The sequence below is a fragment of the Osmerus eperlanus genome, chromosome 10 (assembly GCF_963692335.1).
Source record: "Osmerus eperlanus chromosome 10, fOsmEpe2.1, whole genome shotgun sequence".
Taxonomy (NCBI): domain Eukaryota; kingdom Metazoa; phylum Chordata; class Actinopteri; order Osmeriformes; family Osmeridae; genus Osmerus; species Osmerus eperlanus.
This window is the reverse complement of record NC_085027.1, coordinates 3,118,479-3,186,043: the sequence shown is the minus strand read 5'-3', so window position 1 is coordinate 3,186,043 and position 67,565 is coordinate 3,118,479. Positions and strand designations below refer to the sequence as shown.

General features: G+C 43.8%; 9 protein-coding genes across 12 annotated transcripts in view; 3 read left to right on the top strand and 6 right to left on the bottom strand.

Moving 5' to 3' along the window:
• The window catches only part of tmod2 (tropomodulin 2), a 12,853-nt gene extending 6,359 nt beyond the window's left edge, over window positions 1-6,494 (bottom strand). For both annotated transcript variants that reach the window (XM_062470895.1, XM_062470894.1), the window contains exons 1-3: window positions 6,344-6,494; window positions 1,692-1,886; window positions 1,299-1,455 (exon numbers count right to left, since the gene is read on the bottom strand). In XM_062470895.1, coding sequence (XP_062326879.1) covers window positions 1,299-1,455; window positions 1,692-1,817 — 283 coding nt within the window. In that variant the 5' untranslated portion in view covers window positions 1,818-1,886; window positions 6,344-6,494. The remainder of the gene's footprint in view (window positions 1-1,298; window positions 1,456-1,691; window positions 1,887-6,343) is intronic.
• Window positions 6,495-7,803: 1,309 nt separating this feature from the next.
• pex16 (peroxisomal biogenesis factor 16) lies at window positions 7,804-14,310 on the bottom strand. The gene is made up of 11 exons (XM_062471940.1): window positions 14,067-14,310; window positions 13,207-13,242; window positions 12,486-12,562; window positions 12,238-12,359; window positions 11,933-12,033; window positions 11,595-11,675; window positions 11,093-11,245; window positions 10,152-10,224; window positions 9,670-9,789; window positions 8,169-8,233; window positions 7,804-8,011 (listed from the first exon to the last, which is right to left on the bottom strand). Exons 1-11 carry the CDS (start codon window positions 14,194-14,196, stop codon window positions 7,953-7,955), a joined length of 1,017 nt encoding a protein of 338 aa, XP_062327924.1. The 5' UTR covers window positions 14,197-14,310; the 3' UTR covers window positions 7,804-7,952.
• Window positions 14,311-14,865: 555 nt separating this feature from the next.
• Window positions 14,866-18,561, top strand: LOC134028283 (putative ubiquitin carboxyl-terminal hydrolase 50). Its single transcript, XM_062471755.1, has 7 exons — window positions 14,866-14,926; window positions 15,641-15,853; window positions 16,003-16,198; window positions 16,877-17,074; window positions 17,454-17,596; window positions 17,952-18,084; window positions 18,168-18,561. The coding sequence occupies exons 1-7, from the start codon at window positions 14,907-14,909 to the stop codon at window positions 18,354-18,356; spliced, it is 1,092 nt and encodes a 363-aa protein (XP_062327739.1). The 5' UTR covers window positions 14,866-14,906; the 3' UTR covers window positions 18,357-18,561.
• Window positions 18,562-18,761: 200 nt separating this feature from the next.
• Window positions 18,762-29,325, bottom strand: usp8 (ubiquitin specific peptidase 8). The gene is made up of 20 exons (XM_062470935.1): window positions 29,261-29,325; window positions 28,485-28,656; window positions 28,178-28,322; window positions 27,866-27,951; window positions 27,639-27,771; window positions 27,365-27,407; window positions 27,085-27,256; window positions 26,804-26,966; window positions 26,571-26,712; window positions 25,933-26,240; window positions 25,348-25,785; window positions 24,728-24,820; window positions 24,166-24,240; window positions 23,785-24,074; window positions 23,458-23,676; window positions 23,127-23,337; window positions 21,632-21,868; window positions 21,366-21,508; window positions 20,950-21,082; window positions 18,762-20,633 (listed from the first exon to the last, which is right to left on the bottom strand). The coding sequence occupies exons 2-20, from the start codon at window positions 28,586-28,588 to the stop codon at window positions 20,475-20,477; spliced, it is 3,294 nt and encodes a 1,097-aa protein (XP_062326919.1). The 5' UTR covers window positions 28,589-28,656; window positions 29,261-29,325; the 3' UTR covers window positions 18,762-20,474.
• Window positions 29,326-34,844: 5,519 nt separating this feature from the next.
• hdc (histidine decarboxylase) lies at window positions 34,845-39,754 on the top strand. The gene is made up of 12 exons (XM_062471158.1): window positions 34,845-34,947; window positions 35,040-35,212; window positions 35,349-35,462; window positions 35,578-35,700; window positions 36,226-36,366; window positions 36,571-36,714; window positions 36,809-36,875; window positions 37,307-37,469; window positions 37,630-37,720; window positions 37,821-37,919; window positions 38,133-38,234; window positions 38,645-39,754. The coding sequence occupies exons 1-12, from the start codon at window positions 34,920-34,922 to the stop codon at window positions 39,461-39,463; spliced, it is 2,064 nt and encodes a 687-aa protein (XP_062327142.1). The 5' UTR covers window positions 34,845-34,919; the 3' UTR covers window positions 39,464-39,754.
• Window positions 39,755-40,221: 467 nt separating this feature from the next.
• LOC134028170 (long-chain fatty acid transport protein 2-like) lies at window positions 40,222-44,304 on the bottom strand. The gene is made up of 10 exons (XM_062471561.1): window positions 43,643-44,304; window positions 43,276-43,485; window positions 42,933-43,091; window positions 42,632-42,756; window positions 42,241-42,435; window positions 42,042-42,132; window positions 41,559-41,757; window positions 41,222-41,319; window positions 40,863-40,993; window positions 40,222-40,697 (listed from the first exon to the last, which is right to left on the bottom strand). The coding sequence occupies exons 1-10, from the start codon at window positions 44,115-44,117 to the stop codon at window positions 40,524-40,526; spliced, it is 1,857 nt and encodes a 618-aa protein (XP_062327545.1). The 5' UTR covers window positions 44,118-44,304; the 3' UTR covers window positions 40,222-40,523.
• A 138-nt stretch (window positions 44,305-44,442) lies between these two features.
• LOC134027937 (long-chain fatty acid transport protein 2-like) lies at window positions 44,443-50,235 on the bottom strand. Its single transcript, XM_062471193.1, has 10 exons — window positions 49,722-50,235; window positions 49,332-49,541; window positions 48,883-49,041; window positions 48,345-48,469; window positions 48,064-48,258; window positions 47,692-47,782; window positions 46,737-46,935; window positions 45,936-46,033; window positions 45,682-45,812; window positions 44,443-44,737 (listed from the first exon to the last, which is right to left on the bottom strand). The coding sequence occupies exons 1-10, from the start codon at window positions 50,203-50,205 to the stop codon at window positions 44,561-44,563; spliced, it is 1,869 nt and encodes a 622-aa protein (XP_062327177.1). The 5' UTR covers window positions 50,206-50,235; the 3' UTR covers window positions 44,443-44,560.
• A 326-nt stretch (window positions 50,236-50,561) lies between these two features.
• On the bottom strand, window positions 50,562-61,187 carry zgc:158482 (uncharacterized protein LOC100009650 homolog). 3 transcript variants are annotated; one of them, XM_062470897.1, is made up of 11 exons: window positions 61,029-61,187; window positions 59,101-59,156; window positions 57,410-57,619; window positions 57,045-57,203; window positions 54,924-55,048; window positions 53,596-53,790; window positions 53,210-53,300; window positions 52,889-53,087; window positions 51,875-51,972; window positions 51,653-51,783; window positions 50,562-51,525 (listed from the first exon to the last, which is right to left on the bottom strand). In XM_062470897.1, the coding sequence occupies exons 3-11, from the start codon at window positions 57,552-57,554 to the stop codon at window positions 51,349-51,351; spliced, it is 1,320 nt and encodes a 439-aa protein (XP_062326881.1). In that variant the 5' UTR covers window positions 57,555-57,619; window positions 59,101-59,156; window positions 61,029-61,187; the 3' UTR covers window positions 50,562-51,348. The 3 variants fall into 3 exon arrangements, with proteins under 3 accessions (XP_062326881.1, XP_062326882.1, XP_062326880.1); XM_062470898.1 differs by having other exon boundaries at window positions 59,101-59,135; XM_062470896.1 differs by lacking the exon at window positions 61,029-61,187 and having other exon boundaries at window positions 59,101-59,681.
• A 197-nt stretch (window positions 61,188-61,384) lies between these two features.
• Window positions 61,385-66,701, top strand: gatm (glycine amidinotransferase (L-arginine:glycine amidinotransferase)). The gene is made up of 9 exons (XM_062470900.1): window positions 61,385-61,555; window positions 62,558-62,773; window positions 62,988-63,183; window positions 63,310-63,500; window positions 63,998-64,135; window positions 64,498-64,662; window positions 64,843-64,906; window positions 65,360-65,476; window positions 65,597-66,701. Exons 1-9 carry the CDS (start codon window positions 61,487-61,489, stop codon window positions 65,707-65,709), a joined length of 1,269 nt encoding a protein of 422 aa, XP_062326884.1. The 5' UTR covers window positions 61,385-61,486; the 3' UTR covers window positions 65,710-66,701.
• Window positions 66,702-67,565: the final 864 nt, after the last annotated feature.

Genomic DNA, 67,565 nt, shown 5'->3' with positions numbered 1-67,565 from the left:
CACTCTTCTTCAACTGTACCGCAAATTTACCTCAGAATACCATGGGAGCTACACTGATCTGACCTCGGTGTGAACTGAAAACGCCTATCTTAACTAAATTGACTTTGTATCACCGCAGAACTTACCGTGCTGAAGTCTAACCAAGGCAGGATTAGCGGTTGAGGAGTGTGGCTCAAACTATTTATCAGTAGTGGCCAGTAGTAATACAAATAAATAATCTGCTACATTCCACAAAACCACCACTGATTTGTGTTTCCCAAGTTCTAAAATATACACACACTACCGGATTCCTGCTGAAAAGAATGTCATGACCAGAGATCCTCTTCAACGTGTTTGGATGTCTCCAGTTCTAGAACCGGCTCTCTATTTCCACCCAGCTGTGTTTCAAAAAGAATCACAGGACATTTACATTTAGTCATTTAGCAGACGCTCTTATCCAGAGCGACTTACAGTAAGTACAGGGACATTCCCCCCGAAGCAAGTAGGGTGAAGTGCCTTGCCCAAGGACACAACATCATTTGGCACGACTGGGAATCGAACTGGCAACCTTCAGATTACTAGCCCGACTCCCAGCAGAATTTGTTTAAACCACTTTTGTCACATCATCAGTGTTTCTCACAGGATATTGTGAGACTGTGAGGAGGTGAACTAGGGGGGGACCCATAGAGGGTCCGGGGTCTTGCTCCCCCAGAAGAAGATTCTGCACATGTTTAAGTTAAATCCATCAATCAGGTAAACTTTGAGAGCAAAGTTGAGAGGCAGGACAAATCACACTATGGCTGGCCGTCACCATTTATGTAATTAATGGGAAACACTGCATCACGTCACAAAGGAAATGTCAACCGATTTATCAGCAGACCGATTAATCGGGCCGATAAATACTCTTTCGAAACCCTTGAATAATAGCTGGATGAATGTGAAGTCTCCAAATCATTTTCTTTATAACAGGGTTGGCCTGTGCTAGTGCTGTACAGGCTGTGCTAGTGCTGTAGTTTATGTGCTAGTGCTGTATGTAATGTGTGTAACTGAGAGCCAAGCTGAATGAATAAGTGAACAGCTTGACATCTGTAGCCTCCTCCCCTTCCCTCTATATCTCTCCCTCTCTCCCCCTTCCTTCTTTCAGTCTGAAATCCAATCCTCACTTAGAATACAACACACAACTGATATTTATCATCAATGATACGCAAACTGAGAGCACAAACAGCTCCACCCTGTTCCCACCCTACTGCCCAACTGTCGGCTCGCTGGGTGAGCACACACCTGCACACACACACCCACACACCCACACACACACACACCTTTTCTCTCGCCGGTGAAGGGGAGGATGTCCTCTCTGTCCTTGTACTCCAGTGCCTCCTTCTCCAGGTAGTTGAGGAGGCGATCTCTGTTGAACGTCCCAGTTGTTTGTTTGTTGGTCTGATCCTTCTGGCGCATACTCGCAGGCAGGAGGGCATTCTGGGGTGGAAGACGCACCATTCATTACTTAGTACAGCTTCTCGAAAAAACGAGAAGTTTGAGGTTGAATGCTGTCTCTTCATTCACTGGCATATGTCCAAGTATCTACCACCATCCCGCTCATCCTCCCTCCTGCTCCTTTCCCCATCCTGCTAGACCTCCCTCTTTCTCCCCCCATCCCTCCTCCTCTCTCCTCCACATCCTGCTCCATCTCCATCTCCTCCTCCAACCCCCACCTCAGGATCCATCTCCTCTAGGGCCGTCTCCAGCTGTTTGAGTTCCTCCTCGGAGAGCTTGTTGAGAATCTCATCCTCGTCGATCTCCTTGTACTTGTCCAGGTCTTTCTTGAAGGACAGCGCCATGATCCCGTCTGAAGACACAGCTGCAGGACTCGGTCTCTCAGGCTCAGCGTGCACGGACAGGGGGGCCACCTGCCGACACACACAGGACAGACAGAGACACGAGAGAGAAGAACGTTACAATTTGGTCTAAAACGTGATTGCCAAGTCATGTATTTACGACAAGATGATTTCCTTTTTACAGTCTGAGACATGGAGGCTTCAGGTAACACAGGGTTTCTCGCAGGACTTTTCAGTTAAGGCGGCCGCCTTAGCAACACACGCCTGCCGCCTTAACTACGTTGTATAGCGATACCCGCCGTGTTACTCTGTCCTGTTTTCTCCCTTCCATTACAAAACGCCAGTCTCCCTTGTCTGCAGAACGCATTAGTCTATCGCACAAACTATCCCCCCCTCCCATTAGTCTATCACACAAACTACCCCCCCTCCGGCAAACCCCACCCTGCCACCTTAACTAACACATTTTCTGCGGGAAACCCTGTAACAGCTATGGTTGTAAATAGGAAAGAACACACACACACACACACACACAGCTGGGACAAGAGAGAGCCTTTCTCAGGCAAGACAGAGGTCAGAGCCTGTTTCGTAAGGTGGCAGACATATTGAGTTTGACAAATATTTGCGCAATTCAATTGACAGCTCTAGACAGATGAATAGGATTACCAACAGGATCGAAGCAATGTTCTGTAAAGCAAGCCGTCAGACGCATGTGTGATTAAGTGTATCACCTGTCAGAAGGCAGGACAAAAGGACCTAACCCGGCCCTGCACTGTAATTAAAACAAGCGCTCTCATAGACTCCAGATTCTCCAGCTGAACACTACATATGATCTCCACTCTGTGGAGACACAGTTTTTTTCTTATTATGTTGTATTCTGTGGCACTGTTTCTTCAAGCATTTTGCTGTAAAATGAGACTCAGCCACAGAGAATATTTCCAATGTGAGTGAACTTCAAGCACAAAACCCCCCCAAATGAACAAAGTTGATTGGCTGGTGGAGAGCATCATGCGATGGGAATGCTTCACTGCCGCAGGGCAGGACTGCTCTGGATTAAGGGAATGATAAACGGGGAACCAAAGAAAACCTGGGAGAAAAACTGCACGAGTGCACACAACCTCAGACACGGCCGAAGGTTCCCCCCTTCAGGAAGACGGCAACTTTCAAGCACACAGCCAAGACCAGCGCTAACAGGACGAGTCTCGGAGTGTCCACCGAGCGGCCCAGCCACAGCCTGGATCAAACCCCCCAGGATCTGGGTCTTCCTTCCACAGCCCACCGTCTCCGGACTCTGATCCACTGGGTTGTTTACCATTTCCTATCTGCCCGTCCTCCATTACACCCTCTAAGTCATAAAACCCACAGTAATATGCTAACGCACTAATCCAATGGTCGTAACACAACCTTGATGGGAGTTAACGTTTAAGTAGATGTAAAGGTCAGTCTTGATGGTACTAATATTATACAAATGGTGATTACTCTAACTCGTTATTGCAAACTAAATCAGAGTAGGGAATTTGTCCTGAGTAGTGGAGGCACATTCCGTCTAGACTGATGATACTAAGGGGAAAAAACTCCATTCAAGCAGTAAATGTACAAGGATGATAATGGTGTCATTGAATGTTCCTCCGCTTTTAGACATATTTGATTAATGACTGACAAATAGAATCAGATAAATCCATAGTAATCAAGGTCAATAATTTCCAAATTCAAAGTTATATTTGCAAGTCTGAATTTCGCAAGTTACATCAAACTTCTTCTGACGGTTGTGATTGGCCCGTCACTTTTCATTTCGGGGGGAAATCTGTTTGAATGAGAGGGTGGCCAGATCATTCACCAGAGCAAATAAACATGAGCTGCGATTCGTCTGGTTCCCAGGCTAGTGCTGTGATGCTGTGGGGCTAACATGGGCCCCTAAACAAACGTGGAGGAAGGTTGAATGCCACTGGATATCAGAACATTATTGCCAATCGGGGGCATGGTTTCATGGCAGCGTTAATGCATTTGCTAATGGAGTTCTTCAGCAGAGTAATGCTCCATAACCTCAAGACTAGAACAGTCCAAGGATGGTTCCACAAACATGACAGTGGATTCAGCTTACTGCAGTGGCCTTATCCGGTCACAAGGTCTCAATTGAATTTCTATTTGGAGTATGGAACACTTCCAGCACCTTGTCCAGGCCTTGACAACATTAAAATCCACTGAATTTGGTAATGCTATTGCCTTGACAGGAGTAATAAGAGAATGCAAACACAGTAAGGACGGTGGGGGATGGAGGTTAAGACACAAGAGTATCTAAATGTATGGCCGGGTCAATGCCTTTCTCCTTTTCCAAACCGCTAATCCTCCAACACAACAGATGGCCACGGGCCAGTAATAACACTGGACTGATACTCTTATTCGCTTCGTCTGCTGTACTGGTCCAGACACACCCATAACAAACGCATACACTCGCTAATCGGCACACACCTTCGCAGGCTGAAGTCATCATATTAGCTGGCACCATACAAGGCGTTTTTGCTAAAGGTAAGCAAAAAACGAAGCTATTAAATCCCGTATAACGTGAGTAGAGGGTGTTGTGATGACTCTTACATTGCAAAAAAAAGACAGATTTAATTTGATTCTTTAAAAAAGACTGCAACTCGTCTCACACAACTACCCATCCTAGGACAGGCCCCACCAGACGCTGTTTACACCATAACAAAATGACATGTTTCCATTTCAAGCATGCGTCCAAAGATGTAAGCTGGTAGGCGTTGGCCTAAATCTTCTCCAGTCCTGTCTGAACAATTGAAAGGGGGAAATATTGAGAATAGTCATTACTTTACTACCAGAACAGGACCCATGAGTGCAGGCTATACTTAGAATGTCCTAACTCTGCAATCCCACGAGACACACGCCTCCTACACCATCTCCCCCCTTCTCTCCTATTATGTAATTATCTTCCTCTCTCTATGACATTTTTACATCTGATTCTATTTCACTCCATCCCCCCTTAGTTTTGTTCTCTCCTCTTCTGGCATGCGGGACTCCCAGTGTGGTTGGGGAAGGACAGAAAATGATGGAAAACAGATGGAGGTGGAGGGGGGGGGGGAGAGAATGAGAAAGAAAAACGTAATGTTGGTAACATACAATTCTTTCACCATAAATGCTATGGGATTGCTTAATAGTTTGACTAAGGAGTGTTTGAGTGCGCTGTTGCATAACACTTAAAACAATAAAACTAGTCTAGCTGTTGACAAGCTAGGTTACAACCGGGAGTCTTTTTCTCCCCCTCTATCCGACAGAGAGCCTATGTAATGAGGTTGGAATTTGAGGAGTGCCTCTTCCTTATTCTATTTCAACAAGGCTCACACCAGTAAACAACATAAGTGATCATCACACGCACTCGAAGGGATGATGACATGTCATGTACCTTGCGGATTTCACAGTTCACTGAGGCCTGAGCAGTCTCTGTCCTGATAAAACAGTTAATTATCATAACGCACAGTGGGGTTGATGCGACATACAGCCGCACTGCCTGAAACGTAAAGTCAGCAAATGTTCACTACCACACAGTGATTAGGCACTTCAGTGGAGGTGGACATAAGAGACGTTTGTTTAGCTAACAACAAGCTACCAACCTTTCAAGACTGTCCTGAAATCTGACACAAAGTTCATATTGAGGCATTTTCCCTCACGTCTGAAGGCTGGGCCACACCCTTCATTCAGAAGAACAACAGAACATCACTTGAAATGCCCTCATTTCAATAAACAACGAAAATCGCAGTGTATACCACTGATATACGCATTCTGAGACAGGGGTTGTCTAAGTCAATAATATACAATGTATTTGCCATCAGAAACAGTTCAGAAACAATTTAAATAACTCACAAACTATCGATACATAAAAAGATGCCTGGTGCAAGCGTTTTCAAAAAAATTGCCATTTCTATTATAGCCTATATCATGCATTTAATAGTGATAATCTCCATCTTGATAGACTAACTGTAGTAGAATTTACTGGACCCGTTGTAACATGACAACCATTGATACGCTAGTAGTATTAATGTAGCCTACAGTTAAATTTAACAGGTAACTGTTTGACTAATATGTCAAGTATAAAAGAAACATTAATTTGGTGTTAAAGTCACAAGGCCGGGGTAAGGCCGCGAACAATATAAGAACAGTGATGATATGATAAAGAAATTAGAATTACTAAATGTAATCAGGGGAAACAACGTCAGCTAAGGAACTAGCTGCTAGCTAGCTAATTCTCCCTTCGTCGCTACTTTACACACAAACCGTATTAAAACTATTATAACCAGATATGTAGAATAAAACCCAACAGTTAGTTTAATATGTTCTTAAACGTATGTGGCTAGACAAGACAAGTTAGACTAGTCAGGCTATCTATTCGACCCAAAATGACAAAACGAGGGTGTGCTAATGTGGCTAGCTAGCTAACTGGTTGAATATATGAACGCGCTGTAACCTCATCATCAGTAAGTAGACAAAACACATTCACTCAAACATATTTGGAGTCATCGTACCTGAAGCTACTGCGGCAAGGCAACTTCAGCTCACACTATACTCCGGAAGGCGTTGTCAAATTACTCTGTATTCAAGAAAGGATACGATGGCTCTACGGCTGCTTACTTTCTCATCTGAAGGGCGGTACACGGGAAAAGTGGGGACAAGCCAGTGTACGCCCATCAAACAGTTCAGTTCCACAAATGAGAGAATAGCTTTTCCAACGCAAACCAATGAGCCAACGTCATTACCATAAGTCCCACCTAACCTATGAAATAACCAACCAGAACAGTTACGATATGGGAGGCAATCAGGAGTTCATGGATGGAGGATGGCGGTTCATATTTGTTTTAGTTGGCACAATAGCCAGATGTACAATCTAGCCCTCTAAATATACGCTCATAACGTATCTATGATAAGGCTAATGATAAAAGTGTTGTAAATGCATGGCTGAACTTTCTTGATTTTACTATTCTAGTAATAACCAAGCTATAAAGTCACAATCAAAGCTAGAGATGCAAGATCATTAAATGTTTCTGTTACATTAAAACATAGTTGCGGATATGGAAAAAGTTAATTACTTTTAATTATGACATTTTAGTGGACCACCAAGTGAAGTCCTTTTGGACCATGGTTTTTTAAAAGGGATATCGAAAGGAGGGTCAGGTGTCCACGTGTAGTTTCTGCCAAAGGATATATTTCAATAGGCTTTTATCGTCCTGTAATGCCAACAATATGTAGGCCTAGTGTTGTTTATGATTATACATCTGCACCGAACAACAAAATTACACGCAAATGACGCACTCAAGAGTTAATTCGAGAAATTAGAATATTAGTATATTTATTTATTTATTGCGTCACAATTACATTGCGTGTTTTATTCCTAGCATTCCAAATACGTCTAGATAAATATTCGGTTCAATACCGTTTGAGGTTATTTGTTTGTGTTTAGTTGTAGGGGCAATGGGTATGTTTGGCAGTAAGCCTAAATTGATCCACACTTTTCACAATTAACATGAGAATGGGTGAATAAACATCTGGGCATTGATCATGAATACATCGAGTCTGCATTTTGACCAAACATGGCATTTCAGACAGTATCAGGGTCTTCATTCTTTTGTGTTTGGTATCAAAAGACCCCATGTAGGAACATACTTACATTTAACAGCCAAACAAATTGAAAAGGTAAAAATGGAAAGAGCATTTAAGTACCTGAATGTTATATCTATATATGTGTGATTTTTCTGGGAAAATGGTCATGTCAGCAATTACTCATAATGATGACAACAAAAGGTGTTATCTGTGATCAGATGACTGCTGTACTACAATATGCATATTCAAAGAAGTAATCCACCTCCATATTTATTGTTCACTTTTAATGTTACAATGATTTTGTATTGAGAAAATAGTAAAATAGCATATGAAAAACAGATTTAGGCCAATGTGCAATCAATACATGCCTACGGGTATAATACGTACATCAACATGCACAGACCTCTTTGTAGATTAACATGGCATAACCATACACCAATTTAACACAATGTCTGTAGACTTGTGCTTGTGAGTCTCTACAGTTGAAAAATCTTCCTCTCTCAACGAATAAACAACATTCTCTTTCGGCCAAAGCTCCTATCCCCAGTTGTAGAAATAGATCTTCTGCCAGACAGGAAGGTAATCCATTAGAGGGCCTGAGGAACCAGTTTGAGAGAATTAAAAGACAACAGGGACATAGACTGGCGTTTTTATTCGATATCCCAGACTTTAGGGTTTTGGCAGAAATTAATCATTACTTTGTGTGAGCTCACAAGGTGAGATGTGCACAGTCATTATATAATAAGCACTTACGTGCAATAAGTCCAACTCCAGGTACATATTCAGCCAGGAATCTAAGTAGGAAAATAATCTTTGTCCTGTGTGAAACAAGCAGGTTGGTTAAAGAAGGAATTCAGAAATGTTTCCACACTATAACTGATGTTCGTTAGTTTTTTTTCTCACCAACACCAATTCTAAGTCCTCTTGTGGTCTGAGTGTTAACTTTACTACTGACACTTTACAAAGGACCGCTGTGGCATGAATTTGAATACTTCAAAGGTGACAAAGGATCACAATCTCAACAACTGAATGGGGTTGGTTATCTGAAGCCTTTAGTAAAATATTTTTCTCAGTTATCTTTGCTTGAGAGCGAGATAAAGAGATAAAGAGTAAAATATTGCTTGTGAATTGAGGGGGCCACTGTATCATTCTTGTTCTTCACATGGACGTGAAGTCCAATTTGGTAAATGGTAACGGTCCTGTACCGTTGCAATATACGGACCTCATTCATATTACAAATGGACTGCTTTTGGCTAAGGATTCCCCCAATGTGAATTGGCTGCCGTTCATTCCAATTGGCCCTCGTTCAAATCAGGCCTGCCATATCTCCACAAGCGGCCCTCCTACGCTCGCAAGCTTTGGTTCCGGATAGGAAGACAGGTGGTAGTCATGTTTCGCTGCCACCTGTGTCCGCCAAGGAAGGGCACCGTGAAGTTGACCGCGTCTGGTCTGGCACTGGCATGTCGAACCTTGCCCCACTTTGGCATCGCTGACAAGCAGGAGCCGTTTTATTTTCAGGAGCGGTCAATTAATAAGTTGATCTACTCTCAAGAAGCATCTCACACACTGCCTAGACAGTCTCACTGACCCTAACCCTGCTGACACATCTCTCATGCTTCCAGAAGCCCCTTGAGAAAAACAGGATTAGGACCTGGGGTTGTCCATCTGGGTCGAGGGAATTCCCCCCCCACACACACACACCTCCCACACACACACACACACACACACACACACACACACACACACACACACACACACACACACACACACACACACACACACACACACACACACACACACACACACACACACACACACAACACACACACACACACACACACACACACAAACACACCCCCCACACACACACCTCCCACACACACACACACACACACACACACAAACACACCTCCCACACACACACAAACACACACACCTCCCACACACACACACACACACAAACACACCTCCCACACACACACACACACCTCCCCCACACACACACACACACACACAAACACACCTCCCACACACACACACACCTCCCACACACACACACACACACACCTCCCACACACACATACACACACACACAAACACACCTCCCACACACACACACACACAAACACACCTCCCCCACACAGAGAAAGCTGACGTGTGCCCTTAGGGCTCATCTAACCTACTGTATTGAAGCTTTACTGGGACGAGGGGGTGTAGACTGTGTTTGGATAGCAGCCAGGCTAATAGAACTTACTCTGAGTATCTGTCGTAGAAAGGTGAACGCAGCAGGTAGTAGAGAAGTAGGAAGGCTCTTCTTCTCAACTCTGCTCTTTCTGGTCGCGTCAGAGATTTTGTGTCATAAAGCAATGCGAAACTAGGAAAAGAAGACAAAAAGGCTCATGTTTTTATTTTTTATGTGTTCTTTTTCATCTTATTTCAAAGCTAGCTAGTGCTGGGTGTGAGACATACATTGTATTACCTTTATGAGTTATAATTACTAATATAACAAGTTATTTTGTTTAAACATCATTATGTGGTAACTAGTCCATACTGACCATAAATATATACCAACATTTTTACATCATTACAAGATAATTTGCTTGTGATTGAATTCTTCCAAAGAGTTTGAATACTCATGTAAATAACATATGTTGTTCTTAAATGTAATAATATTTGTATTCAAAAGCAAGTATGAAAACAAATCCAAACAAACAAATACTTTTCGAAAGCACCTACCTGGTTATTTCAAGGACTCCAGAGATAACCCATGGTTTCCAGGAGCGTTTTCCACATAATCCAAGTGAAAGCACTGCATTTTTGCATTACGGAACAAACACTTATAACGGAAGAAAAAATATCAAACAACTATAACATGACACATCTGTTTCTCCTATACTTAATCCATATCTAAGTATATACGTATGTAAAATAAATATAACTATCAGACGGACACTTTCTTTGCTCCCTATTCATTTCAACTACAGTATTCACGCTTTTATCATAATTTTCAAATAAAACCCCAGTCAATGCACATCATCAGAGACAAAGATAATTTAAAAAAAACTGGAAACCATTAAGATATAAAAGGTCAGACAATTCTCAGTTTGTCTAATCCAACCAACTCTGCACAACAGAGGTTTTCAAATGGAGCCAAACTGTTTCACAGCGTTTCCCTGTCTGATGTTTAGTGACAGTGTTTTATTAATGAAAAGTTGGTCAGACCCGTTCTACTCAAGCACTCCGAACGCCACCTAGTGGTTGTCAGGTGTATCTGTATTCTTGACCACCTCGGCCTGTTTTAAATCAAGTTCTCAATTAAAACCTTGAACTCACAAAGACAAGCTACCAATGCTTAAAACTTTTGATAGAATGCATACTCTACAATCTACAGAACGGGTCTGTAAGAGAAACTATTTTGCGTTTCTAAGGCTTGAGACGTGGATACATTTTACATTTACATTTTAGTCATTTAGCAGACGCTTTTATCCAGAGCGACTTACAGTAAGTACAGGGACATTCCCCCGAGGCAAGTAGGGTGAAGTGCCTTGCCCAAGGACACAACGGCATTTTTCACGGCCAGGAATCGAACCGGCAACCTTCTGATTACTAGCCCGATTCCCTAACCGCTCAGCCACCTGACTCCCCAAATACAGTGACAGACTGCGTAGGAAGGATACAGTGCACGAGTGGGCGTCCAATAAAGAGAGACTCTGCCAAGGTCTCCTGGAAACCCAGCAGTGTGGGAGCAGGGGGATCAGAAGGAGGGTGTTCACAGTCCTGCCTCCTCTCCCTGCCAGGTGCCTCCCACAGCCTGGTGTGCAGAGGGGGCGCTGAGAGAGATGTGAAAACAATCTGTCATGTTTTCCCACAAGGTGCTTGATATAGGTTCTATATACTGTAGTGTGCAGAAGTAAGTCTTAAATCCACATCGTTAATATTAAGTGAACATCCCAAAATCACCTACATGTAGTAAATGATGATTTTATGTTGTATTCTGTTTGATGTTGATTAATATGGACCACTTTTTGTTTTAGTTTCCTTCTCAAGAATCATCAACAAATGAGCATTTTGAAGGGCCCTTTTACTCATCATATCACCCCATCAAACTAGTTATACATTAAATGATAACAACAAAAACCTAAATATCAGCTGCCCTTTCAGTATGAGTGCCTGTCTTACTGCTGCCAAGTGGCCTGATCACACGCCCTGACCGCTGGCCTACAAAGGAAGGGTCTTCAGGGTGGTCATCATGTTCTGTGTCTGTAAAGGACATGCAGAAGGAAATATTTTTAATATTCTATTCATCCTCGTCTTTGAGTTTGACTCTTGGGTAACACTCTTTGAAGAGGTTATACATATGGACAAACAAAGCATATAAAAGAATATTCATAATATCTACTTTAATGTAGTTCCAACATTATTCACTGTACCATTTTTATGTATTACTGATCACAATAATGGTTTTTTTCAATCATTTTGGAATAGTATTTTAATTTGTTACTTTTAGTAACTCTGACCTTGGTTTCTGAGACCTGCTTCTCTGTCCAGGGGTATTATAGGAGGTGAAGTCTGAATGCCTGATTTGTACCAAAAGAGCAGCTGGATGCGCAAGATTGCTCTGGAAAATAAGGAAGTGGTGGTGTTAAAAGCTAATGTGAAAAATATAACAACTATGGATGACAAATGTTATGAAAACAAATAAAATAAAAGATTGGTAAATTGTTTTTGATGCAATTACCTATAACACAAAAAAGGATGCACATTATTCAACCATTCTAAATCACTGCAGTTACCATCATTATTATTATAACAGAAGTCATACTTCAGGATGTGGATGATCCCAATGACCAGCCAGCGGCCACCTTCACCCCACAGCTTAGTGGCCCCCATTTCCACAAAGACCTCCACATACTCCAGTGCAGATAGCCAGGTAAGGATCTTTTGCTGAAATTATTCATTAAAAAAACACAACATCCTATTGTAAGTATATGGCGTGGTGTGGACTGTTAGGGGTAAAGGAGAAGGATTGAAGAGGGGAAGCACCCAGGACTAAAGTGAGGATGCACTCACCCTAGGTATCGTGCGACAAAGTGCTTTGCGCAGTATGCCATCGTTCAGCAACACCAACAGATTGGAAGCCGTGTATACTAAAACAGATCCAAAATAATACCAATACTGTGAAAAGATACAAACATATTCCATTGTAACCCAGCTAAACTGCTGCTGAATACTTTGTTACATTTACATTTAGTCATTTAGCAGACGCTCTTATCCAGAGCGACTTACAGTAAGTACAGGGACATTCCCCCCGAGGCAAGTAGGGTGAAGTGCCTTGCCCAAGGACACAACGTCAATTGACACGGCCGGGAATCGAACTGGCAACCTTCAGATTACTAGCCCGATTCCCTAACTTCTTCACCTGACTCCCCTTGTTGATAGCCTAGTAGACCTGTTCTCATTTTATAACCTCTTAACCATTTTGTGTTGTATGTTATTGTATGGGAGTCAGGTGGCTGAGCGGTTAGAGAATCAGGCTAGTAACCAGAAGGTCGCTGGTTCGATTCCTGGCCATGCCACATGACGTTGTGTCCTTGGGCAAGGCACTTCACCCTACTTGCCTCGGGGGAATGTCCCTGTACTTACTGTAAGTCGCTCTGGATAAGAGCATCTGCTAAATGACTAAAATGTAAATGTAAAATGTTAACTGTTGTATTGACCGTCTGTTTGATGTCTGTTATCATATTTACGATCTGGTTTACTGGATTACGATATCAAATGACTGCTCACTTACCTAGTTCAGAGATTTCATGGCAGTCTGTAAACCTCCCTGAGAAGTCACAAAAGCACATATCATTAATTTAATTGTTGCTATAACTTTATAACACTTTTACAGAGAATGTTTGGCTCTGTATTCTTTTCTATTTGATTTTAAATAATACAATGACTGCACGTTCACAGGGTGTGCTAAACTGGATGATTAATAAGGCCGATAACTGTATTTGGTCAGTCATTTTTTTCTGTATTTGGTCAGTCAGTTTTTCTGTATTTGGTCAGTCAGTTTTTTCTGTAAAAGCGACAAGTCAGTGGAATACCCTGCCTGACAATATGAGGAGCTGCAGCTCTATCAGAACTAAAGGTTAGCCCTCTGTACTGACTGACGACATTGAATGTCGCTACAGTGACGCACATGTTGTTTATTAAGGAAGTCGTTGGAGCAATATTCACAGCCTTTACAAATGCATGAATCGTAAACATCATTACCACGTACATATATGTTGAGCAGTTATACGTATAAAATGAAAACAAATTGCAGAAGGCCGGGCAACTAAAACCGGTGTGTTTGTCTAATTATCACTTCATAGATAAAGACAGCATTTAGTTGGGGCGAAGGCTGACTACCCGTTTTGAGTTACAAAGAGAACATGGACATAGGCTATACCTAGCTATAACAGTATAAATACTACCTGTAGCTAGAAAACATACTGCCGCTACTGTCACAGGCTCTGTAATCGAACTAGCTCTAGCTAGCTACATAGACCAAGCAGAACGAAAAGAACGGCGTGATCATTCGAGTTATTTTACACCCTAATGCACTCTCATTATAACTTTTCAAGTCCTTATAGTTGGGTCTATCTAGACAGCGGAACTCACCTGCAATCAGATAGGACAAGGTTCGGACCGCACTCTCTAGCTGTGCAGTTGCTGCTGGATTTTTTGTGACATATTCCCGGTACCGCTCGTAACATTGAGTCAGTTTTTCAGTGCATGTTGTGAAAGGCATTTTCTCAAAGACATCTGTAAAATAATAAAAGACGCAAGCTGTTTGTTTTCTTTTTCTTCCGACAGACTACAAGCTAGGCTTCTTCCTCTTCTTTTTCCTTTTAGGAAAACTAGACGCTTAACAGCATTTGCTGCCCTCCGCAGGTAAGGTGGTCTCATAAAAATATAACTTCCATCAGACTTCACATGTAATAGCCTATAAATCATAACCGAAGTAAAGTTGATTTCATAGTAGAAGTTCGACATCAATGTGACAATCTGTCGCGTTAGGGACCTAGGTTAAATGCAATACAATTTTATTCAAAAAACATGTATCTTCTTACAATGTTGATTCCGAGTGTTTTTCCAAATTTTCCGCATTAAAATATATTCCCAATTAATAATTTTACAACTTTTTATATTTGGTCAGGCATCATGTTATGGTTGGGTCAGGGCTAGTAGGGTAGGGTTTGGTCATATTAGAATTAGAGTAAGAATATAAATTGTTGTTTTATAATTAGAGTTACAGTTAACTGAGATTTTTTTTAAAGACAAGATACTGTGAGATCATTTTTTAGATGCTGTGATGTCAGTGCATGATGTCATTGTGCCTGCAACAGAACCTCCTATTAGTTCTAACAGAAGGTTCTGACCTTCAAATACTACAGTATGATATCATAAAGACCACCTGGTGTCATCAAAGCGGAGACTCATACCAGCACATGCAGCAAGATGGATGATGATGATGGGAGGTACGTTGAGTTTCACTCGACTGAAGCAGCACATTGAATTCCTTTCAAAATGCTGACATCATGTATTCTCATTACCATTTAAGATTTTTTTTGCCAGCACTTTCTGCTGGCAGTTTGAATATACATTTGATTTACACGACCATGATTCACAAAGTATTAAATAAAAACACACACAAAAAAAACACAATGTAAAACCCTAGATAGTCTCTTTGTGATCACCAAAGGTGTCAGTGTTGACAGGTTGCGACGACACAGTTGTTTTAGCTGCATTCACACACTGAGAAGAAACACATGGATGATTTATCTTCACGGCAGGTGCTCAGGTGTGTCAGAGTGTATTTTAACTTGAGAACTGCTCTGAGGTTGAATAGAAACAAACAGTGGGTGTGTAGCACAGATCTCTTTCCTCTTCTCGGACACATATTGGTCCTTGGCCAGTTTCTGATGTCTTCCTCAGCCGTGCTCACCTGCCGTGGCGACCTGGTTTATGAGCTCCTCTCCTGGGCGTTGAGTTAATGGAGCCCCAGGCTTCTGTCGGGCCTCACTGGCATGGAAGGGAGACTGACAAAGTTGTTCCTCTGACCTGGGAGGTGTACCTCCATTTGCACCTTACAAAGAGAGACCAGACACAGGGAAGATGTCTTGCCCCTTTCTTCAGCTAAACCTCCTCTCTTACTCTCTCAAAACTGTCTTGTGTCTTGATTGGCTCTGCAGTTTGGGCCAGAGCAGTCGTGATCTGGAGATGTGCATGGAGGAGGAGGGGGCCAGCTCTCTGTGGGGGGTGCCAGGGAGCAGGAAACCTGGAGTGTGTGGACTGATCAATTCAGGAAATTCCTGCTACATGAATGCTGTTCTACAGTGTCTCTGCTCCACTGTGCCCCTGGTGGAATACCTTCTCAGCCGCCACACACAAACCGAGCTGGCCAAGTAAGACGGATCCGTGTGTGTCGGTTTGTGTCGTGTCTCTATCTTTCTGTGACATAGCAACCACAAAGTACCATTTTATCACCCCTAACTGAAGAATATTAGCTAAAACACGGTGGTCTCTGCACCTCTCTCTCTTTCCTTTCATCCAGGCACGAGAGCGTGGTTGTGAGGGTATTTGTGACCCTGCTGGAGGAGGTGTGGCTGGGCCAGAGCACCAGCTACGTCCCAGGGGATGTGAGGTCCATGGTGAGTTCTCTCCACCCTCAGTTCAACAATCACTCCCAGCAGGATGCTCAGGAGCTGCTGCTGTTCCTGCTAAACGCCCTCCACGACGACCTCAAAAAGGTAGACACTGCCTCTTTCAGGCCACCGGCGACTCATCACCAAGTATCAAGTAGCTTTATTGTCAATTTCTTCACGTCAAGACATTAAAAGGAATCGATATGACGTTTCCCACTCTCCCACAGTGAAACATATAAAAAGCACAGGCACAACAGACACAATAAGACAAGACAGGGAGTCAGGTGGCAGAGCGGTTAGGGAAGCGGGCTTGTAATCCGAAGGTTGCCAGTTTGATTCCCGGTCATGCCAACTGACGTTGTGTCCTTGGGCAAGGCACTTCACCCAACTTGCCTCAGGGGAATGTCCCTGTACTTACTGTAAGTCGCTCTGGATAAGAGCGTCTGCTACATGATTAAATGTAAATGTAAGACATTTCCTAAAACATACATATTCACATACAGCAGCATAAGTTTCCTGTAAAGTGTATAAGTGCTAAAGGTGCTAAAAGTGTTAAAAGTGCAAGAGATTTGTTGCAGAGTCCTGAGTGATTTTAGGGGGGAGGGGGATTTCAGCTTCCTGTCAGACTGGAGGATATAGCTGAGGGGAGTGAGGGGAGAGAATTTAGCTTCCTGGCAGCTTGGAGTATGAAGCTATCATGTGTAGGTAGACACTGTCTCACTCAGGCCGCCGGAGACTCATCACGTGTGTGGCGGTGTAAGTTTTTGTGTCTCTGCCCTGCAGAAGGGAGCGACACGTTTCTCCAGCCGTGGTGGCAGGAAGTCCCCAGGAGGGGAGTCCACCATCGTCACACGTCTGTTTGAGGGACAGCTGAGTTATGTGACACTGTGCATGCGCTGTGACCAGCAAGGGCAGAGCAACCAAGTCTTCACCATACTGTCCCTGCCCATCCCTGCAGACGTGTACAAGTGCTCTCTTCAGGTGTGGGTTAAGCTGTCTTCAGATAAAAAATTTACTCTTTTATCACTGTGTGCGATAGGGCGCAGAGCATAGTACTTGCATAGGAATTGTTCACAAACAGCTATGCTAACTGTACTGTACTATGTCACATACAGCTGTAATCTCATTATTGACTAACCCTAACCCGCCTCTGGCAGAGTACAGGCAGTGATAATACCAACTGCTCGTTTGTCAGAATTTCTTTTTTGGAGTTTATCAGAGAAAGCAAACTATCCTTTTGTAACCTTGACCATAACTATCATTTTGTACTTCCCCTGACCAGAACTATCCTTTAATAACCCTGACTATGTTTACATAACCCTGCCCCTAAATCTCCTTGTGTCTTGTGTCCATTCTGCAGGACTGCTTGTCTCTGTTCTTCCAGCAGAGCACTCTGACAGGTGGAGACCAGAAGCTGTGTACAGAGTGTGGGATCAAGAGAGATACAGCAGTACTCACCACTCTCTCCAAACCTCCAGAGATCCTCATGCTTCACCTCAAGCGGTGGGTGTATAGCTAAACAGGGAGTCAGGTGGCTGAGCGGTTAGGGAAATGGGCTAGTAACCTGAAGGTTGCCAGTTCGATTCCCGGCCGTGCAAAATTACGTTGTGTCCTTGGGCAAGGCACTTCACCCTACTTGCCTCGGGGGAATGTCCCTGTACTTAATGTAAGTTGCTCTGGATAAGAGCGTCTGCTAAATGACTAAATGTAAACAACAACATTTGCTAAACAAGCGTGATAAACAACAACATTGTACCCGGACACAACAGCCACAGAATAGTCTAGCGTCTTAAAACCTTGGTTGCATTAAGTTCCCTTGAATGTCTGTCTCTCATCATAATCATAATGTTACTTACAGTTTTGGTTGCCATGGGACAGAGAAGAAAAAGCTAAGGACTAACGTCCTCTTCTCAATGGACAATCTGGACCTGTCTCCATTCTTGATCTCCCCGTCAGCTCTCTACACCAGCTATTCTCTGTATGCTGTGGTGGTGAGTACTACTCACACACTAACAGTCACAGACAAGTTTACATTTTGGGTGAAGTGTGTCCGTATTGTATATTTGCTCCTCAGAACCACACAGGGGATCTGGACATGGGTCACTACACAGCTCTGTGCCACAGCACCTTATCCCATGCCTGGCACCGGTTTGATGACACAACTGTCACAGAGATACAGGACTTCCTGGTCCAGTCCCCCAACGCCTACATCCTGCTGTACAGCCGCAGGCCCTTCACCAGGCCTGACGTCCCCGGACTGTAACCTTACCCGAACATCGACATCTCTGGGCTCTGATTTACCTGCTGGGATCCACCGGCAATCCCTATTCCCTCCTAGTGGGGACATCCCAGTGTCTGACAGCAAGACTAAACCATGGGTGCTTAGGGTTGTAGGTAGTATATTCATTTGTTACTGTCATACTTGGAGTTATGGTTATAGTTGGACCTTTCTAACCAATCTGATTAAACCCCCCAATCGAGTGTTAATTATCCATGGCACTGGCTCTATGTCAAACCTTTCTGTCAGAGAACCATATGTGATGAATTAGTGTTCTGGTGGTTTTGTCATTTCAGAATAAATCTCAATGGAAAATATAACTACCCAAATATGTCATGGAGTTTATATTGATACACTATTTGTATGGAAATGATGACAACACTAGTATCCTTTTGTTTTGAGCCTTTTAATAAATAGTACATAATATTTATGTTTATGAGTTTGAGGTTAATACAGGTGCTATATATGAAAGAGAGCATTAAAATAGAAATTAAATCAACATAAAAGAAAATAAACGCCGTATATACTGTATGCCAAAATGCCAATGCCATGCTAGACCAGGAAATATTATTCAGAGACATAAGAGGCTCATAGTGTCATGAGTATAACTTCTGCTTCCTCCGGTTAAGGAAGGTTAAACCATTTGGCTCATAAGGTCAACCATGACAACGGCACACAATCATGTTAATGAACGAGCTCACTGCCTTGTACCCCTAACAGATTCACTCTAATAGTTCCCCCCCCCCCCCCCCCCCCCCCCAAGATTAAAAATGTGGCCATGTCACATCCCAGTTACAAAACCGTATTTCCAGAGTATAAGACTCTCAGTATCCGAATTGCCAAAATTACCTTTATCTTATGGTGTATACTCAATTAATGTGTTAATTAAGTATTGTGTTTGACACTGTGTCTGAAACTCATCTGCAACTTACAAATAGATTTGGAGTTTAAGATGGTTAACAAAGAACAGTTTCAATTATAGTTCTGTTCAGAATCGGAGTGACTGAGTATAAGTCTGGTAGGTGTTAAGTTCCAAGGTCAACATCAAGCTGTCAAAGAAATCTTCATAGAACATTAGTGAAGAAACCACTTTAAAATGTTGCATATCAAGGAAGCACATCACTTAGATTTCCAAAGAATGTTACGTTAGAACTATCTGACCAGCCCAATAAGGAGAGCCCATCTGTAAGTCCACATCACATTAACAGAATGCCATAAAGTAGCCTGTGCAAACACTAGAGGTCAGTGTCTGTCTTTTATTTTATCAGATGACATTTTTGCAAGGTTAACTACGAATAACACTTCTCAAATCCAACGGTTGGTCATGACATGACCAAAAAAAGAAAAGGAAAAAAGGAAATAATTTGGTCACTTTATAAATAAACAGGAATCCTCCCCATCTGCAGTTTGTACATGTTTAATGTGCAAGGTCAGCAGTCGCTAAGTACATCTGACATCAATCTCTGCCAACGATTCAATATGGTCTATTCACACACAAGAGCGAGGTCTGTTAAACAAGGATGCCGTCAAAATTGACGTAGTTTGAGACAGAACCGTGAGACAGTATTTAAACGTGGATTTCAGCTCTACGACAACTTTTATGGTGGTGAAGTTTGGGTTCTAGTCTTGATATGCATCCTATTCTGTAGTATTAGTCTGGCAGCAGTGTGTATGTGTGTGTTAAAGGTACTTTTCTCTACTGTCAGTAATTTAAATAGACACGTTTTAACAGTTATGGAATCATCTAGTTTCAGACTGTGTCTACATCTCTGTCTCTCCCCAACTGCCTGTTTGTCAGTCCCTCTCTCCGTCCCTCCCTGTCCCTCTCTCCTTCTCCCTCTCTCTCTTAGAGGCATGCTGGAATACACACCCCAGCACATGTCTAACTCCCACACACTCTTTTCGCGCAAGCTCACGCAACCACACTCTCTCACAAACACAACGCACACACACTCTTGCACACACACACACACACTTTCGTCCAGCTCTGCAAGTCTTCTCACGTGTCCTATGTCAGAGCTGTAAGCAGTAAGCAGCCTGTAGCTCAGAGCAGCGCTGGCTTAGTAAGTCGAGTCTTCTGGGGTCCCCATGTCCCCTGGTGCTTCACAGAGTAGAGAAGAACAAGATGTAGGCAGCGGAGGACTTCACAGAAGAGGTGGAGATGTCAGACACCTCATGGTCATCAAACTTGTACCAGCGTTGTTTCTGGGCGTTCTTACAGTAGGCGGTGTAGTGACCTCCGTCAAGACCCCCATAGTGGTTCTGTCAGCAAGAGAGGGAAACAGCAGGTTAACTCTCTTAGCTAGGGTCACCTCTCCAGGGAGTCCCAGGTTCAGCTGGACTCAATCTGGGAGTCAGGTGGCTGAGCGGTTAGGGAATCGGGCTAGTAATCTGAAGGTTGCCAGTTTGATTCCCGGCCGTGCAAAATGACGTTGTGTCCTTGAGCAAGGCACTTCACCCTACTTGCCTCGGGGGAATGTCCCTGTACTTACTGTAAGTCGCTCTGGATAAGAGCGTCTGCTAAATGACTAAATGTAAATCAACAATCAAGAGAAGAAGAAGGTTTAGGGGAACTCACAGACACTCCAAACAGGTTGTATCTCTTGAGGTTCTGCTTGGGTCCAATGACGTATTGGGCCAGGTCCAGACTCTCCTGAGGGAAGTCCACGCTGGTCTGCAGCTTCTGTTTCCACCGTCCCTCGTAGGAGAAGCTACCATACCACAACAGCCCAGGGTCAACATCAGTGACAAAACAGAAGGTGGAGCCGACAAGCATTGAGGGACGTGTCATCTTTCTAAGCATCTTTTACTTCCCTATTCAGCGGTGCATGTTTACCAAGATGCCGGACGGTTAATGCCTAGTTGTGCAAATCTCAGTACATTCTGGTAACGTATGAATCATATCTCAAAGATACTTGTCGTACTTCGTTATCAGTGTGATAACAGAGTTTTTTCCCCCATTGGGGTCTGGACTGGTCGGGTGTGTTTACAAACCGTTTTAAGTGCACCAGCAGAATGGGAGGAACCTTCCAGATCTCCAGCTTCTTGGTAGAGTCTCGGTGGGCTTTGCAATGTCTGCAGAACACCTTGTTGTTGTCGGTCAGCCTCTCCTCCTTGGAGAACAGCTTCAGGCAGTCCTGGGGCGCAACAAAAGGCTTACTCGCACACTAAACAAACTGTTCCGTGTTCAAAACAACCGTCAACAGTCATTACACGACAGCGCCTGTGTAAGTGTGTGTTTACATGCCCCTATGACTCACCTGTAGGGAGCATTTGTTGGTGGAGGCAAGGGGCAGCGACAGGTACATGAAGGTCTCGAAGGTGCGTGACTTGCGGTGGCAGGTGAGACACTGCACGGTGGACTTGAACTGTCCCTGGAACAGCGCCACGATGATGGACTCGTTGAGCAGCTTGTGCTTGCTCCATGCCAGGTCTGCCGCGCGCTGGTCATCCAGGTGGTCGTTATCCTCCTCCTTGTATCGCTTCCGGTTGTCCGCCTGACACGCGCAAGGAGAACATTTCGACGTTAGCTTAGCATGCTAACGTTGCTACAGTGGCTAAGTTAGAGCATTCAAGACTTGCTTTTCTTGAGTGCTTTCCTGATTCAGTTTGATGTTTTGAAACATTTATGAGGAAGGTAATGGCCAAGAGTAACACAAAATGCAGAGTTGTGCTTCCACAGCTGTAAGAAGGCACCGTAAAATGCTAAAACACTGAGTGTTTCTACAGATCTGTCATCACACCCCAAGTACACTATGGAATGTTTTCTTTAACTTTTACCGGGAGGGTAAATAAAGAACATGTTTACAGTGTATGTAGAGTAACAGCCTGTGTGTGGTGGGGCGGGGGTAGGGGTGGAGTCAAGTGACGTGTCAGCGCTTCACTAATTAATATCTCATTAATTAGTCTTGACCATGAGACAGGGTGGACGAGGCAAGGCTGGACACAGCGGGCAAGTCAGACCACACGGTATGTTATGAGATGAAAAGTACATGTGGAAAATGCACACAGACAAAGGTCCGCTTCTAACCCAGGTAGCTTCATAATAATGTTCAAGTTCATCTCAGAAAAAACTCAACTACATCTGAAATTGTGTCTTTTTTCGTCCCTAAACCATCACATGAACCCATGTAGAGCATGAGGCCGGTACAGGAAGGGTCAGTACAGGCGATGAGGTGTGTTCTGGGTCCACATGCAAAAGGGATCCGACAGGAGAATCAAAGTGGACATGTGCATATACACCACACGCTCTCACGAGATCACCCTCACTCGATCACACATGGTGCTTCAGGAAGACGAGCACAAAGATTTACTTACTCTCTAATTTTGCCATCAAAATGAAACCCAATAAAAAAAAAGAAGAAATCAAAAATAAATGTTGTAAATTGAAGCCAAAATATGTATATCTTAGGGGTGCTTTTCCCAGACATAGATCAGTTCCAGTTTAAGTCTATATTGAAGATGTGTCAGTCTAGCTCCAATCTACAGTACGGTCTGTCTGCCTTCTACAGCTCGGTCTGTCTGCCATCTACAGCTCGGTCTGTCTGCCATCTACAGTAGGGTCTGGCTCCTCTACATCTGGGATGAGCAACCCACAAGGTATTTTTTCATTCACAACTCCAGACTTCATTTTAGGCACGTCCTACAACAGCATAGTTTTCCTACGTTCGTTGACAAATACATGTACATGCGGCACAAGGTAACAAGATATAAACATGTTAACAAACCCCCGGAAGGGCCGCAAGGCGTCCCTACCTTGTTGAGGTCCTCGTGCAGGCCGTCCATGAGAAACAACAGCAGCTCCTGGGAGTCCTGCTGCTCGTAACCAGAGAACTGATCGTTGATCTTCCCAATGGTGATCTTAAAGTCCCGTGGGCTGATGCACTTGTACTGGCCTGACCACAGGGCCTTCATGATGACCCCAAACTCCTCCGCCACCTCCCCCTTATGGCCCAGAATGTTGGCCCTACACACACACACACACACACACACAGGGGGGACTGGGTTAAACAACAACCACAGACATAACAACGCTATTTATCAGCGTAACTCTAGTTAAGGAGTGGGTCCCAACAGGAGTCCTGACCTGTTGATGTCCTGCTGGTAGTAGTTGTTGTTGAAGTACTCAGCCATGGCAGGGGTGTTGCACAGACACTGCAGGATGGAGTTCATGTAGCACGTGTTACCTAGGTTACGCAGGCCCGTCAGCAAGGCGCCCATGCCGCCGAACACGGGGTTCAAGTTGCGTATCTTGGCGGCCGACGGCCGGGTGATCTCCACCTTGGCGTAGACGTTAGTGGCAGGCCTGGGAAGGTCACACGGAGGGCGTCACACGCAGGCGACAGCGGTTCTATCACATCTACATCTACGCTCCGTTTACAGACGCGGGCATCACATCCATCCTACCACTTACTTGGTGTCTCTGTTGATGGCGGGTGTGGCTACAGTGGCGACGGCCTTTTTCTGGATTTCCTCTCTCAGGTCCTGGCTGATGTCAGGAGAGGAGTAGGAGCGCTTCAGTTTGGACTGCTCGTGCTCACATTCCTGGCTGGGGTCCGGTTCGGCAGGGTGCGCCTGCTTCTGTTTGGCCATGGGCGGGGTGGAGGGCGGGGTCTGGGGGATGCTCACCTCAGGGGGGTACAGGTGGACCCTGTTGGTGGGAGAGTGGTAGTACCGGTACGTACCGGTCACGATGTCCAGGAACTGGCAGAGAGGAGAGCAGGATTAGGAGATGTGGAATTGGGAGATTCAGAGAGTCGTGAGTCTTTACTGTGACGGTGAGATGGTGCTGTACCTTCATCCAGCCGTCAGGCAGGCCTGGGACACTCCGACCCATCTCCTCACTCCTGGCTCTGGTCAGGGGCTCCCGCTGTGGGACACGCACACACAGTTTAGCACACGTCCTTCTGTTCCACAACACACACACACATTCTTCGGGAAACATCCTTCTCTTCCAACAGTACACACACACACACACTTCAGTGCATGTCCTTCCCTTCAACAATACACACACACAAAACAATACACACACACACAGACTTCAGGTCACGTCCTTCTCCTCAGCAATACACACAACTTCTAGACACTGCTCGTGGGCTGGGAGGGCAAACAATAACATTGCAATGCAGGCGTCTTCAGCTCCTTCATGAGATTTTGAGGACGAAACTTGCGGAGTATGGTTAAGCTCTATTGATGTCATCAGAGGGGAGGGAGACAAGCATCCCAAGAGTCTATTGTGGGACACATTTTTCAACATGCAATCTATATGCCTTAGCTTAGATGGGAATTGCCAAATAGACTGAAGCACTTTTAAAAAACATGCCGTGATCAACACCATTGGTAGAGTGTTGATATACCTTGGGTTTGTCATAGTCATCAGCAGTTCTATCTTTAAAAATCCTTGATTTTTGGGTCCCGCTCTTTAGTTCACTACTAGGCTTCTGGGGTCCCTGGGGTTGAGGACAGAAGAGAACTGACATCATTTGGCTTTTAAGTGTTTGCTAATGGAGATCAAATGAATTGATGGACTGGGCATTTATAGATGGTCTGGATATGGGATGGGATTCTCAGCATTTCAGATGGTCAATTGAGGAGCTGGGATTAAGTACACTGCTATCCTCACAGGCCTCATCAACCATGTTGGCATGAACGGACCTGACCATGTAGGGGTCATGTGACGACCTCCTCCAATCACAGGTAGATGTTTAGCTGTTGGGAGACACCTATTACTCTGTGTTTCAGTCACATGCGTAATAATGACAGGAATAATATGAGGAGAATCTGCATGGCTAAAACCAATCCCTCACCCCCTTCTGAAAGTTTGAGCAGATGTTAATAAATGTCATTAACATTTTTAGAAACTTCTACTAATCCTATCCAGTCCGTGTAGTTCCACCAGGAATAAACTAGTGTTTAGAACCAAGTGTCAAACTTGAGTAGAGAGTGGTGTTGAAAGGCCGGAAGCACAGACACTGACCTTAATCTCAGTGATGACACGGTTACGAGCGGGCGAGTCCAGAGATGCGCTCTTGGTGGGTGTGTCTGAGTTTGGCTCCTTCCCTCTCTTCTCCCCGTCCCTTCCCTCCTTCGACTCCTCCTCCTCCTCCTCCTCTGCTTTCTGCCTCTCCAGTTTCTTCCTCTCCTGGTACTTTCTCTCCTCGTCTTCCTTTCTCTGTCGCTCGCCCTCCGCTCTCTCCTGCCTTTCTTCCTCCTCGCTCAGTTTCTCCTGGTGATCCCCGTCCCTCCTCTCCTCCTCCGGACAGCGGTCCTGGTCGTCGGACGGAGCGACGCCGGAGTCGAAGTGTGGTTTGACCGAGCGGTCAGGGACTGAGGGGCCGTTTTGAGACGGCACACCGTCCTGGCCGGGTTTAGAGATGTCAGACACCCGCACGGAGGGCTTCTTAGTGCGATCAATCTGCGAACAAGGACACCAATGGGACATCAGTGGGAAAAGCGACTGAAGGACTCTCAAGTGTGTTCCTAGTTCTAACATCTCTCAGGATGAACTAGATGAACTGTGACAGCTGGATGAACAGACAGCCAGGTGAACAGAGCGCGTTACCTGTGGAATGGGTTTGACAGCGGCAGCAGGCAGGCCTGCGGTGCTGCCTGACCCTTGGTTTGGGCCCTTCTTGGTGAGGTCTACCCCAGAGTGTGAGGACACTGTGACGGGATAATCTGTGGTGTCCGGCAGGCTCTCTGTCCTCGTGGATGTGGGTTCAGGGTGGAACTGCTCTACTGAAGGGGCTCCATTTACCTGGAGGGGGACCTGGGGCTGAGGCTGGGGCTGAGGCTGAACCTGGGGCTCTGGCTCTGGGGGAGGGGGGGTCGGAGGCTTGGGCTCTTCCAGAGATGGATAGCTGAAGTTCACTGGTGTCAACACACACATAATACAACATGATGTACAGTGCTGCTCAATTGTTTTGTAACACTTTAGTTCCAGGTGCTTGCAATTAGAATTAGTTAATAGATAAGGTAAAAGTTAGGAAGTCTTATTATCATAGTATAGATACGCATCTTAGAAGGGCCTTATTAACCATGAACTAACGCTTATCTGACGATAACCCTGACCCTTACTAATATCATTAACATTATTACCTATTAACTAACGCTCATTACTAGCACCTACATCTTAAGTGACATCAATCGTTTCTCCTTTCCAAGAAAAGCAAGCAGTTTAGTTGTGATGATGCTACTCACGTTGGGGGAGGTTGTTGACCGTGACTTGTCTGGGGGCTTTGACCTTGGAATTGGTTGTGTACATAGGGTAGAAAAGCAGCCAGTTCTCATAGCCTCCCTCCAGGACCATGGGCTCACTACGCAGAATGGTGGTGCTGTCCCACTGTGGAGAACACACACACACACTGCACCTCAGAGAAAACACAACACTAGGGATAATCTCCCCTCCACAGTCTTTCTCACACACACGTTACCTTGTAGAGGGCATCTTTGAGGCTTTGCAGTGTGGTGCCAAGCTTGAGATCGCTGACAGAGTTGAACCAGTCCAGTAGGACAATGTAGTCCACAAAGCCTCTGTGTCTCCACAGCTCTCTGGAAGCTTCTGGAAGCTTTGATTCAATCTGGTTCACAGTGATTCTGGGGGACAGACACAGAAGTTGATTTCCTACAACATGGCAGAACCCAGGCGATCATCCATCCATGAAGCTGTACCAAGGGTGGGACATCATCCCTCCTCATCCCTTCCTTCCCCTACCCCGGGCAGATGGCTTCCTCCGGCACGTTGATACAGGTCTGGGTGGGGACCTGAATGCGAGACTCCTCAAAGTCCTTGCAGCTGCGGGCGTCCATGACAATAAGAGACATGGTCTGATCCTTCATCATGTGGAACAGCTTATCAGGCGTGATCCCTCCTGCAGGCACGGCAGCTGTGTGAGAGGGAGACACACGGTCAAAAGGGTTCGCACGGGAGAGAGAGAGAGAACCACTCCACTGGAACTAACAAGCATTTGATCAAGTTTCAATTTTCTCCGTACCTTTTGATGGAACATTTTTCAACTTGTTCTGTTCTCCTTTCACCTAAGATACAAAGTACACAAGACATCATTTTAACTACACTTTGAGAGCACTTCCAGGCCAGAAAGAATAAGTCAGCCCATGTCTTAATAATTAACACAGTCCACAGGAGAAAAACGCATCACTTGGTTTGTATTTTGAATTGACCTCATATATCTACATCATACATAATTAACAATTGCAGCAACAACATTAATGGGGGAGTTCAATAGGAATGTTATCTTTGATGTCTACCTTCTTGTTGTCCTTCTTCATGTCTTTTGGAGAGGCCTGCCCTCCATCTTTCTTTGTCCTCTCCTCTCTCCTTTTCTTTTCTTCTTGCCTTTCATCCTCCTCCAGCTTTTTGCGAACCTCTACTTCCTCGTACCTGTTCATAGGTACATTGATAAGAGACAGACCATAAACACTAATGGATTGTTAAGTCTCTACAGAGGATAATGGTTTGGATTTGAGCCACTCACCGGAGTTTAAGGCTTCCAGACAGCTTCTCAGCTTCTTCTATGGCTTTCTTAAAGCTGGTGGGTCCGAGCATAGACAGGAAAAACTCCTGTGGACATAATGAGAGGGGGAAAGGTCAAGGAACGGAACAGATTTCTTTTTTTTTTTTACTTTAACACTAACCTCCACAACTACATTAATCTAATCACAATACTATGGCCTGAATTTCTATTCAAACTGTATTTAGTCTGGTTGAATAAACTGGATAATTTAATTTAGTTTGGTTTCTGAAGTTAACATTACATAATGTTCACCAACTGTATGAACAGTCTTACCTGATGTTGCTTGAAATCTGGTCTTTTCTTGATGATATCATGAACTGTCAGATACTTCATGTAAAGCACGTATGCTTTCTCCTCATCTCCATCAAGGCGACACTCTTCTGCTGTCTGGTAGATCTTGCCAGCGCTCTGGACATAGCTGCAGAACAGCAAACACACAACACATATCATTGTCATATCCACGACACTGTCTAGATTTCTGTCACTATTTCCATTAAAATAAAGCCAGTATTTGTTAAGCTGTTGTATGGGTAACTTTCAGGTATGACAAACAATTATATGGCTTACAAGAAAAACAAACCTTCTGGTGCTGAATTTGTCGGGTTTGAGTTGAGCCTTCTTGTTGAGCTCTCCTAGAGATGTTGACAGGTACAACTCCTTAACCCCCGTGGACACCGCAGGCATCTTGTCGGGTATTTAAATTAACGCTCACGGGTAGCACTACGTAATGTACACATGCCCAGTGTGGGTATCTGGGAAAGCAGAACGATCCATTAAAACTTTGCTAGTTACATTAGCTGGAAACTGTACAGCAACCCATCCGGAGCTTGAACAACCTAAAAATAGTCCAATATCTTTTTTGTTAACTCGCCAGAGATTATTATAGTTAGCTATTTAAAACGTCATAATTTAACAATATCGATTGGCATACGATACAGATAACCTAGCTAGCTAGCAGCAGCACGTCCAACATCAAGCAAACTGTAGCTAAACTAGTTATACAACCAGGATCTATCAGCCACCAGAAGCGATCTAGTAAGTGTAGGACCGTAGCGTTGTTAACACATCACTAGCTATCTAGCTAACTCGGTGGCACTAGTGTAACGCAATTTAGCTTGCTAGCACTAGCACTGCTAGCTATGCTAACGCTTGCTAGCTAGCTAGGTAGCCTAGCTACGTAACGTAAAATAGCCGACCACAACTCCAGCACAACGGTCTGTTTGGCACCACCAACAATCATATACGAACTACTTTATCTAGATTGCTGACTCAAAGTATAACAATTTGTGCTGAACTGTGAATATACCAAAAACCAATGACAATAGTGCTTGCTTTAATGTTAGAAATTAGACCTACCACGCACAAAACAGTTGTTTTGTTTTTTTGACAGCTGATTCTCGATTCCCGGAAGAAGTCCAGGGGGCGTATTCGTTCGGAGCTTTACAACGCAGACACAGTGTGCAATGGATTTGGATCTAAAGGTGCGCCGCGTAGGCGGGGAGTCCTATTTTGAAATATTTCATTAGGTTTTGTCAAATAACGAAAATGTGTCCCCTAGATACCAGAGCAGGCTCTGATCGGGACAATTTCTGTTATCAAAAGATTGTTGAACCAGAAAATCAACGGCTTTATAATGATGGCCTATTTTAATGTGTTACACTATTTAGTTCACTACTTAACATGATACGAGACCACCACAACTTAATACTATAGACTGTATGCTTAATAGCCTACAAAGTAGATGATTCTTTCACCCTCAATATGTTGTCACCGTGAGAGGGTAAGAGTACGGAAAGTGTCAGCGTCCTCATGGTAAACATTATCTAGACGGCTGTTTTAAATTTTGTGACAATGTGCTGTGGTTTTGATATTAACCAGGAGCTTCTTCTGGCTCCGTTCCTCAGTGACTATGAGTTCAGCCAAATGTTCTGTTGTCATTTTGTTTAGGGTGTGAAACCCAGGTCTCTACTGAAGTGGGGAAGAGGCTGGCCGCATGTTTTGACCACCAGGACAATGATACGGTGTACGTGTGTATACACGGCTCCCTGGGAGGGCGACAATGAAGAGGTCCAGGCCTGTCATAGCTACAGCCAGGGCTGGACTGGAAAATGGCCCTGGCATTTTTTGCTTAGACCGGCCCACCACAATCGGTCGGACACCACTGAAGCCTGTTAAGAGATGTGATTGGGCCAGCCCAGTGTCAGTAGGAAAAATGAACCAGCAGCTGTCCCTGCTTTATGGGCCAGTCGTTGGCCAAATTTAAGTTTATAAAAAAAAATGATAATTATATAAAGACGTATATATATATTAAAAATCATATCATATTGTCCCCAAGTGCGTTGGCCCTATGCCAGATGACCAGTCCAGGCCTGGCTACAGCCTGTCAGTTAGTGCTGATACATTTAAAGTGAGTATTCATGAATGGAGGCACTGGGAGCCAAAATGAATGACTTGGACTTTGATGTCCTCGTCCCCCCATCACTCAGCCCTCCATTAGTAATCAATCATTCCATCATTCCTTCTCTCTGAAGCTCCCTCCCTCACTCCTATCCACTAAGCCTGGTTCTGCTTTCATCATCCACACACTCTTTCTATGAGCACAATGGTCACATTGATATAGTGTAATCTACAAGCCCCGTCATCAACCACAAGAACAACGCTATTCTGACGTTGATTTTATTAAACAATATTTTCGACTCATACACCTTGTTATATTTTAACATTGGCTTTCCCTTGTGGCACCTGCTTATCCTATTGTTTATGTTAGGCATCCACAGTCTCTCTTGTGTTCGGTTGTGGGGGCATGGGGCAAATGTCAATGATAAGGACATGTTTATCAAAACTGCAGCTAACGTTCCTTCTGCAAGAACACACTGGAAATTTCCTTGGGTACAAGCAAGAAGAGACTGACAGCTCCTCCATTTGTTTACTCTCAGAACCAGATTAACACCAACCAAGAGCACAGACACATTTTTACATTTAGTCATTTAGCAGACGCTCTTATCCAGAGCGACTTACAGTAAGTACAGGGACATTCCCCCCGAAGCAAGTAGGGTGAAGTGCCTTGCCCAAGGACACAATGTCATTTTTGCACGGCGGGGAATCGAACTGGCAACCTTCAGATCACTAGCCCGACTCCCTCACCGCTCAGCCACCTGACTCCCGTGACACAGTGACAATCCACTACCAAACAAATCCAATCCGCTTCACCCTAGTTTATCAGTGGGGCTGGATGCTTAGTGGGCCTGTCACACAGCACGCATGTCATCGGTCAACACTACCAAGTAAACAGTAATGACGCAACTCAACTGCTGATGCTGATATGATCATAAGGTACATATATGCTTCTCCTAAGTGCAATGGTACAATGTGGTTTCAGTTTGCTGAGGATCTTTATATCATAGCTAGGTTTCCACTTGTCATCGGTGTATACCAGCAGCTAGACAGACGTCGATCAGAGTGGGAAGTGTGCAGGTGGCGGCCTGATATTACAGCTTCAAACGGCAGCCAGACTGGCTATCACTCGCCAACTCCACCCACACAGACACTTTTGATGCTGTGTTTGGTCATCCTTCTCTAATGTATCGCCTCTCGATGCTGTTTGTATTATAACAATCATACAACTCAAACATCACAGATCTGAGAGTCAACACTGTCACTGAGGCTGGAAGGTGATAGGACTGAGCGGTCAGCCACTTCCACGTCACTGCTTTGTGCCTAAAATACACTCTTAGGAGAGAGCACATTGTTGATGCAAGAGGTTATGAGGACGCACACTGCAAGCTGGGCTAGGACTATAAGGGATTTGTGGTGGAAATCTGAGAATCAACAAAACATAAATTCTCTAAATGTATTTGTATAACTATTGTATAAGTATTATTAAATGGACACAGAGCACCTTACTGGTAGTCTGTGAAGCTCAGAATGAAGAACTCACTCTAGGAAAGGCCCTTTATATTAAGATAGGGAGTTCTGCAACAACGTGCACACAACAGGGAGTCAGGTGGCTGAGCGGTGAGGGAATCGGGCTAGTAATCCGAAGGTTGCCAGTTCGATTCCCGGCCGTGCCAACTGACGTGTCCTTGGGAAAGGCACTTCACCCTACTTGCCTCGGGGGAATGTCCCTGTACTTACTGTAAGTCGCTCTGGATAAGAGCGTCTGCTAAATGACTAAATGTAAATGTAAACAGGCCGTTGTTAATATTATCTCCACACAAAGTTACAGCATGACAAGTTACAGCCTAGTCAGCAGATTGGAGAGCGTATGGTGATTGGATGCAAGAGGCTGTGAAGAGGGACAGAAAGGACAGATAAACCTTCACCCCTGTTTGAGTGTCTCACAAAAAGGTGCTGGACCCAATCCTCAACAACTGTGCCCCGCCAAGAAGACACCCACCACTCGAGCAATGGAGAGAGGTAGTGGATGAAGAGGATGAACAGGCCCAGACCCAGGCCCAGACCTAGGCCCAAGCCCAGGCCCAGACCCAGGCCTAGGCCCAAGCCCAGGCCCAAGCACCTGCACAGCCTGCTGACAGACAAACGGCAGCGGCAGCCACACCAACCTGTTCATCTCATCTCCCCGCCACACACCACCAGATCGGGACTGAGATACAGTGTATCCAATGTCTCCCAATGTTGCTCGAGGATGACACAGACAGGTCAACTGCAACCGTCACTCACGCTTTCACCTTACCCATGGTGGAGGTGGCAGGAGCGGGGGGGAATGCAATGTTGGTGCAAAGACCATGGACAATTAATAGATAGTGAGTTCTTCCATAACGTGCACACAACAGGCCTTTGTTAATTTATTATTATACGCACACAAAGTTACAGCATAGTCAGCAGCTAACAAGACACTCACAGTACAAAAAGTTCCAGCTGTCTCAGAAAACTAACCGTAACAATATAAATGGGTAGGATTGGTTTGATTAATATAACAATTTCCGTTACAGATGGCAGGAGGAAAATCCCTTGATTGCAGTTATTATTCTGTGAAAGCGGAATTATGGTCCAGTCTGGCTGGAGGAGTAACAGTATATTCTGTATTGGTCGAATCAAAAGGGACGCACTGAACAGGCTCCAGATGAAAGCTGTAGTCTGCATCCACTCCCTTAAGGGCTTTCTGAATCATCAAAGCATGATGTCACTTACGGTACGCATCCGTTCTTCAGGATGTTTAGGTTGGGTTTTCAAAGAAAATTTCCATTATATGTTATTTTTTACATCTTGACCCAAAATAAAAATGTCACACTTTTTTATCTAGTAAAACTTCTGCTAACCCATGAGCCAGAATATTCCCCTGGGTAATTTTAGTGTGATGTGACAAACTGTGAACGTTTTCCTCTATGTGTTGTCCAAACAGTGGTTTATTAGTGAGAAGGGGACTACAGGCGGTTTACATTTACATTTAGTCATTTAGCAGACGCTCTTATCCAGAGCGACTTACAGTAAGTACAGGGACATTCTCCCTGAGGCAAGTAGGGTGAAGTGCCTTGCCCAAGGACACAACGTCATTTGGCACAGCCGGGAATGGAACCAGCGACCTTCGGATTACTAGCCCGATTCCCTAACCGCTCAGCCACCTGACTCCCTAAACCTGACAAATCCTTCCAGTCAGACTGGTATATTTGTATTGATAATAGCCTGGCGTGTCTGTTATTTTAGTTAGGCTACATACTACTTTTTACAGTCATTGGTTACATACATCGTTGCATCAAACTATATTGAAGTACAAAACGTATCAGATGAGTGGCTGCTCGTAATCACAAGAGATGACAAATGAGATACTCGTTAATTATCTGCTTTCCTGCTTTATATCTGCTTTTTGGCACTGTATCTGGTTTCCTCCTCAATATCTGTACGTTTCCTTGCCATTTATTTTGAGTATATTATCAAATTACCATCACTTGAACACACTCTACTGCACAATATTGTACAGCACTTCATAGTCGCATTACAAAAAAGCCTTGTCTAGCATCAAGTAGCTTATACCGATGTCGTGAGAACATGACTTAAAAGATCTAGATGGTGTCAGGGCAAGTGAAATGTTTGCTAAAGCAGGAGTCAACCCTTCCAAGCTGTTTTAAGAAAGTTGATGTATACATTTATTTGCTGGCTTAATGAAACAGAAAATGAATAATCTTGGCTTTCACAAACATAAGGTTCAGCATTGAAAAAGACAGCTTAAAACTTCATCTTTTTACTAAAGCATTTTACTAATTTGATCTCAGAAGGGTTTTATTACATGTATTAATTTGATCATGTTTTTGTCTGCACTATTCTCCATGAATTGCTCTTGCTTCTTGTTTTTACTGATTTTATGTAAAGCATCTTGAACTACACTTCTTGTATGAAATGTGCTATATAAATAAAGTCTTATTATTAGTATTGCTACCAATCTCAGCTGTGTGGACACTGGTTCTGTGGTCTCCTTGTAAGACTTTGATGGACAGTTCTCCTTTTTGAAACCGTGATCCTTTATTGTGTTTGTAATTTATTCTGTGTGCTGTTTTTGTCTGGACCCTTAGTCAGTAATAAACTATACATTTAAATGAATTGAAGACAGTTTTTTTCAGTACACATCTAAATGCTCGCTGTTGCAGTTTCGTGATTAATGTCAACGTTCAAAATATTAATCATCACTTGGATACGGAACAGTGCTGTCATTGTCAGGTGTTCCATACAGGGGTTTCATGTTTCATGTCACAAAATATTTTAGTCGTATTAGTGCCACGATATATGGCTGAGTTTCTGTTCTTATAACAATAGTACCCCCCTGGCAGGTGCAAATATTCTCAGGGACGTACTTCGAGGGTTCAGCCTGAGATTATTTGCTTTGTATTGGAATAAATACATAGCTCTGTTCCATTGATAGAACGTCATTCACTGTGAGGGCGTGATCTCCATGACTGCACTTATATAGCTGTGGGATCTCCTCAGAGACAACACAGCTGCCCAACAGTTACTCGATACAAGCTCAGTGTACTTCAGAGCTCAGAACCTTCGAATTTTAAGGATGCAAGCTGAGGACTATAATCGCAGAGGTAATACGCGTATGAGGTGAAGTTTCTTTTCATTTTCTCCTTGTTTCTTGTACTGAAGGTTTGACGTGTTTGTTTGTTCCGTTGGTCCACAGCTAAGGAGCTGGTAGACTACATCACAGAGTACCTCAGCTCCATCCGAGAGAGAATGGTGACTCCAGATGTCCGTCCTGGATACATGAGAGAGCTGATCCCAGAGAGCCCTCCCTCAGAACCAGAAGACTGGGACAGCATCTTCCACGACATAGAGAGAGTGATCATGCCTGGGGTGAGTGTCGCCTTCTTGATCAACCAGCAAACAGGAAAAATAGACAGAGTAACAGTATTGCTGAGTATTTCATATATTTATTGCCTTGATGGTTGGCAGTATGTGCTAATATGATAATGGGTCGTTTTTACATCAGGTGGTTCACTGGCAGAGCCCTCACATGCATGCCTACTATCCCAGTCTGACATCCTGGCCGTCCATGCTGGGAGACATGCTGGCAGACGCCATCAACTGTATTGGATTCACCTGGGTAACGATCAGATTGTGACTCAAACTTTTATCGTAATCCTTACTTTAACTGAAATACTAAAGAAATCTGTCATTTTACCGAGGGCTTCATGTTGTAATGTATGTTTGGCTGACAGGCTTCCAGCCCAGCTTGCACAGAGCTGGAGATGCATGTGATGGACTGGTTGTGTAAAGGCCTCGGACTTCCTTCCTTCTTCCTGCACCACAGCCCTCAGAGCACTGGCGGAGGGATCCTGCAGGTACAGAAGGCTGTGTCACCTGGCGGGTTGCATACAAATGTAACGCTGTCAATATTTTTAGATGACAGGATGTAATCCCTCTCTCTGTGTCTCTAACACGCCCTTTCTGTCTCTCTCTCTCACACTCTCTCTCCTTCTCCTTCTCCCTCTCTCTCTCTCTCTCTCTCTCTCTCTCTCTCTCTCTCTCTCTCTCTCTCTCTCTCTCTCTCTCTCTCTCTCTCTCTCTCTCTCTCTCTCTCTCTCTCTCTCTCTCTCTCTCTCTCTCTCTCTCTCTCTCTCTCTCTCTCTCTCTCACACACACACACTCACTCTCTCTCTCTCTCTCTCTCTCTCTCTCTCTCTCTCTCTCTCTCTCTCACACACTCTCTCTCCCTCCCTCTCCCTCTCCCTCTCTCTCTCTCTCTCTCTCTCTCTCTGTCTCTCTCTCTCACACACTCTCTCTCCCTCTCTCTCCCTCTCTCTCTCACACTCTCTCTCCCTCTCTCACACTCTCTCCCTCTCTCTCTCTCTCTCTCTCTCTCTCAGAGCACAGTGAGTGAGAGCACCCTGGTGGCTCTGCTGGCTGCCAGGAAGGACCGCATCCTTCAGCTGAAAAATACAGCTGAGGGCAAGGAGCTGGATGACTCAGTGCTCAACTCCAGACTGGTTGCCTATGCATCAGACCAGGTTAGACACACACACACACACAGCAATTCAGAGGCATGGCTATTCCATCATATTATCTTCTCTGACTTGCCTGAACTTGCCTGAATTGGCGTACAATCAATTTCATGTAGAATTGCAGGGTTCTTACGACAAAGGGATGAAGATTTCAATCACAGGTATCAAAACAAAGCACCCACGTACGCACAATATTAAATCTCCCCTCAGGCCCACTCGTCGGTAGAGAAGGCAGGACTGATCACGCTGGTAAAGATGCGGTTCCTGCCCACAGACGAGCACTTCTCCCTGAGAGGAGCCACTCTGAGACAGGCCATCCAGGAGGACAGGGAGAGAGGTCTGGTCCCTCTTATGGTAGGTGGTCCGTGTCCAGTAACAGACTGAGTGTGGCAAATCTAGAGAGTCATGTCAAGGTTCCTTGTTTTGATTCATCTATTTCTTCTCCCAGCTGTGTGCCACGTTGGGAACCACAGGGGTGTGTGCCTTTGACAACCTGTCAGAGCTAGGACCAGTGTGTAGGTCATCTCCCTGCATTGAGTAATCCATCAACACTTTCTAGTCTGGCTGAGTGCTGTAGGCTAGCTTCTGTTATGCCGTATACTAGCTTCTGAGTGCTCTTTACTAGCTCCTGAGTGCTGTGTACTCGCCCCTGAGTGCTGTGTACTTCTGTGTACTTCTGTGTGCTTCTGTGAGCTTCTGTGTGCCGTATACTAGGGTCTGTGTGCTGTATACTAGGGTCTGTGTGCTGTATACTAGGGTCTGTGTGTTGTATACTAGGGTCTGTGTGCCGTATACTAGGATCTGTGTGCCGTATACTAGGGTCTGTGTGCCGTATACTAGGGTCTGTGTGCCGTATACTAGGGTCTGTGTGCCGTATACTAGGGTCTGTGTGCTGTATACTAGCTCCTCTATGCTGCGTACTAGCTTCTGTGTGCTCTGTCCCTAGGTGCAGAGGAGGGGCTGTGGCTGCATGTAGATGCTGCGTACGCTGGCTCCGCCTACTTCTGTCCAGAGCTGCGCTGGTCTCTAGAAGGAATCGAGTACGCCCATTCCTTCGTCTTCAACCCCTCCAAATGGATGATGGTGCACTTTGACTGCACTGCCTTCTGGTGAGAGCCGAACCTCTGGGAGTATCACATAGACTGACACTGGGTTGATATTGTGCTCTATCCATGACTGTGGTGGTTAGGTCCATTTATTATATAGTGGGAGCAATACAATATGTCAATGTAATGCACATGTGAAAATCCTCATTTTGCTGTGCCACAGGGTGAAAGACAAATACAAGCTGCAGCAGACCTTCGCTGTCGACCCTGTCTACCTCAGACATGAGAACTCAAAGGATGCCACTGACTTTATGGTACGTCCAGATGCCTTAAGCAATCTATCCATACTTCTATACTTCTGTTTGTTCGTTGTTACATCCATACGATTCACTTATTTAGTGTTTTGTTTTTTAGCACTGGCAGATTCCCTTAAGCAGACGCTTCCGTTCCCTTAAGCTATGGTTTGTGATGCGCTCTTTTGGACTGAAAAACCTACAGGCTCACATCAGACACGTAAGAAACAGCCTCTTCTGTTTGTGACAGGTTAAAAGGTCATAACGTGCTGTAGGATGCAACTTAGTATGTGGGGGGGGGTCAGATGGCTGAGCGGTTACCCCGCTCACCCTACTTGCCTCGGGGAGAATGTCCCTGTACTTACTGTAAGTCGCTCTGGATAAGAGCGTCTGCTAAATGACTGCATGTAAATGTATGTTCTTGTGACTTCAGGGGATCGAGATGGCAAAACTTCTTGAATCTTTGGTGAGAAGTGACCCTAATTTTGAAGTTCCTGCTGAACGGCACCTTGGCCTGGTGGTCTTCTGTCTGAAGGTTAGAAAACATCTCTGCCATTCTGAGCACACATTAAAACAATGGTAAAACAGGAATAAGTCAGTTCCTTTACCTGTTAACAGCTATTTCTTCACATTAATGTATTGCACTAGTAACTAGTTACATGATAAGGCAAAGTACTATAATTGGTAAATAATTTTCTAGTCAAGTGGTTCACCTACGTTACTTCTGCCGCATCGTCCAAAGGTGATTTTCTGATACGTACGTTATCACACTACGACAAAGGACATCACACTAAAAAGGATCATTAGATAAAACATCTAGCACTTTTTAACTCAGATTATCCCCCTCTCTCTTTCTCTCTCTCTCTCTCTCTCTCTCTCTCTCTCTCTCTCTCTCTCTCTCTCTCTCTCTCATGCATTTCTCTCCTCTCTTCTCCCTCTCTCCAGGGTGGAAACTCTGTGACCCAGGAGCTGCTCAGGGGCCTGATACGGTCTGGGACCATGTATCTCATTCCAGCAGACCTCCACACCAAACGAATCATCCGCTTCACTGTGACATCACAGCACACCACGAAAGAAGACATTCTCAGGGACTGGGGCATCATCTCCAAAATGGCTGCCATCCTCCTGGCCGAAGACCAGCCTGTCAGGCTGAGTGAGGAGCTAACGACCAATCAGACAGAAGACCCACCAACCAGGGAGACAGAGAAGTCTTTGGATAGGGCGACAGGGGAGGAGTCAGAGAGACTCTGTACCATCGATAATGGAGGAGTCGATCCTGGGCCAGAGCCAGGGGTTAGCCAGGGTCACGTTGGGCCAGAGACAGGCCCTGGGGAGTCCAGGCCGTCCGGATCCAGGAACAGGAAGGTCCATGTGGAGCTGTGGATAGACAAAGACCAGGCCGTGACCGTGCCCAGAAGGACGGCTCGGTCCCTCAGCTGCAGCAGTGAGCCTCTGTCCTGCACCATCATCGGGGAGCCAGCCTTGCTCTCTCTGAAAGAGCCCAAACCGAAGCCCCTGTCTTCCAGCCCAGGAGGGGCCCACCTGTATAAGATCCCGGAGAAACCCCCGGGCATGCTAAGTAAGCAAGCCCTGCCGAAGCTCACCAAGTTCTACAGCATTCCTAGTTTCTACCAGCTGTGGGTGCACTGTGGCAGGTACCAGCTGTGTTGCCCTCTGAAAGGTCCACAGACCGGGCTGGAGTGCTGGTCCTCTTCCTGCCAAGGCCTCAGCTGCTCAGCTGGCCTCTCCCCAGATCCTCTCTAGTCAGGCTCGCCCTCCTGCTCTCCCCAGATCCTCTCTAGTCACGCTCCTCCTCCTGCTCTCCCTAGATCCTCTCGTCAGGCCTCCTCCCCCTCCTCCTGCTCTCCCTAGATCCTCTCTAGTCACGCTCCTCCTCCTGCTCTCCCTAGATCCTCTCTAGTCAGGCTCCTCCTCCTGCTCTCCCCAGATCCTCTCTAGTCAGGCCTCCTCCTCCTCCTCCTGCTCTCCCCAGATCCTCTCTAGTCAGGCCTCCTCCTCCTCCTGCTCTCCCCAGATCCTCTCTAGTCAGGCTCCTCCCCCTCCTCCTGCTCTCCCTAGATCCTCTCTAGTCAGGCTCCTCCCCCTCCTCCTGCTCTCCCCAGATCCTCTCTAGTCAGGCCTCCTCCTCCTCCTCCTGCTCTCCCCAGATCCTCTCTAGTCAGGCTCCTCCTCCTCCTGCTCTCCCCAGATCCTCTCTAGTCAGGCTCCTCCTCCTCCTGCTCTCCCTAGATCCTCTCTAGTCAGGCCTCCTCCTCCTGCTCTCCCCAGATCCTCTCTAGTCAGGCTCCTCCTCCTCCTCCTGCTCTCCCCAGAGCCTCTCTAGTCAGAATACTCCCTCTTGGAGAGCCCCTAAAACTCTACACCTATTCTGCTGTAACCCAATACCATGGATTTACCAATCTTTCCTCCAACATTGCTACCACAGATCCAAATCTATACCACATGTTGATGAAATTACAGTATAATTAACACATGCGTAAAGTAATGTTTAAAAAAAAAAAAATCAATGTTACAATATGTTAATTTTGAATTTACACAGAACACTGCTCAGTAAGAGTACTTACATTGGCATTTGTCAAAATATTAGTCAAGAGATATTTGGTTAAATGTATATTAAATCATCAATAAGATCAAACAACCAGTCCAGTTGAAAGGCATGGAGGAGGACATCATTCACAAGCACACAGCACCACTGATGCGTTTTGATCATTACACATCATCATAAAATTCTTCATATCAAAAGATTTCATTGTCAAACTGTTAAAAATATTATCCTAGAGGCGTGAGAATATGTCACTGAGTTTTACAAGCGTATTTTTCCATCGGTGATGGACCTGTAGATGTCCAGGGTCATGGGGACATATCCCTGGCTCTCCTCCAGGTAGAACAGACGGTCCTGGGTAGAGTCTGGGTTGAAGCCCTCCTCTGCTAACCTCACCTTCATCTGCTTGAATGTCCCGGTCACTTCAAAAGCGTTCTGGGTTTGAAAGAGGTTTGAAAATATGCAGGGAACCCTTTTTTACATTGAACACAGTACATTGTCATCGTTTTTCAATGTTTAAATGTCAAAGACATGTGCTACAGACACGAGGGTGAACAGCACTACACACAAATATTATTTCAACCCAAAATAAAGGGTTACCTGTAAACGGATAAAACGCGGCCTTGCGTAACTAGGGAGGTAGGCTTTTACATGCTTGTACGTGGCTCCGCTGTCAAACTCCATGTCCTCTTTCAGTTTCAACGCTGCCATTCCAATCCTTCCCTCATGTCCTGATCGTAGAGTGACCAGAGGAAGACATTCACGTTCACCTCACACTCAGATCACATGCATTTTCATGTAAATAAAGCTCAAATAAACCACAGTGTTTGTAGATATGTCTTTGATAACAAAATATAAAAATATTGTTATGTCTATTTGTATATGTCTCTTGAATTATTATTTCGACAGTGAGTAAAGAAAGGGATTGTGTATTTGGATCCCCAAGGGGAGATAAGTACCTGGCACCTTGACACCATAGACGTTGGCCTCCTCAATACAGTCCACCATAAGCAGATGATCAGCCACCTCAGTGGTGGCCACATTCTCTCCCTTCCACCTGAACACAAACAGTCACCAAATAACAGTAACATTTTAGATACAGATGCTGGTAATGAGAGTTAGGGTCATCGTAACACAAGAGAAGCGTTATTATTATTAGCTAACTTACTAAGAACTTATTACCTATTAGCTAACACTTATTACAAGCAGGTGGATCTAAAGTGTTACCGTGGTAACTTTTACAGAACTAGAAAATGACACAGGGAAATGCTTGCTCGTTCCAGCTGCCCCACTGACCTGAATGTGTCTCCGATGCGGTCTTGGAAGAAGACAAAGCCCTCGTGGTCTATCTTCAGGAGGTCTCCACTGTTGAAGTACATGTCTCCTTTCACAAACACGTCCTTTAGTTTCTTCTTCTCAGTCTGCTGGGTGTTCTTAGCATAGCCGCTAAATGGAGCGCGCTTTCCGATCTTTCCCAACAACAGACCCGTTTCTCCTGTGGGTCCAGAACAACAAACAAATTTGCAGGACTAGTGTCAGGCCATCACTGTAAATAAAAATGTGTTCTTAATGATCTTGCCTGGGTAAATAAAGGTAAAAAAAATATATATATATAGGACTCGACTGTGTTGGTTTGTACAGGACTAGGCTGTGTGTCAGGGCTGGACTGGTCCTGTTGGCCCACCGGGCATTTGCCCGGTATGCCAGATTACCAGTCCAGGCCTGCTGTGTGTGCTGGTCCAGACATGCTTTTCTGGTGTTGTTTGATTGATGATTTACCTTTTGGAACTCTCACACAGAATCCGCTGGAATCTCTGACTGGCTCCTCTCTCTCTGTGTCGTACTTGATAAGAGCATATTTGCAGGCAGCCTGCAAAACAATTCAGAAGTATAACATACACAAAATACTGATTACACTGATTTGAGCCACATTTGTAGGCTGCTCTGTGAAAGCTTAACACATTCATCAAACTCTTACTTTGTGAAGGAAATTCTCTTTGCCCAATGCGCCAACTTTCCCAATGTAGTTGATGAAGCCCACGTTTCCCTCTGTGGCCCCGTAGCACTCGATAACACGAATGTCTCCAAACCGCTCAAGAAAATCTGTCCAAGTGTCAGCTCGGATGCCGTTTCCTATCGCCAGCCTGACTCTGTGCTTCCTGTCGTTGTCTCTCTGGCGAGAGAGGAGATTGACAGGGAGAAAGGTGAGTAGAACAACAAAAAGTTTGAAATAGACAACAATAGGTATACAAGCATTTACGGTTGTGTTTATGGGTATACGTGTTGGAAAAGCAGTGCAGTTCTTCTATTGTTAGGGTTTTATGTCAGAGAACATGATGGGATTTGTGTGATGAATGTGATCTGGTTACCTTTGGTGTGTTGCACAGGTAGCGCATGATTTCACCAATGTACTGTATGACAGTCACATTGTACTTCCTACAGTCATCCCAGAACTGGGAAGCAGAGAATTTACGCCTCAAAACAACTGTTATGCCTAGAAACAAAACAAATGAACACAACTTTCCGTTCAGTCATTTTATTTCCTACATATGGGATACTCCAAATCAATGATTGACAGTTTGGAATCACAGGACTTTGATTTCAAACACAAACACGGGAAAATCAGAGCTGCTAGATCTCGCCTCCATCTCGATGAATGCAGTAGCCTACCTCTCTCTATTGCTGCAGTCAACCCCATGAGGAAGCCGGAGCTGTGATAGAGGGGCAGGTAGAGGTAAAGGACGTCATCAGAGCGCACGCCTGAGAGGTTCTGCATGAACGAGGCCATCCACACCCTCTCATGGTTTATCAAAGCAGCCTTGGGCAGACCTGCAGTGGTAACGTCATCAATAAGAACTTGAAGAAACAGGCTCAGTAAAGGATGGGTCAGAGGTTAACAGGACCAGAGCCTTGTAGCAGGCCAGAGCCTTGGAACAGGCCAGAGCCTTGGAACAGAGCAGAGCCTTGTAGTAAGTAACAGTAACAACCTAGCAGATACAGGAATGTGTCTGACCTGTGGTTCCTGAGGTGTAGATGTACACTGCAGGGCTCTTGATGGTTATGTTTGCCCTCAACTGAGGTGACAGAGGTTGGTCAGAGGCCTCACGGATCCTGCCTAACAGACTCTCCATGCCCGGAGTGTCACAGGCCTCACTGAGGATAAACACACGCACACCCTGTTCCTGCAAGACAGGCAGAACCTCCTCCACAGCACCCTGCAACTCTGAGAGAGGGAGAGAGGGAGGGAGAAGGAGAGGAAGGGAGAGGGAGAAGGAGAGGGAGAAGGGGGACATTAAGGGAGAGGTGCTCTATCAAGAGTTATAATTAAAGACAGTTATGGTTTGGTCAATCACTATTACTGTAAATACAATTCAACTCACCCGATGCAACAATTATCACTTTGGCGTCAGAGCAAGAGAAACAATGCAGCAAGGATTTTGACCTGATATTGCAATTCAGAAGAGCAGCGGTACATCCAAGTTTAGTCAGGGCCAGCCAGATCCACACGTACAAAGGCTCGTTCCCCAGAAATAGAGCGACACTGTCCCCTGCTTTTATGTCGGCATGTTGCGATAATGCCCTTGCAACTTTGTTGCTCTGTATGTCGGTTTCCCTATACGTATACAAAGTATTTTCGAATACAATGAATGGTTTGTCTGGATGTTTTTTCACTTTGTCCAGGAAATTGTCTACAATGCTGTACAGCGGTTTACTCTTCGAATATTTTCCAAATCGGATTCCGACCAGTAAACAAATGATTGAATACCGTAAATCTTGCAGAAAGTAAGGATTGCTAATGTAAAGTAATAATGGCACAACGGCCAGTCCTGCAAGTATAGAATACAGTATGTACATTTTGCATTCGAACGCAAGTTGTCGTAAAATAAATGCTTCTCTGTCGGCTTTTTTGTAGAGGCAGAGGTTGGAGAGAGATTTCTACAACGACCTTTGTACGCAGTGGGTGTTGTCAAGCCAATCTGTTCCCTTGGGAAACTTTGTTTTCCACATCACACGAGGTCTATCTTCATGTTCACTCCTGTCCCATAAGGCTTCAAAGTTCTCTGCTATGAACTAACCTTTAGCTTACGCACATTTTCAGGAAAATGACAACATATGTAATTGCTTGCAAAACAACTTTATTGTGAAATTCTTTGAAAGTAAACAGTTGAATGTCCCTGTAGTTACTGCAAGTCGCTCTGGATAAGAGCGTCTGCTAAATGACTAAATATCACATGAACACAATTATGGGAGCTTCAAGTTTTCACCTCTGAAAGAACAGTAGGGTACATTGACTTTTGTTACAACTTTACACTGCCAGATAGGATTAACTGATAGATATCTTGTGTAAGAGGAATGTAACTTTTCTGTTCCTCATCCAGAAAGAAGAGAGGCTCTTGGATTTTGGCAGGAACAAAACCCTCTTCTACTAACTTCGCTTTGATCTGCTTGAATGTCCCCGTTAGTTCAAGCGTTTTCTGGGAATGAAGAACAAAAATGAAACCTTTAAGAAACACCACAATGCAAAACAGAATCGCCTGTGTATGTACTGCAACAAGTGACAACACGAAAGTGAGAGTGACCGTTTAGGAAATAATTCAGACGGTCCTTACACATTAACATATGAAACGTTCACATACATTCATACTGAAAACTAACATCCACATATGTGAAATGCTCGCATCGACACATATGAAACGCATTCACAATCTGCGACTGAAAAACACATTATTCGAAATGACACTGCCCCTAGTGGCTGCTCCTCCATAGTCAGTTACTTGAAAAGCAGCGTTTCAGCAAATGTTTTGGCTCATCAAGTACTAATCAATTCTGCAAACTTTTTAAATAAACTTTTAAAAATGTTTTTAAAACCTTTCAAAACTTTTTTCTCCTTTTTTTTTGTTAAATATTTTTTAAACCTGTCAACTTGTTTTCCACACACAAGTCGACACTAAAACATTTTTTTTTCAACCTTTCGAAACTGCTTTAATCTACTCTATTTCAGGCTTCTCTGCTGTCCTCTCTCCTCCCTTCCCAAGTATTTTTACTTCGTTCCTTCCCATCTCGGGTTGTGGATCATTGCTTTTGTGTTGTCACTTAGTGCTATGTGTTATGCATCTAATAAAATAAAAAAGTAACGTCAGGTGGCTGAGCGGTTAGGGAATCAGGCTAGTAATCAGAAGGTTTCCAGTTCGATTCCCGGCCGTGTCGAATGACGTTGTGTCCTTGGGCAAGGCACTTCATCCTACTTGCCTCGGGGGGAATGTCCCTGTACTTACTGTAAGTCGCTCTGGATAAGAGCGTCTGCTAAATGACTAAATGTAAATGTTTCTTAAACGTGTTCATGTTATGTTGTCAGCTTTTGTATGCTTCGCTAATGCCATTATGTTGTGCAACTTAAGAGCACCACCGTCGTCATTACCTGAATCCTGATGAAGCGTGGCCGAGCATAGCTTGGCAGGTAGTTGGCAGTGTGGACAAACGCCTCAGTGCAGTCAAACTGTGCTCCATCTCGAAGCATCACAGCCGCCATCCCTATCCTCCCCTCGTGCCCTGGGACAGTTCACAAATCTATGTAAACACTGCAGTCTTATTTTGACTTGGTAATCACATGGTAATATCATGGTAAATATTACTTGACATAGTGTTATTTGAGACCATGCCACAAGTTCATACCTGGCACTCTGACCCCATACACATTAGCATCCTGGATAGAGGCCATCGTAGTGAGGATATCAGAAACCTCAGTGGTGGCCACATTCTCTCCCTTCCATCTACCAACAAAACACACAAGGGCTAGTTTATATGGAAGCAAATCAGTGACATAATATTGTGAATTAAAAAAAGGCATTGAATACTTAATATTGAAATTTAAACAACACCAAATTTGTTGGTTTTGAACTCACCTCTTAAAGTTTTAAATATGAATTTATTTCAGTGTAAAAAAAAAAATCTGATCTAAAAATTCAAGGTTCAGAATTTCAGGTAGCTGAAATTAAAATGTATCCCAAAAATTTAATATACAAAAATTCTAGCTTCAGAAATTCAAATAGAACAAAAAACTTTTTCGAAAATATTTTCTCAATCTTTCGAAAACGGGTCCAACTGCTTGCCTAAGACCAGACCTCTCTCCTCAGACCCCAGGCTGTGATTGTATGACTGATCTGCATGTATGACTGCCTGCAGCTACACCTGGATGAGAGGGGCCTGAGGAGAGAAGTCTGCAGTTGGACCCTTCTCAGAGAAGTGAGATGGTTCGATAGCATTCAGGCTCGATTGCCTTACTTATCCTTGGTATTCCGGATGTAGCAATTTGAATTTTTTCTGCTCAATTTTTTTTCCCAATGGGAATCGTTTTGGGGGGGATCTGAATTTCAACATTTGAATTTGAGCAGCCTGAATTTTCAAACCTTTTGAACCAAATACAAAAAAAAAACACTACGACTATAACTGTCATTAATCACAGAGGGGACATACCTAAATGTGTCCCCTACTCGATCCTGGAAGTAGATGAACCCGTCCATGTCTATCCGCAGCAAGTCTCCACTGTTGAAATACACATCTCCCCTCTCAAACACATCCCGCAATCTCTTTCTCTCTGTCTGTTCGGGATTCCCAGAATACCCCGCGAAGGGAGCGATGTCCGTGATCTTCGACACCAACAGCCCGGTCTCACCTTCATAGGAATACAAACACTTCTGAGGGAACATGGATGAGGTATCACAGGGATGAGGTAGTGATGAGGTAGTGATGAAGTATCACAGTGATGAGGTAGTGATGAGGTATCACAGTGATGAGGTATCACGATGATGAGGTAGTGATGAGGTAGTGATGAAGTATCACAGTGATGAGGTAGTGATGAGGTAGTGATGAGGTATCACGGTGATGAGGTAGTGATGAGGAATCACAGTGATGAGGTATCACGGTGATAAGGTATCACGGTGATGAGGTATCACGGTGATGAGGTATCACGGTGATGAGGTATCACGGTGATGAGGTAGTGATGAGGTATCACGGTGATGAGGTATCACAGTGATGAGGTAGTGATGAGGTATCACAGTGATGAGGTATCACAGTGATGAGGTAGTGATGAGGTAGTGATGAGGTATCACAGTGATGAGGTATCACAGTGATGAGGTAGTGATGAGGTAGTGATGAGGTATCACAGTGATGAGGTAGTGATGAGGCATCACTGTCACCTGATTATACTAGAGCAGGACAGTTGTTCCCCCAGCACTTGTGTTTACAACCCTACAACAGTGTTAGACCACACAGTGTGACAGTTGAGTCGACGTGATGTCACAATGACAAATGCGACATTATTCTACGTAGCATGCTTCCACCAGTCCCAGTTGCGGCGTGACTAGTCAACTGTGACCTACTCTTAAAAATATCCACACACAGCTAATCCAGCTGGTTTGCAGAGACATACCCTTGGGAACTTCAATGCAAAGATCGTCAGAGGTTCTCACAAGCTCCTCTCTCTCCATGTCATACTTCAGCAGTGCATATGGAAAGGTCTTCTGGAAAACAAGATGGAGAGATGAAGCGGGGCTGCTGCTACATGTGTTCAGTAACTCATGTACTGTATGTGTTGTTCTCAGGGCCGGCCCTAAGGTTTTGGGGGCCCTAAACAAATAGTGTATGGGACCCTTTTTTTTAAGAAAAAAAAGAATTGCCAATCTTTTTTTGGGGGGGGGAGGGGCAAACCAATCAGGGGCCCTAAACAAATGTTTAGTTTGTTTATTGGGTTGGGCCGGCCCTGGTTGTTTTACTAGAGGTATCTGCATGTGTCGCTCATTACCTTGTGGATGAAGTTTACTCGACCAACTGCTCCGACTTTCCCCACATAGTTAATCAGACTGAAGTTGCCGTCACTAGCGGCGTAGAATTCTTTAATGTTTACGTTCCCAAAGCGTTCGAGGAACGTTGTCCACACATCTGCTCTGATGCCGTTCCCAATGGCTCGTCGGACCACATGGTGTTTGTCATCATCTCTCTGTTAAAAAACCAAGGAGCAACACTTTGAGGGGGAGTGGCTAGCAATGCATTGTGTCATTTAAAATTGAAAAAAAAATGTTTTACCTTTGGTGTGTTGCAGAGGTAGCGCATAGTTTCACCAATGTACTGTATGACTGTCACATTGTACTTCCTGCAATCATCCCAGAACTTGGAAGCAGAGAATTTACGCCTCAAAACAACTGTTATGCCTGATAGACAAATGTGATGTAATCAGTTATCAAAATTAAACAAATAACTGAGCTAAAGCTGAGGGCTAAGGAGAATGTGTAATGAGTATCTGCTTACACAACCTCTTGAACCTCAGTTATGTGTCAATAATTTGCCAACTATGAAGTCTTATTTACCTTTCGCTTACAGGTAGACAGGATCAAAACAAGCCTTCATTTTATCATTAATTTTAGAAGTTACAAACAATGGTGGCTTACTCTTTGTGTACCATACTCCTCACGAAGACCCACCCAGATTCTGGGTGACTATGCATGGGCATGGATAGGAAATGTAGGTGTATCTATTTGTGCACTCATTTATCTATGTAATTGTAAATACATTATTGTGAATTCCCACCAGGTATCTGGTGTTGTGCAGGTATCTGCGTACTGACCTCTCTCTATGGCACCTGTCAGTCCCACCTGAAACCCGGAAGAGTGGTAGAGAGGAAGTGGAACGTAAATGACATCCTGTGATGTCACTCCAGCGATGGACAGGAGGAGTGCCGGTCCCCAGGCCCTGTTTTGAGACGACACTGTTGCCTTCGGGAGACCTTGGAGAAACACACGCGGACACACTGAAGAGGGTGCCACCCCAGGTGACGCACAGACAGGTGTCCCATCTGCATTTAAGCCATTTAGAAAGAACGATTCGCTCAGTTTTGGCATGTTTGATCATTTCAGAGTCCCGCTGATTCTGGATTCTTTATATGTGTACTTATTTTATTACTGCTCAATTTAATGTTAGGGATACTGATTAGTTAGACTGATCCGTCTGTGTCTCTCTCACTCTCCTTCTATGTGTGCAGAACCTTTGACCTCCTCTCAGACAGGCCCACTGTACCTGTTGTACCAGACGTGTAGAAATAGAACACTGGGCTGTTGATGGTCACCTTGCTCCTCACCTGAGGTGACAGAGGCTGGTCAGAGGCCTCACGGATCCTGCCTAACAGACTACCCATGCCCGGAGTGTCACAGGCCTCACTGAGGATAAACACACGCACACCCTGTTCCTGCAGGACAGGCAGAACCTCCTCCACAGCACCCTGCAACTCTGAGAGAGGGAGAGAGGGAGAAGGGAATAGTAAGGGAGAAATGGGGGCAGGAATACCTGGAAATTAGGCTGGGAGAAAAGTAAACAAAAAGTACTCTGCACTGTTTAGGGTGTATGTCAAACATTCATGTTCTCAATGGAAACACATTTGACTTTGACCACGTTTTGTTGTTTATTTACCTGCAGCTGCGATGAGGACTTTAGCCCCACTGCAGGTGAAGCAGTGCAGCAAAGACTTGGACCGTATGTGGATGTTAAGCATGGCAGCAGCACATCCCAGTTTGACCAGGCCCAGCCACAACCACACGAAGCAGGGCTCATTCCCCAGGAAGAGAGCTACTGTATCCCCCTCCTCCAACCTGACGCACTCCTTCAGGGCTCTGGCTACCTTGGTACTCTGCTTGTCCACATCCTGGTAAGTGTACACCTCATCCTCAAACAGGATAAAGGGTTTGCCAGGCTGGCTTTTCACCAGATCTAGGAAACGATCCAACAGAGTGTAGAAAGGTTCTCTCTTCCTGTAGCCCATCCTCTGGGACTTGATGGCGAGCATTTTGCAAACGTACCGGAAATCATGCACAAAGTAAGGAACCTTTACATAGAGGGTGGCAATAAGTATGCCCATCCCTGCGAAGAAAGTGAAGAAGATTTGCATTACGGCCATCTTAAATTCTCTGCCATCAACTTCTGAGCTTCAGCTTTAATTACTGTGTCAAATCTTGTGTAACTGCATCTTATATGTGGTGGACAGACAGGCTGCTCTCTGCCCTTCCCCTCCGTCCAGCCAATGACACGTAAGATAGACAGACTGCCAGGCAACGATGCAATCATTGACATCCTAAGGCCTTCCAGTCAGCCGGTCAGCGTTCTCAATAGTTCTTCTCACTAGTTTGAAGCACAGATATTTGTCACCACCTTGTGGCTTTGAACTAGAGGTAGCACAATAGACTGTAGGACTGTAGCACCCCCAACATATATTTATTTTTTGAGCAATGACACAAACAAGAACTGTTTTTTCATGTGAAACCTTTAATAAGGATAATTCTATTAATTATTCATCATCATCCATCATACAGACATTTGAATCCCAATTCAACTGGTCCCTTTCTACTTTGTTCCTAGTCAATAATCTAAAATGTTCTCCAATTTAAATAACATTTCTAATGTGTTGGACTATTTAAAAATACATTATTAGCTATGCCTTTCCTGAAAATACAGTACAGTTATGCATGCATTAATTTAAATAAACGGGTTAGTCAAATAACATTTAAGACAACCAAAATACCCCAAATATTCACTACAGTCAAGTCTACTGTAAGTAATAATAATGCTCTGTCCTTCCTCCCATGTAATGCTGTCTTTCCTCACATGACACTAGAATTACAAGAGAATGATAAGAATCCTAACCTTACGTCTAAAGGTCTAATCCCTGAGCTGAATATAATCTATGTTACTTGCATAACATCAACAGATCTACATAAAGAAATACAGTATATTTAACAGATTAATATACTGCAATTAAATTGCCCTTTTGGCACCAGGTGTGTTAGTCTGACCAAACATCAACACATTTTGTTGAGTGTATAAAACGTTAACAACAGTCACCGTGGACTTTGTCTGATGGTTCTCTGTATCCGAACACAAACTGATACAGCACTGGTAACCAACGGCATTACATACAAACTGCCAGTGAAACAGCGATGCTACAGATGCACATTATAGCCTGTCACAATCAGTAACTTTGATCAACCAATTGCCAAGAACCAAAGGGCCTTGTGGTTCCAGAGGAGTTTCCTGGAGTAGTGTCTCACAGCTTGAACTTGCCTGACACTATGCAGTGGTAGACCTGGGCGGTCAAAGGCATGTAGCTGCTCTCTCTCTCCTCCAGGACAAACAGAGGGTCCTGCATGCACGCTGGGTCGAAGCCTTCCTTCACTAACCTCAACTTCATCTGTTTAAAGGTGCCTGTTACCTCCACTGCATTCTGGAGGACGGAAACACACACAAACACAGTTGCTCAATTCATGAAGCCAACTACAAGTTACTTTAATTTTCGAATTATTTTAGGATATGCATTACATTATACTGAGTCCGCTCAAACTTTCTTTTACCTGAATCCTGATGAATCGTGGGCGTGCATAAGATGGAAGGTAGCTTGAGACATGATTAAACAATGTTCCGCCTTCAAACTGAGTGTTGTTTTTCACAGTGATGGCAGCCATTCCTATTCTCCCTTCGTGGCCTTGAAAAACAAAAATGACATTTTAAGTCTAACAGACAGGCCATTATCTCTGGGATTAGCATCTATGGAAACACAACCAGAAACCCCTTACCTGGTACTTTAATCCCATAGACATTGGCCTCTCCAACAAACTCAATCATGGTGAGAATGTCTGCTACTTCTGTCGTGGCTACATTCTCTCCTTTCCACCTGAGAACAAACAGAGCTCATATTTACCTTTACATTTAGCAGACGCTCTTATCCAGAGCGCCTTACAGTAAGTACAGGGAAATTCCCCCCGAGGCAAGTAGGGTGAAGTGCCTTGTCCAAGGCAACGTCATATCGCACGTCCGGGAATCAAACCGGCAACCTTCTGATTAATAGCCCGATTCCCTAACCACTCAGCCATCTGACCCAAACTCATATGTAGCAAGACTATAATCCTGGAATATTTCAGAGACAATGAATACGGAATAAATTGAAAGACATGTAAGGGCTGTATTGGCAGGGACCTGAATATTCGAACCCCTTTGTCACTGGTCACCCAGACATTAGTCTGGTCATTCATTTGCACCAAAAGGACTGCAATGTTAAATGACAATCACATCTACCACATACCACCTGAAGAGTGGTCTCAACAGCTGAAGAGGAAGGTGAACCGAGGAAGACTCAGTAATTATCAATAAAAACGGTATTCTTGTAAATACAGTTCTAAACAGCTTTTAATGTCATTTTTGATGTGCTTTTCCTATTTTATACATCACGTGATAATATCGTTTTCAGTCTTGTACGATTTATATTTTACAGTTTTAACACTGTTTCTGCATGCAGTAGACTCAAATATGTTTACATATTCAAATGTCTTGCAAAGGCCTCACATCAAGTGTCCTGCAGCTACTGAGTAAGCTGGTGATGGTCAAATTTGAATTTGTATGCTTGAGGCAATCTTTCTTTCATATGTGATGTCCCCACTTTAGCATGCAGGTTGGGTGTATATAAGGAGAAGCTAAACCAATCACTTTGAGCTTTGTTAACTGTACGACCTCCATTAGCTGTGAATTTCCATCAAATCAAAGAGTCCTGGGGACAAACAAACTCAAGCATCTCCGGCCCTACAGAAATTCACCTAAAGGTGTCCCCTACTCGGTCCTGGAAGTAGATAAAATTGTCATTGTCGATCTTGAGCAGGTCCCCGCTGTTGAAATACAGATCTCCTTTCCTCAAAACATCCCTCAGTTTCTTCTTCTCGGTCTGCTGTTCGTTTTTAGCGTAGCCAACGAAGGGAGCGATGTCCGTGATCTTCGATACCAGCAGTCCGGTTTCTCCTGCGGGAACGTTGATCAGATGCATGACATTCCACATCCTCTCACACAACGTACAAACGTAAAGAGTTCAGTTCAAGGGGATATTCTGGAGGCCCGCTGTAGACATGACTTGAGTATCTGACCTTTGGGTGCTTCTATACACAGGCCTCGGAAGTCTCTGACTGGTTCGTCTTGCTCTGTGTCGTATTTAATCAGAGTGTACGGGAACAGCTTCTACATGATAATACAGGGAGAAAATCACTAAGACAATGGTCTCACGAAGAAGACATTTACATTTACACATTTAGTCATTTAGCAGACGTTCTTATCCAGAGCGACTTACAGTAAGTACAGGGACATTCCCCCCGAGGTAAGTAGGGTGAAGTGCCTTGCCCAAGGACACAACGTCATTTTGCACGGCCGGGAATCGAACCAACAACCTTCTGATTAATAGCCCGACTCCCTAACCGCTCAGCCATCTGACCCCCAAGACCATAGTAACAACAAAATAGCAGTCGTTCCTTCTTACCCTGTGAATGAAGTTCACTCGTCCGACGGCCCCGATTTTTCCCACGTAGTTCACAAAGCCGACATTTCCTTCTGTGGAGGCGTAGAACTCTCGCACCTCAATGTTCCCGAATCGATCCAGAAACTCTCTCCATACGTCTGTCCTCACGCCGTTGCCGATGGCCAGTCGAACCCTGTGGTCTTTGTCGTTGTTTCTCTGTAGGGGCACAGTCACAGAATGTCATCACAGTACATCATCCAGTACGGTAGATAGTACATAACTATCCTGTCATTGTAAACATGATTTATTTATTACTGCAAATACAAATCCATTATCATCTCATTGTTAATCCATGAAGTTTGAGTTTTATAGCAAAATTTGATTTTGTGTTGTATTTACTGTATATTGTATACATTACATAGTAAGCAGTTTAGAGTAATTGTCAATTGTGAAATTTCAATTAGAACTTTCGAAAACATCACCATTTAAATTAAATCCTAGAAAAAGATACGGTTTCATAGCCTGTTCATATGGTATTTTTAAGTAAAGGCCACTGGCTATTCCTAGTGTGGTAGGAGACCTGGGCCAGATAAACCCACTGAGAAGGAGCCAGTCACATGGTCGTCTGAGACCTGACCCCTGTGATGCAGATAGCGTTTCAATGGCCATAGAAAGCATGTTTAGGTTACTCTAGATCACTCCCTGACACATTCAAAAGCACCCGGAGACCGTCCCAATGAATACGATTAAAGATCCATCAAACCAACTTTAGCCACAACAAATATCTCTTATCTTTACACAAGATTCCGAGTATATTAAGTACGAGTTTGGATGTTGATAAAGGTAACTTCATACAGCGGGTCTCGAAATGATCGTAACTATTTCAGAGTGCCAGCTGTGCTGTCCTGCTGAATGGACAGATTTGGAAGTGCTTGGAGGTTGCTCCCTTAGAACAAGCTGTTCACATTGAGTGTTCTGCAGCTGTTCTGGGCAGGAAGAAACACTTGGGACACTTGCCTGGTACACCCGGCTCACATGCCTATGCCGTTTGAAGCTGTGCTTAAACTTGCATTTATTAAAGGTGCCATAGGCTGGGCATGACATCACCTGGGTTATTTCACCATTATCCCTTTTCTGTCACGGCTTACCCACAATGCAGTTTGACTTCTTGTTCTAACATCCGTGATGGAGACCTGAGACAATTCAATCAATTTGCGGAGAGTCCCTCAGAATCCCCCTCTGCAGACAGTTGTGACATTGGGCATCTTCAACGACCTGTGTGTGCATTAAGTGTTTAAACACCGTCAGCGACTGGGCAAGCCTACATGCGCGGTACAGAGGATGCTTACCCTAGGTGTGTTGCAGAGGTAACGCAACACTTCTCCTATGTACTGGACGACCGTTACATTGTATTTCCTGCATTCCTCCCAAAACTGAGAGGCAGAGAACTTCCTCCGTAGTACGATAGTAGAGCCTGAAATTGACATAAAATGTGGTGGTGGTAGTGGGGGGGAAATATATGAAGTTTATACATGAAATTAAAAACGATTTTTTTTTTTAAAGTGTTTTAAAGTTGTTAAATAATGGTAAACTATAACAGACAACCCCCAGAGTATTAATCAAACCCATTGTCAGCAGGTAGTAACATTGGGCCTCATTCACCAATATCTTCCTAAGTTACTTCTTAAATTTGTTCTTAAGAAAGTTCCTAAGAGAAATCTACGTGTGATTCATGATGTGTTCTTAAACAGCAGAATTGTTCGCAGGTGTGTTCTTAGAATGATGAATCCCAATATTTCGCAAGTTGAAAGCTCGTGCCTATGATATGGCAGGGCCGTGTGCACACTCAGAGAAATGTCAAAACAACGTGGTAAAGACGGTGGAGGCCTCGACAAAAGACAGAAAAACAAACCTATCAGAGAGATAGCAAAAACATTAGGTGTGGCCAAATCAACTGTTTGGTACATTCTTTGGCCACACCTAATGTTTTTGCTATCTCTCTGATAGGTTTGTTTTGATTTTACAGCCTAACGATGGCTTGCTTCACTGATGGTGACAGCTCTTTGGACTTCATATTGAGAGTTGACAGCAACAGATTCCAAACACAAATACCATACTTGAAATGAACTCTAGACCTTTTATCTGCTCCTTGTCAATGAAATAACAAACTCCCATGAAGGAATAACATACACCTGGCCATGGAACAGCTGAGCAGCCAATTGTCCAATTACTTTTGGTCCCTTAAAAAGGGGGGGGCCACATATCAAATGTGTTGTAATTCCTACACCGTTCACCTGATTTGGATGTAAATACCCTGAAATTAAAGCTGAAAGTCTGCACTTAAAGCACATCTTGATTGTTTCATTTCAAATCCATTGTGGTGGTATACAGAGCCAAAATGATGAAAATTGTGTCAATGTCCAAATATTTATGGACCTAACTGTAAATAGGCCTAGCACAATTCATACACCATGGCAATTCAAAGTGCTATAACTACTAGTGGTACTACTTATTTTGCGCAAACATGTCAGCTCTCAATTGTGCGTAAGAGTGCTCTTGGGTGTGCGTACATTCGGTTCTTACGTAAGAACAAATCCCAAATAAGAAAACATTGGTGAATGCCAGAATCTTTGTGAAAAATGCGTAAGTGGGGTTTAAGAGCAAATTTGTTCTTAAGAACATTTGGTGAATGAGGCCCATTGAATCTTACTCTGCAAAGGCTCACTACCCACATATGGCTCCTGTCCACTGAGTACGGTTAAATATCCCCCTCCAAAAAAACTTGTAACTGTGACAAGAGACCCAGTTACTCAGAGCAATGAGCTAAGCAGTTTGGTTTGTTTTTAATTTGGTTTGTTTTTATTTCTGTGTTTAATATCCCTGAGAGAAGAATGTCTTTTGTGAACTTTAACCCACTTGGAAAAAGTCCTCCCATGCACGCAGAGCTGTGAAGAACCTGTTCAGATTACTGGTTTACATTCAGATTACATTCACAACAAGCTCTTTCATTCATTTTCCCAACTAGGAGGGGGAAGGGGGTATTTGTTAAGCAGATAATGCAGGACTGGAAAGGAGGGTGGGGGAGATTCTGCCAGGCTGACTGCAAGGCTAGAGTTAGGGGGTAGGGGGTAGAAGATCCAACAAGGCTTGGCAGGCGGGGGCAGATATTGCAAGACTGGGGGGCGGCAGACACTGCAAGACTTGGGTTTGGGTGCAGCTATTGTGTTGTGTGACTAAGAAACCGGCTAAGCTCAGACAGCAGGCCTGCAGTAATACCACCTTGGATGGAGTTACGTGCTTACGAACATAATCAGAATCTGAGGCTTTAGAGCCCAGTGAAATTCAATGAACATACTGAAAAGTAAGGCCCAATCTCTCAAAAGGAGGCAATGAGAGAGTGCAGCCACCTGGTGGAGGTAGCACCTGACTCTATCTGATCCCTCTCCTGTGCGTGGAGCAGAACTGCTCACCTGTCTCGATGGAGCCGATGAAGCCGATGACAAATCCGGCTGTGTGGTAGAGGGGCAGGTTGAGGTAGATGACATCATTTGAGGTGACGCCATTGGCTGCCAGGACTGCTAGAGCTGCCAAGAGGCGGGTCTGGTTCACCACCGCAGCTTTAGGGAGACCTGCAACACCACAATGACATAGAGAGAGAGAGAGAGAGAGAGAGAGCGACAGGGAGAGAACAAAAAGAGAAAGAGAGAAAAAGACAGAGACAGACAAACAGAAACAGAGTGAGTGAGTGAGTGAGTGAGTGGAGGGGGGTAAGAGTGGGGTTAGGATGATAAAGACAAAGACAGCACAGCGTACACCTCTTCCTTCACTCCCATACCTGTGGTCCCAGAAGTATAGATGTAGACTGCGGGGCTTTTAAAGGTGATGTCTGATCTGAGTGACTGAGGAAGGGCAGAGTCTGAGGCCTCGTCCACCTTGTCAGAGAAGCTCTGGACTCCAGCCAGGTCACACTCCTTTACCATCAGGTATACACACACGGCCTGCTCTCTCAGGGAGGGAAGTATGTCTTGCACAGCTTCCTTCAGTTCTAACAGACAACACACACATCATCTCATTAAAAAGACATTTGTGGACATCGACATAGCCTACAACGTTTAGGTTCAATATTTGAGATTGTGATGTAGCTGTTCAGACCAAAATCATAGCCATAGTAATGTCCTCAAAGTTACGTTGAAAGTTAAATTATATAATCACACCCTAATGCAATTACTCATGCAGTGAACGCTGTATCTGGAGAAGTGCGCAGAACTGATTAAGTGAAATAAAATGGTTTAACTTTAATCTGAATTCTGAAGCAAAAAAACATATTTCAAAACATAGCCTAGAAGACAGTTGACTGTTACAAAATATCCATGAGGACTGCTCTTGGTAGCCTTACAGTGCGTTTACACTGCAGCGACGCGAATCGCTTGCCATCGCTCGCCTTCCCACAGTTCACCACGCGCGGGGGCGTATCAAACAGATTAATGTAGAATTGTAGTTCTCTAAAGTCACTGTTGTAGTTGTCATGGCCAAGTGTGCAGACTTGGGTTTACGTACTCGCAACATCGATCAAAATACAACTTGTATACAAAATACAAAACGGTCTATAGTAGTAGCCCGGCTGGAACTCCCTGGAACGTAACTTTGTTCGAGAGTACAAAGTACAAAAAAACACCAGGAGCACCGACAACGTCGGCAAACCTGCGCCTGGCCTCATTCTTTTTATTAATGTCTTTGTACAAATACAGAGACGTATCGTACAGGACTGGATATGCAGCCACACATATTTGTACAAACGTTGTCGGTGCTCCTGGTGTTTTTTTTGTACTTTGTACTCTCGAACAAAGTTACGTTCCAGGGAGTTCCAGCCGGGCTACTACTATAAACAGTTTTGTATTTTGTATACAAGTTGTATTTTGATCGATGTTGCGAGTACGTAAACCAAAGTCTGCACACTTGGCCATGACAACTACAACAGTGACTTTAGAGAACTACAATTCTACATTAATCTGTTTGATACGCCCCCGCGCGTGGTGAACTGTGGGAAGGCGAGCGATGGCAAGCGATTCGCGTCGCTGCAGTGTAAACGCACTGTTAGGTACTCGTCACAGACCAAAATCATAGCCATAGTCATGTCCTCAAAGTTACGTTGAAAGTTAAATTATATAATCACACCCTAAATAGGAAATTGATTGTTCATGCAAGTAGGCTAGCATATTTTTAAGCGACGTCGCATGTGTCTGTACTTCACTATCTTATTAAAAATCAAGCAAATAATCAAATGCGCTAAATCTTGCAATCAACAGTATGTGTTCTACATCCATAGAATCTGACAATCTGCCGTGACATCCCCAAAATAGTTTACATTTTACATGTATTCATTTAGCAGACGCTTTTATCCAAAGCGACTTCCAAGAGAAAGCTTTACAAAAGTGCATAGGTCACTGATCATAATAAGTTGCGTAATATTCTTTTCTATTGCCCCATTTGAAAAGGTGATCGTTCAAAGCGCGTGGGCATACATACCTGCGGCTGCAATCAACACCTTTGAACTGCAGCAGCTGAAACAGTGAAGCAGAGATCTAGAACGAATATTAGGATTTAGAAGTGCCACTGGACACGCAAGCTTGGCTAGGGCGAGATAGGTAAATATGAACGCGGGTTCGTTCCCCATAAACAGTGCAACTGTATCCCCCGGTTTAAGTTGGGAATGAGCCTTTAACGCGTTAGCAACTTTGTTGCTCTTTTTGTCTGTGTCCCGGTACGAAAATGTTTTATTTTCGAACACAATGAAAGGTCTATCTGGATGTGATGCTGTTTGTTCTAAAAAACGATCCAGAACCAAAAATAAAGGTTTTCTTCTGCGACGTGAAACAAACTTGACCAGTATCCGTAACAAATCTTTAACATAAAGGACGTCTTTCCAAAAATAAGGACATATTTTTGTAAGAACAAACGGTATGGCCAGACTAGCCAAAATCATTGATATCAAGTACATTTTAAATAAGCGTCGAATCTTTTCGATTGTGATAGGTCAATTCCACGGTGCTAAAGATAAAAATCTGTTTTGCGAATCGGCACACTCCAGATGGGCCATTCTCCGGTCTGTGGAATGCTTACAAATGACGAAACTGTTTGATGGTTTTTTTTAGGGCGGGGCATTGAGCCTGTTGTTTATTGGGGCAACCTGTGATTGTTTCACTGAAAAGCAATTTCAGCAAATGTATAATGCATAAAATAGTTTGATGTGTAATTAGGCCTAATAAATAGGATACTTACATACATATGTAATTTCTGGATTAACGCATTGGATTGGAGCGTTTGCTAAAACAATGAATCTGAATGTAATTAGAATTATGTCGCACATTTTAGAGGGTATCTTTCAATCCCACTAATTTCTTCCTGTAGACTACACCGAGGACGCATAATATTCCTTATATCTCTTCAGAAGAGTAGCTATTCCATAACCAGTATGTATCAGAGCAGGAAGATTGAAAACAAATGTGTCGAACATGAAAGGAGTTTAAGGCCTAAAGGGTACAAATGGTCACGAGACCTCATAAACCTTTAGCGGCAATCGTGTAACTCAGATCATGTTTAGATGCTGGATATGCCAATGTCCAGGGTTGGCAGTGTGTATAAACTTCCTGCCATCGATCTTACGGGATTCTATAACTCATTGGCTCAGGGTGAGTACTTTATAAGGCTCTGCATTAGTAGGCTACAGTCATTTAGGACGATGCTGTAGATCGGTACCGTGTGCTACCTTCCCGCCATAGTCAATTTCTTGTTTGTGCAAACTTACTAATAGCGAATGAAGCTGATTCTAATTAAAAGATATCTATGGATGTGTTTACCTGTGCATCGGATAGGAACGTGCTTCCTGAATAACTAAATAATCCTAGGCTATCGTTTTTCATTCCTCCATCTGTGATCTTTGAAGCCTCCTCCAGGGCTTCTGAAGGCAGTCCTGACATGTCGGCGGTCAATGCAAAGCACTTGCACAACACAAAGATAGGAGCACAGTCCAGTGAAACATGTGGCTCCACACAGCTGCTCCTATCTTTTGGATTAGGTCAACTCAGTGTACTCTGAGGCCATTATTAGTTTAAATGTACCTTTTTCATTTTGTAATTTTAGCACTCGATCATGTAGGCTATTGCCAGGTGCTGAGAGGCGTAGGCTAACCGAAAAATGAACCGAACTAGGCTACTGATCATGAAGTAAATACTAAGATTGTAATGCAAAGTGATATGGCGGTTATTGCATTATAACATTTCCAGTGATAACTTGAACTCATTTGCACCCCGAATGTGTGTGCAATATGAAATGTGATGTATACCCACCTTTTAATGTAGGCTATGCATTAGGCTACACAACGAGCATACAATTCAATTAACCGTTTTAAATTAGCCTACATTTAAGTTTTTTTATTTAAAAAAAGTAAAACATACAGTTTTTGACGTTCTAATTTAGAAATATGTTTTCAGTCGGACTAGTCTGAATATTCAATATAGTTGGCATAATAAAAAGCTTTTTCGTGTAGCCTAAATAAAAATTAACTGCTTTTCTGACAATTTGGAGAATACAGGTCTCGAGCAGATGACGCAGACCCAGTGCCAAATGTGTCCAGTGACTCGAATGTACATACTTAATCCAAGAAGGAAAACCGATTGCGCGTGAAGACGATAAGAATGTGCTGTCGTAAGGGATAGTGTTTCAGGGTGCATTTTTCTTCAGTCACGTTGCCCTAGTTCTACAACTTGTAACAGCGGGCCAATAAGACGCGGTGCTATAAAGCTAAGCCTGAACTGGGGTGTCTTCATTCATCTCAGAAGTGACAGGAGGACGTTGAGCTGCCGCGAAGCTGCCTCTAGGATTGATCAAATAACTTTAATAATCAGGTCGGACGATGCTACGTGTCAGGTGTCTTAGAGGAGGTAGCAGGGGCGCTGAGGCTGCCCACCTGATCGGAGCTATGGTTGGTATTAAGTTATGTCCTTTATTATATTGCTTTTATTTAGAACATTTACAAAAACAAATACATGAATAAAAAACGCGCATGCAGAGTGCGCAGAAACAGCTCAATGTCAACATGTTTTAAAGTGAATTGTGAAATGCGTTTCCTTTTTCATGGATTTAACAAAACATATTCCACTGTACAATTTACAACTTTGAATCAAACTCTAATTACAACCTGAAATAACCTCCCTATGTGTAAAATGCAAAATATCTACATTGCCAAACTCGTGGATTTCTAAGAAGGATGCCAAGTTTGGAGATTAAAAAAAAAAAAAAGAGCGAAAAGAATGTAATCGTCAGCTTTTTTTCGCGGGATAGGTTAGGACTGAGTGACAGTGCTCAGCAGCTGCTGAACTCTCAAACTCAGTGACACATGCGCTCATGCGCCCGCAGAAACCTTGAAATCGTATCTGGCTGGAGATAGAAGCTCGGACTGGAAGCCTGGTGCTTTGGCTCTTAACCAAACCTCATGATTTAAAACTTTTCCTTTATGTTAGTGACATAGCCAGGCACCGTGTATCTCTTTTATCAATACTCCTTAAGACATTTACAATTGGCTACATTAGAAACTGGTGATAGCTTAGGGTTTCAATTGGACTAGTTCTTTGTCCTGTTAAAAAAAAGAAGAAATAAAATGAAACTACAATTAAACTAATTAATCTATAATTGAACTAATTAAACTCCTGAACAGTATTTTATCTTTTTGTTTAGTTAGATTTGGGATCCAATTTATATGCAGTTTGTGTACATGTAAATGTTGACTCAATGCATGTATAACAGCGATTAGCCTACATCAATAAATACTTTTTAACCAAAATAACGTTAAGTGGTGAAACTGCAGCCTATTCATGTTTCTGTCCTGCTAGAAATATCCTAATTTCAATCCGAATTGGCCTCATAATTGGCCTGGCTATTACCCATTATTCCGCAGTGTAACTCATGTATCTGTTTCTGATCTCAGCTTGGACGAGCTGTGACTGGTTGGGTGCAGGGTGCATTTCAGAGCACATCAAGTTCAGCTGCACAGCCACACATGGTGGTGGAGGACGAGGTTGTTACTGAGGCTGTGCAGCACGAGTGTCCTGTCTGTGCCTACAATGAATGGGACCCACTTGAGGAGGTCATCGTAGGTCGTGCTGAAAATGCCTGTGTGCCCCCCTTTACCGTTGAGGTTAAGGTAGGCCTACTTTTCTTTTCTCAAAGGTTTTAAGTTTTTTTGCATACTATTTTAAGACTTCGACTATAAGACTATGAGTAAAATATTACTATTTAAAAATGTCAAAGGAAGATGCTTGGTTGATAAAAGGAGTGGTTGGTATTCCCAGGTGTGTTTGGCCAATGACCTACATGAACCGACTCCTAAGTAATCCATATAAAACCTTTTTGGACAGGCTAACACATACGAGAAGCATTGGCCCTTCTACCAGAAGTATGGGGGCCAAACCTTTCCTGAGGACCACTTGAAGAAAGCTGTAGCTGAAATTGAGGAAATGTGCAATATTCTTCGTCTGGAGGGAGTTACAGTTCAGAGGCCAGACCCCCTTGACTGGTCCTTCGAATATAAAACTCCAGACTTTACATCAACAGGTGAGTTGTTGTGGGATATATATTTTTTAAATCTCTAAAATCAAATGATTCCCCAGGTAACTACATTTAGTTTTGCTGTTGTAGAAATGCACCAACTGTTTTATGCCCCCGTTCCCTCCTATCCAGGCATGTATGCTGCCATGCCCAGGGACATCCTCATGGTTGTAGGCAATGAGATTATTGAGGCTCCCATGGCCTGGAGAGCACGGTTCTTTGAGTACCGGGCTTACAGACCTCTGATCAAGGAGTACTTCAAAAAGGGGGCAAAGTGGACCACTGCTCCCAAGCCTACCATGGCTGATGACCTCTATGACCAGGTAGGCTCTCTCTTAAGGCCCTTGCACACTGACTCCGAAATTTTCGTATGCGTATGAATTCGGTGGCTCTGAATTTCCAAAAAGCCTATCAAAATGCTGGCTATGGATGCAAAAACGCAGAAAATCGAACCCGATCCGAACTTTTTTTTGACGGACGAAAGTTTCGTAGGCAGTGTGTAAGTGCGATTGACATAACGTGAGGTTGTATTTATTTTTTAACGTGCGAACATTTCGGATACGAATTTCGGACTCAGTGTGCAATGGCCTTTAGTTTGTTTACATTTACATTTAGTCATTTAGCAGACGCTCTTATCCAGAGCGACTTGTTTGTACCTGAAATACATTCTTACTGCATTAGAGGATAAATCAAATGGCAGTAATGCTATTGTTTCAGTATTAACCATTCATAATTTGCATTGAAGTTACCACACTTGAGAGACCCTTCCAAAAGGTTTTCCCTCTCTCAAGGCATTCTGTTGTTTTTGTTTTCCATCCAGGACTACCCTATCCGAACTGTGGAGGACAGACACAAGCTGGCCGCACAGGGCAAGTTTGTGACCACGGAGCACGAGCCCTGTTTCGATGCTGCTGATTTCATCAGAGCTGGCCGGGATCTGTTCGTCCAGAGGAGCCAGGTACGTGGTACTCTTCCTGTCCTGTTGTCATGTTGCCGTGATCTGTGAGGCCTCTTATCAGAGGATAGTAAAGTTCAGAAAAAAAGCACTTGCAAGGCCACAATTAGATCAGCTGTTAATGTGAAGAACCAATCCAGTGGAATAATGTGCTGGTCTTTAGACCGGAAAGAGGTTCACTGGTCTCTTTGTGCTTCTGCGAGTGTTGTCTAATCTCACGATGCAGCCCCAGCTACACACTAATTACTGCAATTACATCTAGGTCTGGAAGCTTCACTGCATTTACTCGCAAGCAGAACACAGCCTCACTCTGTGCGCTGGAGGAAACCTTGTTTACTCACAGATGTCTTTTCCCCAATATGAAGGTTACAAACTACATGGGAATCGAGTGGATGCGTCGACATCTTGCCCCAGACTACAATGTCCACATCATATCATTCAAGGACCCCAACCCCATGCACATTGATGCCACCTTCAACATCATCGGGCCTGGGCTGGTTCTGTCCAATCCAGACCGACCCTGTCGCCAGGTGAGATGAATGGATATGAATGAGGGACAAAAAGAGAAAGATAGACAAAATAGACCAGCCATCCTTACAGTCTATGCTGCCAACGCTTTCTGAACTTGCATTTTTGTCTTACACTGCCCCCTAGTGACAGAATGCAGAAAATACCTCCAGTTATACTAACGTCTTTCTGGTTTGTCTTAGGTCGATATGTTCAAGAAGGCTGGCTGGACCGTTGTGAAACCACCAACCCCTCTGATTCCTGATGGTATGTGTTACATACATCAATGCATATATGTTACCTATATGATACTGTACCGTAAACCCTTCAACCATCTAACCCTTGTGTTATCTTCGGGTCATTCTGACCCATCAGTCATTGTGACCCACCGTCGTATTGCGACAACTTTACCGCATACAAAAACAAAGTGAATCATTTTCTTTTAACCGTTGGGCTGTCTCAGACCCCCCACATTGCGAAGGTTAAAAGAAAATTATTTGTTTTTGTATTGTGTAAAATTGGGTAAACACAACGATGGTTCGTTATGAATCTTTTGGTCATGTGACCCGAAGGCAGCACAAATGTTAATAGTGTGGATGAAGGTGTTCTACAGCCCATCCTATGATAGAGGATAAGGTTTTTTTTTATAATGATGTGATGTTACATCACATTAGTGATAAAAGTAACATTGTAAACAATAAACATTGTCCTGCCTCACAGATCATCCTCTATGGATGTCCTCCAAGTGGCTTTCTATGAATGTCTTAATGCTGGGGGAGAAACGGGTCATGGTGGATGCCAATGAACACACCATTCACAAAATGTTTGAGAACCTTGGTAAGTTCATACATTATTATGACTTGACTGCCATCTTGTATAGGTGTGCATGTAAAACATGCTCTTTATGCCATCTGCTTCACAGATATGATAGATGATTGACAGATTTTCCTCCATCAGGCATAAAAACCATCAAAGTGAACATTCGTCATGCCAACTCCTTGGGTGGTGGCTTCCACTGTTGGACAACCGACGTTCGTCGCCGTGGTACCCTGCAGTCCTATTTTCACTAGCCTTGCCAGAAACAGGCAGTTTTTATTGAGCTTGTAAGGTTGAATCTAACCGACAATACTCTATACAGTTGGGTTCTCCCATAATTATCTTGTATGTTGATTTAACAGTGCTGTGCGTGACAGTGCCTTAGCAAAAAGCTTTGTTGAAAGATTTTAATGAAAAACAAAAACAGAAAATATTTATCAGTCATCTCAATAATTACTGCATTTCTGGCTTGGCTATTGTGAATGAGTGACCCATCGAAAATGGCTGGTGTAACACCTAATGGTCATTGTGTATATGGCAGGGTACATGTCTGGTATGGAGATGTCATCAGGCTGGAATTAAGAAAGAGGATATGTTCGTGATACAAGCACGCTACCTCCCTCTGAAACCTCAGACAATCACATTTTATTCTCTGTATTTTCAATTAATGTTGCCATGATATTTAAAGTTTTTTTTTTCTAAAATATGTGTCAAAGTTTTTATAGTTGGTCATTGAACATTTATTAATTTCTTTTTTTCTCAGGTATTCTATTTTGTATAGAAGATAATTAAACAAAACAAATTTGTATTTATATATTTTCTTACACTATTATTACTATTGGGCTGATATACTTTTCATATTTCCCATTAATACGCATTTTATATCCTATAATACAGTATGAGGTCCATATCAGATATTGTATACCTTTTGCCTCTGCTATGTTCTACAATAGCAATTCTGAGCCAGTTGTATGCTAATCCTCAGTGAACCGCTTTGCTGCTTCTGTGTTTGCATGGTGAAAAATGTTTCATGGGTTTCATGTTTCTTTTACCATCCTATTTTAAATAAAGAAAATCGATTGATCCCCAGCATAAAACAGTAAAGCTTGTGATCGTAAGAAACCTAACTGATCAATAATTGCTCGTAGCCCCTGAAGATGTCTCAAACAGCAATACGTGTAGGCAAGATGTTTTTGCATTGAGGGTGCTCAAGTAACGAGTAAACAAATAAACAAACAAAAAACTGTCATGTATCGTAATTGTACCAATACCTCAAACACGATCTTACAACACACGCCAAGAACATTTGGCACATTTGTTATAATTCTGCCTGAGCCGCAGCATACAGAAGACTACAGCAGGCCTACATTGGAAGTAGCGCACTCGATAGACTGTTGTGGATAATGCCGTCTTTCCAAACAGAACTTCATACTTTCCCTCAACACTGGAAAAAAAGATCCTCATGTTTCAACAGGTTGGGTGTTGAACTGCAGGGAAGGCTGTCAAGCCTGCAGACATTGCTCAGATTATTTCTTCCCATTTTGATCCGGGAAAGAGCCTTCAGATGCTGTCATTTAGTATGAATGGATGAATGAATATATGAATGAATGAATACATGATGCGGGAAGAATGAATGAATGACTGTAACACTATGCTCAGAACTTAATGGGTTTGAAATGGAAAGCATCAGACGAGGAGCTGTTGGAGAACAGTTGAAGAATGGACCGCAGGTCAAGGTGAGTAAAGGCTTATGACAGAAAACGTGTCCAGGTGAGTGAAAGTTGACAGTTGGCGAGGACTATTGCCTCCAGGACAATGCGAATACGTGCCGCTAATACGATTAGAGTTAGGTAATTTAAAGGACCCATTTACAGTAAAAAATATTTGTAGCAGCAGTTTAGGCTCACGAAATTGTAGGCTAATTTATACAAGTTTGTAATGTTATTAATTGGGTGTATAGGCTATTTACTTTAATCCTCACAAATGTATTTAGTAGATCAATTTCAGGTTTAATGCTCAACCATATACAATACAGTAATATAGCTCTGCCAATAGTGTTATCACCAGTGTACTGCTCATATTTAACTCCTGATATGAATTGTTGATTATT

What these genes read in the sequence shown, in the direction of transcription:
- pex16 (XM_062471940.1), bottom strand. Translation starts at nt 14,196, where the DNA reads ATGCCTTTCACAACATGCACTGAAAAACTGACTCAATGTTACGAGCGG. An exon ending in AGCAGGTCTCAGAAACCAAG is followed by an intron (nt 11,676 to 11,932) that starts GTCAGAGTTACT and finishes TGTCCTTTACAG; the next exon opens with ACACAGAACATGATGACCAC. An exon ending in TGGACGCCCACTCGTGCACT is followed by an intron (nt 10,225 to 11,092) that starts GTATCCTTCCTA and finishes GCAAAAATGCAG; the next exon opens with TGCTTTCACTTGGATTATGT.
- LOC134028283 (XM_062471755.1), top strand. Translation starts at nt 14,907, where the DNA reads ATGGATGATGATGATGGGAG. An exon ending in ACACAAACCGAGCTGGCCAA is followed by an intron (nt 15,854 to 16,002) that starts GTAAGACGGATC and finishes CCTTTCATCCAG; the next exon opens with GCACGAGAGCGTGGTTGTGA. An exon ending in TCCACGACGACCTCAAAAAG is followed by an intron (nt 16,199 to 16,876) that starts GTAGACACTGCC and finishes TCTGCCCTGCAG; the next exon opens with AAGGGAGCGACACGTTTCTC.
- usp8 (XM_062470935.1), bottom strand. Translation starts at nt 28,588, where the DNA reads ATGCCTGCGGTGTCCACGGGGGTTAAGGAGTTGTACCTGTCAACATCT. An exon ending in CCAACAAATGCTCCCTACAG is followed by an intron (nt 21,509 to 21,631) that starts GTGAGTCATAGG and finishes GTTGCGCCCCAG; the next exon opens with GACTGCCTGAAGCTGTTCTC. An exon ending in ACAACCTGTTTGGAGTGTCT is followed by an intron (nt 20,634 to 20,949) that starts GTGAGTTCCCCT and finishes TCTTGCTGACAG; the next exon opens with AACCACTATGGGGGTCTTGA.
- hdc (XM_062471158.1), top strand. Translation starts at nt 34,920, where the DNA reads ATGCAAGCTGAGGACTATAATCGCAGAG. An exon ending in AGAGAGTGATCATGCCTGGG is followed by an intron (nt 35,213 to 35,348) that starts GTGAGTGTCGCC and finishes TTTTTACATCAG; the next exon opens with GTGGTTCACTGGCAGAGCCC. An exon ending in TACAGGCTCACATCAGACAC is followed by an intron (nt 37,920 to 38,132) that starts GTAAGAAACAGC and finishes TTGTGACTTCAG; the next exon opens with GGGATCGAGATGGCAAAACT.
- LOC134028170 (XM_062471561.1), bottom strand. Translation starts at nt 44,117, where the DNA reads ATGTACATACTGTATTCTATACTTGCAGGACTGGCCGTTGTGCCATTA. An exon ending in GACTGCAGCAATAGAGAGAG is followed by an intron (nt 42,757 to 42,932) that starts GTAGGCTACTGC and finishes TTTTGTTTCTAG; the next exon opens with GCATAACAGTTGTTTTGAGG. An exon ending in CGCGTTTTATCCGTTTACAG is followed by an intron (nt 40,698 to 40,862) that starts GTAACCCTTTAT and finishes TTTCAAACCCAG; the next exon opens with AACGCTTTTGAAGTGACCGG.
- LOC134027937 (XM_062471193.1), bottom strand. Translation starts at nt 50,205, where the DNA reads ATGGCCGTAATGCAAATCTTCTTCACTTTCTTCGCAGGGATGGGCATA. An exon ending in CTACACGTCTGGTACAACAG is followed by an intron (nt 49,042 to 49,331) that starts GTACAGTGGGCC and finishes TGTTTCTCCAAG; the next exon opens with GTCTCCCGAAGGCAACAGTG. An exon ending in CACGCTTCATCAGGATTCAG is followed by an intron (nt 44,738 to 45,681) that starts GTAATGACGACG and finishes CTTCATTCCCAG; the next exon opens with AAAACGCTTGAACTAACGGG.
- zgc:158482 (XM_062470896.1), bottom strand. Translation starts at nt 59,572, where the DNA reads ATGTACTTGATATCAATGATTTTGGCTAGTCTGGCCATACCGTTTGTT. An exon ending in GAGTGAACTTCATTCACAGG is followed by an intron (nt 53,301 to 53,595) that starts GTAAGAAGGAAC and finishes ATTATCATGTAG; the next exon opens with AAGCTGTTCCCGTACACTCT. An exon ending in CACGATTCATCAGGATTCAG is followed by an intron (nt 51,526 to 51,652) that starts GTAAAAGAAAGT and finishes TCCGTCCTCCAG; the next exon opens with AATGCAGTGGAGGTAACAGG.
- gatm (XM_062470900.1), top strand. Translation starts at nt 61,487, where the DNA reads ATGCTACGTGTCAGGTGTCTTAGAGGAGGTAGCAGGGGCGCTGAGGCT. An exon ending in TCCAGACTTTACATCAACAG is followed by an intron (nt 63,184 to 63,309) that starts GTGAGTTGTTGT and finishes CCTCCTATCCAG; the next exon opens with GCATGTATGCTGCCATGCCC. An exon ending in CAGACCGACCCTGTCGCCAG is followed by an intron (nt 64,663 to 64,842) that starts GTGAGATGAATG and finishes GGTTTGTCTTAG; the next exon opens with GTCGATATGTTCAAGAAGGC.